At 36.5% G+C, this 72,089-nt stretch overlaps 1 long non-coding RNA gene across 1 annotated transcript; it reads right to left on the reverse strand.

Annotated features, from left to right (window-relative positions):
* Positions 1–1,821: 1,821 nt before the first annotated feature.
* On the reverse strand, positions 1,822–42,766 carry LOC120246604. The gene is made up of 3 exons (XR_005532083.1): positions 41,014–42,766; positions 35,393–35,536; positions 1,822–2,170 (listed from the first exon to the last, which is right to left on the reverse strand). It is a non-coding gene; the product is annotated as an uncharacterized LOC120246604 (long non-coding RNA).
* Between the last annotated feature and the right edge of the window lie 29,323 nt (positions 42,767–72,089).

Raw genomic sequence — 72,089 nt, forward strand, 5'->3', positions numbered from 1 at the left:
AGGTTCGCGGCGTCTGGAGCCAATGACCAAAAAAGAAGTCTTGAAGATGTTTTTGGTGCAAAAAGGTGATCTTATTAAAGCAAGGGGACAGGACCCATCAAAAAGAGCTGCCCTGAGATCTTCAAGAGAGACTGTTTATATACTATGGAGTTGGGGGAGGTAAAATCCAGGGGAAGTTCACAAGGAGATTTTCATATGCTAAAGAAGACTCACAGGATACTGGAAGCCTAGCTATTGTCAAGCTAAGGTTGTTTTTCCCTCTAGCAGAATATTAGCATTAAGACAGTAGGGAGTTCCTGAAGAAATGTTTTACTCTGCCAGCCTCAAGTATTTGTCAATGGGCTGCAGGATATAAGGAAATTTAGTTCTGCCATTTCCTTCTGTCTGTGTTTCCCACATCATTATGGAGGGGTGAGGGTGGGGCTCCAGGATATAGAGTCTAGGTTTTTGGAGATTAGGCTATTGATAAGATTGCCTTTTTCTTGTGACTTACTAAGATATTTGTAAATAGATGGAGACTCAGGTCCTGAAGGACAAGGATCTCTCTCAGTTAGCCATTAGTTTCCCTTTTCCTTTGTTCTTGGCCAGCAGGACTGCCTGAGGAATAGCACACAAATCCCCCTTGGGGAGGGGCTGTCAGCTTGCCGTGTGCTCCCTCAGCACTTACATGTATTATAATTTGTGCAATTTCAATCTGCTTAATGTGTCAAGGGTAACAGCACACCCTCTATTTTTAATACCTCTACCCTGAAGCAGGGAGCTTCATGTGTCAGTGTCATACAATCATTGCCCAACACATATGAATCATTTCTCTTATGATTTCCACTCAGGAATACCTCAATTCCAAGGCCCTTGGAATATCTATTTCCCCTAGAGAGATTTTTCTAAGACTATCTAACACTTACTATGTAAGTTACTGGGTTTTTTTCTAGCTTTGTTTTATTTTGTTTTTTGAGAGCCCTGTATATGCGTGTGTGCACGTGCACGCATGAGCAGGGAAGGGGCAGAGAAAGAGGAAGAGAGAATCATAAGCAATCTAGGCCTAGCACAGAGCCCTACAACACTGGGCTCAATCTCAAGATCCTGAGATCATGACCTGAGCTGGAATCAAGAGTCATATACTTAACCGATGGAATCACTCAGGCATCCCTGTAGGTTACTGCTTTAATGTTTTCCTCATTTCATTAATCCTCACAACACTTATAGGTTGGAATTACTATTATATTTTTGCATGAACAAAACGAGGCATCATAAAGGTTCAGTAATGTGCCCAAGGTATCATAGCTAACAAGTAGTAAAACTAGGGCATAAACCCAGCAAACTGATTAATTCAAAACTTATGCTCAGAACCATGAAAATATAGGGTCTATTCTCAATGATATAATTTGAGGTATGTGAGGGGAACATTTGCTTTAAGAGTTAGAACCCAAGAGCAGCGTCTGGGTGGCTAAGTCAGTTAAGCATCTGAGTCTTGATTTCAGCTCAGGTCATGATCTCACGGTTTGTGGTTTCAAGCTCCTGTCAGGCTCTGTGCTGACAGTGCTGAGTCTGCTTGGGGTCCTTTCTCTCCCTCCCTTTCTGCCCCTCCCCAGCTCTGCTTTCTCTCTCTCTCAGAATAAATAAGTAAACCAACAAACAGAAAAAGAACAAGAACCTGAGATTTCAAGATTTTAAGGTTCTTCTATAAACCTTAGAGTAACCTATTTTATAAATATATTTTAAGTTCTGTAAAATAGCATGTTACTTTGTGAAAGTAATGTGGTAATATCCCTAAACCTGAAGGCAAACAAAATAGAGTTAATCCAGCAAACACTGGAAAGATGGTTTGTTCATTTTTTAATTGAAAATATTTACATGAAGATATATTCTTTCACTTATACTTTGCAAGAGGACAGTTCATATGGATAAAAATTAAAATGAGATTTCTCATATTTGTATTCCAAATTATTATGAATAATGTGCATTTATTTGCATAAATTCCTTTGGATATATTAAATACTGCATCATTTACAAATAAGAAAACTGAAGATCCCATAAATTCCTCTGATGATACCTAAAAGTGTTGTTTGATAAATATGGCACTATTTCAAACCGGAAACAGAACCAAGTATGGTCTATCATCTCAGCAGGAAAATTCAGTTTCTCCAAGACATAGGTCTTCTTATTGAACCTGCAAGATTTAAAATAGTAATTGTAAGGTTTGCATTTGGCAAGTAAACCAATCAATCCGTTAACCAATCCATTAAGAATTATTAGGTATGTGGATATTCATGTTAAAGAACCACTGAGGTTGGAAGGTTGTTTTGACCTTTTATGTCACTGCTCAAGGTCATCTCTACTTCACGTTATCTTTTCTTCCTTATGTGCTTCCAAGGTCTAAATACTAAGCACTCCCTATCTCAGACTGAAACTTCATTATCTAACATTTCTCATTACCCCACAACCACCAAAGCAGCTCTCAGACAGATCTTCAGTCACTAAATCCCTTCCCATTCACAGCCAAGTAGGTTGCACACATGACTTCCTGCCTGACCTAGACTTCAAGGCAGCCCCTCAACTTCCAGTTTCCCAACACCAGATCATGCCTACTGCCTGCTTCCCTAAGCATGCTCTCAGATTATATAACAAAGTCACTGGACAGCAGTGTACCTAGTCTGACCGTTGTGGATAGCTTGGAAATCAGTGGGAATTGCCACTCTCTTGATTTAGCTGGGAGGAATGGGACTGAAGAAAGGCAAACTATCTGGTCAGCCTTGCAGCAATCCAGTTTCACATGGACATATCATCACAATCTTAAATTAATGAAGAAGACTCTGATCATATTTGTCTTGTTCTGGCTGGATTTCAAATTCAGGAAACTTAATTAGAATGGAAATTATTTTCTCTTGAGAGATTATACTCCGAAATATTTCAAGTGACATTTGATGGATGTACTTCTGATTTATTTCGATAGGCTCCATCAAGAAATCTTGTGATGTAGAACACTATGTCTAGACCTTTTTATTTACACCAGGATATTCTAGTATGCTACATCTGTTGGGGTCAAAGAAATCTTGAAATCTGAGTTGATCTGATGTCATGCAGTCTGCATTAGCTTTACAATTCCAAAATGGAAACTAGTATCTATATATCAACATAACTTATTTGAATATTTTATGAAGACTTTATCCCCTGTATTAGAGAATACTTTTAAAGCAAACAAATGACTGTATTGGAATGATCTAATCTTTATTTAAAACAGAATAAAACTTTAGATTGATTGTGATTTCCACTGGCATTTTCCAAAGGAACTTTCATTGGAATAAATGTCCCAGCATTCCAGCCTCCTCACTACCACCTTTGAAACATCTACTGATTCTGATTTTACCTCTATATTTCTTATAATTCCTTATTTCTTTCAACATCAGTATTTCCTTCTTCCATGCTTTACATTATTCCAAAATGAGTTTCAGTTTCCTTCTCTGTTGTTGATGATACTGGGATCCATTTATGCCACAGTCACTATCATCTTTCTCCCCTAAGTCCACTGAAGACCCTGATCAAACTACTTCTGCAGCTTTTGCAAACTACAAATTTCTTGCTTCTACTGATACTGACAATGAATTATCTACCCCTTGAAACACTATATTCCCTGTGATTAACATGTAAGAAGTGTTTAATATGAGTTAATTAAGTAACTGAATGAATAAAAAAATCAGACTTGTTCATTTCAGCTATTTTCTGGTCCCCTATCTGTCACTGCAGTGGTCTCTTCTCTCCTTGATTACTTTTCCTGCTATTATGTTTGGTTTCTGCTGCCTCAAAGTACTCATGGTAGGTCCTCATTATTATTACTATCTTCAGTGCACTTTCTGACTGTATCAGTATTCTTTCTCTCTCATTTCTATCAATTCCTGGCCACAACTGGCAATCCTGTTGAGATTGAAATTCGGCTGTGATTTCCTTAGATCTGTCTGTCTCCGATCTCTAGAAAAGTACACCTACATGGCATTTACATACAGTAGATCGCTGGTGATCTGAGCAAAACTTGTCCCAGAAAAGTAAGGACATCAATGTTCAGGAAAGTCTTAGAATTGGAGAAATTAAAGGTGGGGAGTTAAAACCACTCAAAGAAAGTTAGCTGTAAAAGAAAAGAAAATAAGAGTGCAACTAAAAGAGAAAATGAGTATGACAAAAGGCTTTTTTAATACAATACATTCAAGGAAAGTTATAAGCTATGAAGAAAGAACCAGAGAAAGGAAGATATTAAAAGCACTGAAGGTAGAGGTATGGCCTTGAAAGCATGTTCTTGGAGGATATGTAAAGATGAGTGGTAAAGTACAAGGGGAAGTATTCGCTGAAAACAAAAGGTAATTTCTTTTATTGAGGCAAGTGGAAAGGAATAAGAATGAGTATGGGTAACTGAAGAGAAAGAGATACGAATCCTCAATTTTCACTTTAAATAGGAATAAAGGTCATCTGCTGAAACAGAAGACCTGAGGAGAGGATAGAGACAAAGAATCATCAACAGCCTTAAGTTTTTTCGTTTTTTTTAATGAGATTATCCAAATGTTCTGGATACAGTAAAATATAAACTCTCAAATCACTGGCAGCATTGTAAATTGGCAAAATGCTTTTGGACATCAATTTGACCTCAAAAATATGTGTATGTTGAGATCTATTAACTTCACTTCTAATAAAATAATTCAAAACACAGTTTATGTACAAAAATGTTCACTGAAAAATTACTCATTATAGGGATAAAAACTGGAAACAATCTAATTGTCCAATGATAGAGATGTAGCTCTATAAGCAAATGAATCATAATTAATTATAAATAAATAAATAAAATTAATTCTTAATTAAATAATTAGTTATGGTATGTCCACACAGAAATCTATGCAGACATTTAAGTAATATTTATCAAGAGTTTTTAATTTCATTGAGAATTTAGTTTATGAAAAATAAATCCAGTGACTTATACGTTAATTAAGTATGCCATAGACTAAATATAAAAAGAACATGAATAAAGATAGCAATATGTAGAATTATTCTTACATTTTTGTTAATACTTTCTAGTATTTTCTAAGTTTTCTACAGAGATGTATATTATCTTCATCATCAGAAAATATTTATCATTTTAAAATCTTTAGTAAATTTTTAAGAATAGTGTGGAGAGGAGAAACAAGAGGAATAGTTGCTAAGTGAAAATAAAAAATGAAGATAAAGTGGGCAAAATAAATTGCAGACTCCTGGAATTCAGCTAATTAATGATACTGGACATTCTCTGAGTCAGCATTGCAGAAGGACAAAATGAAGATTGCAAATTTGGGCCTCAGATATGTTAAACATTTAAAAATTGCATGATTTAAGACAAAAGATATGCATTTCTGGTTCTTCTTGAAAAAAAAAATGGAAGTCAGTGAACACTGCTCTTTCATGTTTATACAGTAAAAGGCCCCTGCTATGTGACTATAGTTATCCACAATCCTTACCATTATACTCCACTGTTTTCCTGACAGTGAGATTGAATGTCAGTTGCCTTTTGTTCATTACCCTTGCTTTCTTATAATGTATATATTTTTTACAGTAAATAAGTGTTTACAGAACATAAATATTTTTCTGTCTAGTGAAACTAGAATCAAATAGATGCAGTACCTGTGGAACATCCAGCTAGGAGATAAAGGGGATGATTTAATATTCGGATTCAATCTTTACTTTCAGGGGATTAGACACAGATAAATAAAACAGGATAAGAATATGTGATAGCAACCTCATGACAATATAAAAAAAAAGTTACATATGGCAGAAAAGAAAGAGCTTTCTATAGGCTAGAGTAGTGCTTTGTGAAATAAGGGAAATTGAACCATGTGCAATTGGGTAAGAATCCTTAAGGGGAGGGGTATAGCAAAAATAAGACACGGGAAAGACACTTTCTCAGGGACAGGGGAGTTAGTGTTATGGCGAGAGTTCATTTTGGGGAAGAGTGATGAAAAAGTTCATATAAGAAAAGTGGGTTAAGGAAATTAGTATCTTGAAATTCAGGAAGAAGAATTTGGAACTTTATTCTTTGAGGAAGCTATTTGTGCTCTTGAACACAAGAAGTCAAGGTTTAGAGAAGTTTAATTTGGAAGAAAAGTGATTTGAAAGAAGAGATTAGAGAAAGATGAGAATTAAGTGTAACAATCTATATTTATTCACAGTCAACAAGTTCTTATAGAGCACTTGTTATGAGTTCTTTGTTAAGCACTGGGGATACACAATAGTCAAATTCCTTGACCTCAAAGATATATTCAAACGGACATAGAGGGCGAACATGTATATAAGTAGGTATAGCAGTGCAACAGAATAAAAGGACTTGTGTGCACAGGATCCTACTGGAGTTAATGTGATCAGAGACAACCTCTCTGAGAAACACCACTGATTTGAGTCTTCAGTGATGACCATGAGACAGTAAGTGAGAATATAAGAGTTAGAAGAAATAACAAGCACAAAGGTCCCAAGAGGAAATGAACATGGTGTGTTAAAGGGACCGAAAAAAAAAAAAATTAAACGAAAAAAACCCCAAGGCTGCATAAATGTACAGTAATTACATTAGGAGATATGCTCAGAGAGATAAGCAGGAAGCAGATCATGTAGGGACTTGCGGCCATGGTAAGGACTAGAACACTCTTCTCACTGACCTGTGAAGCCACTGAAGAGCTTAAGCAGCGGAATGATTCAACAGGACTTACTCTTTGCAAAGACTACTTTGGTTATATGAAGAAGGGACATGAGAGGACAAGAACGGACTTAGGAGACCCATAAAAACAGGCAATAGAACAAAAGAGAAGTAAAAGTGACTTAGGTCAGGGTTTATTAGTACAGGCGGTTTCAAGTTGTCAGGCTTGAATATATTTGGAAGAAGTACTCACGGGACTTATTAATACATTGGATATGGAATGTAAGAAGAAAGGGAAATTAAAACTGTGATTGGTTGTGGTTCTGAGCAACTGAGTTTGGGCATTTCTGAAATAATGGAAACAAAGGAAAACAGTGGTGGGGCAGCATGTAGAAATTAAGATTTCTATTTAGAAAATCTTGAGCTTAATATGTCCATTGTATTTCCAAAGAAAGGTGAATGTACAAGGAAACACTTAGATATATAAGTCTGAAACTCAACAGAGGTTAAGAATGGAGATGTGCACTTAGGTGTAATCAGTTGGTATTTAAAGCCATGGTTCTGGGCAGAATCACTGAAACAAAGAAAAGCCAAGAATAAAAGTCCTTAAATAACTCACCATTTTGAACTTGGGAGAATGGTGGATTTAACCTCAGATGTGTCTGATTAACAACCTTCTAACAATATCCTAGAAAATAAATCTCTGGAGATTCTCATCTGTTAATCTAAAGATCAACAATATTCTTTTTTCTTTCTCCGGACAGTAGAAATGTATGTGCTTGTTTGAAATAAAGTTATATAAATTGTATTATTTTTCTTCTTTCACTCTATATGATGTTACAGCATACGCACAACTTCCTAAATAATACATAATGAAGGCAATTCACAGACTAATACAGAGAACAAGGTTGGGTGCATCTAGAATTTTATGAAGATCAAGAATAATGTTTTATTTTTTATTTTTTTAATTTTTCCTTCATGAATTATATAGAAGTAGAAATGCTGAGTCTTATTACTTGATTTGATTTATTTTTGATTCACAAAAGTTTTTAAATTCTAGTTAATTAAAATATAGTGTAATATAGGTAATACTGGTTTCAGGAGTAGACTTTAATGATTTATCACTTACATTTATAATATTCTCTAAAAAATCATTGTTGGCCTACAAAAAAAATGTTACTATACTGTTTTAAAATACATTGACTACCTACTTTTTAAAACCTATAAACTTTAAAATGGCCTAGTCAAGAGTCTTCTCCCTCAGTAAGCTGATGCCTTTTGAATCTTTTCTCATTTACAAGGGAATCAGAAAAAGCCATGATGACTTCTTTTTTAAGGCTGTGATGAAGCAAGCCAGTTAAGGAAAAGTTTGATTTTTTTTTTAAAGAATACATGTATCTATTATGTAAAAAAAGTGTGTGTGTCTGACTGTATGTGTATTTGTGTCTGTGAGCAAGAATTTAAACAGACTTTTAGAATCATTGAGGTTAAGGAAAACTGTACTTTATAACCTTACATTTCATCCTGATCATTTAAAATAATTTTATTAGAACTGTGTTTAAAAGATAAATGTTTATTTGTTTAAATAATACTAGTTTAAAAATACTGTAATTCCAACTTTACTACTCAAAAAGGATGATGATGATGGTGGTGGTGATGATGTGACAGTGACGGTGACGGTGATGATGATGATAATGATGGTGATGGTGATGGTGATGGTAGTTGCGGTTGTCATCTTTGTGTGAAAGGAAAATAGGCTGTATTTTAGCACTGTTAGTATGAGCAGGAGAAAGTGATCCAGAAGTTCTTACATTGAACTAATGACTTGCATGAATCCAACAGCTAGGAGATTTAGCCCAGTAAGAAAACACTTGTATAGAGTTGGAGTTTTAATCCTCAGATACCAATGCACATCAAAATGTAAAAAAAACAAATGTTTATTTTTGAGAGAGAGAGAGAGAGAGAGAGAGAGGGAGGGAGGGAGCATGAGTGGGGAAGGGGCAGAGAGAGAGGGAGACACAGAATCTGGAGCAGGCTCCAGGTTCTCAGCTGTCAGCACAGAGCTGGATGTGGAGCTTGAACTCACAAATTGCAAGATCATGACCTGAGCCTGAGCTGAAGTTGGATGTTTACCTGACAGAGCTGTCCAGGTACCATTTTTTAATTCTTTTTAATGTTTACTTATTTTTGAGAGAGAAAGAGAGAGAGAGAGAGAGAGAGGCAGACAGAACATGAGCGGGGGAGGGGCAGAGTGAGGGGAGACACAGATCCAAAGTAGGTTCTAGGCTCTGAGCTATCAACACAGAGCCCAATGCAGGCCTCGAACTCACCAACCATGAGATCATGACCTAATCTAAAGTCAGATGCTTAACCAAGTGAGTGACCCAGGCACCCCTCACCAAGGCTTTAATTAATACCCAACTACAAGTACAGTGGTCAAGACCCATATTTTTTTAAAGTATAACATTAATTCCTTGAAAATTTTAGTAGAGGTTAGCCACAAAATGAAGATAGGCAGGGCATTCTGAAAGAAAGTAAACTTGGGAAGTGTTAAGGTAAAGTTAAAGGGACCTTTTTTTTTTTTTATTATAGTACATATCAAAATCTTTAATATGCTAATATGTTTTGTGATTTTTCAAAGAAAGGGATCTGTGTATAGAGCCCTTTAACTAGATCCCTTGACTAGAGCTTCTAGTCAAGGCAATTTAGAAAAAGTAACAAAAATAGAATTATATGAGAGACAAGTCTCAAGAAATGTTACAAGAGTTTGAGGACATGAAGAATAGATTAAGTGAATTGTAATATGTTTTCGTTTAAATTTGTGTATTTGTGTATAGAATTATCATTGCTATCCTGGGACTTCAAAGAGTCCCATAGCATCAAGTAGCATAATAAGGGATTATTGAGCTGGTTATCAGGAGATTGGATTTTAACTCCTATTTTAATCATCTTGACCTAATCACAGAACCCCTCTAAGGTCTCATGGATTCTTTTATTTACTCGGGAATATTGAGTGTCTCTGTTATATGAAACCTTATTCTAGGTGCTAGGGATATAGAAATAAACAAGAAAGATTGAGTCCTTAACTTCATGGAACTTACATTTTAGTGTGGAAGACAGGCAGTAAATAAAATATATAATTTATATTTATTTATTATAAATTTGTATTATATACATATATTATTTACAGGCAGTAAATATTTCAGCTGATTTTAGACAACATAAAGAGTAATGTTGGATAAGGTGTTGCAAAGTGAAGGAGAGGAGTAAGACTTAGTTACTTTCTCTACAAAATGAGGAGGTTCAACTCCACCAGTAATTTTCGTAGTTTTCAAGTAATTACATGTAAGAAAGACCAAACAAATTAACTATTCAACTTTCCCAAATAAAGTTTATCTTTCCCATTTAACAAGAAGGTTGGAGGTAGGCAGTTTAGGACCAGTGGAATGGTTTAATGATGTCACTAAAGTGCTGGGTACTTTCAGTGTTTATACTGACAGTCCTTAGGGTATATATAGCTTTTATTCTCATGGCCATCATGCAAAATAGCTGTCTCACGTTCACATTCCAGGCTTAGCAAAGAAAGAGGAAAGGATGCAGAGTAGTGTCTGCGATAGGAAAGTGACTTCCATTGAAATCCCCAGCAGAAACCCCTTTCATCTTTAGGAAGGCTGGGAAACATGAATATTTTTCAGCTGATTGAGTGTCTCTTCTGAAAAATATTCAGTTGCCCTGAACCTGGTTCATTTAAGGAAGAAGGACTGAGTAGAAACTGAATAAGCAACTAGTATGCCATAGTACTTAGGGAACAAATATTAGGGAACAAATATTATGTCTCCTTCAGCATCCAAAATACTCTTGTAATAATATTGAATATTACAAAACAATATTCATACTGGTATCCAGGATTAATAGTAAAATATTGGGGCGCCTAGACGGCTTAGTCGGTTAAAGCATCTGACTTCAGATCAGGTCATGATCTCAAGATTTCTGAGTTTGAGCCCCGTGTCGGGCTCTGTGCTGACTGTGCAGAATCTGGAGCCTGTTTCAAGTTCTATGTCTCCCTCTCTCTGCCCCTCCCTCACTTGTGCTCTGTCTCTCTCTCTTTCTCTCTCTCAGAAATACATCAACATTAAAAAAAGAGTAAAATACTGACTTGTATACAATTATTTGCAAGTGATACCTTTGAAAAACAAATAATCTATGAAAGACCAGAGAAATCTACTAACCTGAACCAGATGAACAAAGTAGCAACCAACTTTGATGTATGAAAGAACTACAATGGAATAAAATACAATTCACTATTATATCTAGACTGTCACTTAATTAGGTTTGACACATATGGGCTATAGTAGTATATTTCCCACTCTTATTACAAAATGAAATGATGATACTTTATGTGCTCTTCAATCTACAATATGTTTATAAGGTATTCAGATATATTTCTGAAGATAACTGGAGTGGTGTTCTCAGAATTCCATCAAAGTATTAGACTGGCAACTCAAATTAACTTGATGATGGTCACTAATATGTCATATGGGACATTAACATATTTAGGTTCATGTGGTGTTTTATTTACTAACTTTAATTTGTTTCAGATGTACTTTTAAGTAAAAAGCAAGTAAGATATTTGCAGAAGATGTCTGCAAGAACTTCCAAGAAATGCTGAAAGCTGAAAAACAATGAACTAAAATGGCCTCAACCTCACCTTCAGACTCAAACATTCTTTCTTAAAAATTTTTTTTAATGTCCATTTATTTTTGAGACAGAGATAGAGCGGGAGCAGGGGAGGGGCAGCAAGAGAGGGAGACACAGAATCCAAAGCAGGCTCTAGGCTCTGCTACAGAGCTTGATGCAGGGCTTGAACTCACAAATGCGAGATGGTGACCTGAGCTGAAGTCAGATGCTTAACACTGAGCCACCCAGGTGGCCCCAGACTCAGACATTCTCAAGGTCTTTGCATCTTTGTTAAAGACATTAAAATTAAACAATAGATTAACATTAGTCTTAGTTTATGCTTTCAGCGTTCATCAAAGAACAGTGATTTCTCAAAACTTTTAAGGATTTGGAGTGGACATTATAAAGCTAGTGAAAATATTAATAATGATATAATGAATCCAGAGATGGGTAAATCCTTTTCATCTATAACTCCTAAGAAACTGCTGACGAACACAAAGAGCAGTATTCATTCTTCAGCTGTCTGTACACATTCTAATCTCACAGACAGCTGGAGAATACAAAACTCATCTACAAGGGATTATATGTATTATTAGTTAGATATACTGCTTAGTGTTGCCTGGGTATATTTTAATTATGTTTATAGAAGCATTCTAAAATGCAGTTTATAGAAAATGTTTTTATTTTATCAGTTTATGAATACTGAATTACTTCTAAGATTTAAACTGTATCTTATCATACCTAAATCTTCTACAATCTATCTTTCAAAAGACAAAGATACTAACTATTGACTTGATAATTTCATTTCTAAGGAAATATCTTAAAGAAATAATCCTAATAACAGCAAAAGGCTTTATTCATGAAAATGTTCCCTGGATATACATATTTAATTTGGGAGCATTATAATTATCAATATAATACAGTGCAGAACAGAGTGAAAAATAAACATATTAAATAATAAAGGATTATAAAAATGTGGATTATACTGGGCATTTTTTTTACTGCAGTCAAGTTTTAACTAAACTTCATCATAGTTTAGAACAGTTTTAGATTTAGCAAACTGAGATCATACAAAGAGTTCCCATATTGCAATTTGTTGATGCTTTTCTCATGATGAGAGCAGAGTTATGGGTTTTGAGAGAAAAATTAGAGGTACAGTGTCAATTTCATCATATCCTATCACAGGTACATACTATCAATTTGATTTATAACTGGTGATGTTGAATTTGATCATTTGGCTCAAATAGTGTTTATTAGTTTTCCCCCGTGTAAGGTAACTCCCCCTCTCACTTTCTAAGATACTGTATTCTATCTAAGAATGTGACTATATGCACAGCCAAAGCTCAGGAATAGAAAATTACACAGCCTCTCCTTTAGGGTGGAGCATCTTCACAAATTATTTATAAAATTTCTGCATTAGAGATTTGTGTATTTTCTCCCCATTTATTAATTTATTCAATTATTTACTTATATCAGTATAAACTCATAGATACTTTCCTTATACTTTGGATTATAATCAAATAATATTTTATTTTGTTGTCAATTTTTTCTAGCTTTCCTATTTAGGAGATCTTTCAGTTGGCTCCTATGCCACTTTGCCATCCCCTTATGAATGTGGGTTTGGGTTTGCTACTTTTTTGTTTGTGTGTGTCTTTAAGCACTCCCTTACTTTCTAGAACTAGCCATTTTAATAGGTGCTTAGGGATATCTGATTGTTTTAATTTACATTCACTAGTGAGGAATGATGTTGATAGTCTTTTTGAATGCTTAATTGCTATCTGTATATCTTTGGTGAGATGTTTATTGAGATCTTTTAGATCTTTCTTTGTTGTTTTTTGTTTTGTTTTTTTTGTTTTAGAACTTTTATGTATGTTTTAGATAAAACTTCTTCATAAGATTTATGTCTTAAAATATTTTATCATAGTCTATGACTTTACTGTTTAATTTGTTAGTTGTGTCTTTTCACAGAGCACAAGTTTTGAATTATAATAACATTCAACTTATTAATATTTTTCTTTCATGGATTGCGCTTTTGGTGCTGTATCTAAAAACCTATCACCAAACTCAAGGTAGCCTAATTTTCTCATACATGGTCTTCTATTGATCTTTGTGACTATTGTTACTCTGACACCACACTGTCTTGATTACTGCAGTGTAGTACTGGGATAAGTTAGTCTTGAAGTTGGGTAACATCAGTCCTCCAACTTCATTTTTCCTCAATCTTCTGTTGGCTATTCTGGGGCTTTTGCCTTTCCATAAAAACTTAAATATCAGTTTGTAAATATCCAAAAAATACCTTGTTGGGATTTTTTGAGTTGGATTGTACTTAATCCATAGAACAAGGTAAGAAAAACTGACATTTGAACAATACTGAGCCTTCTAATATGTGAAAATGAAAAAAATGTGTCCCTTTATTTAGATCTTCTTTGATTTTTCATCAGAATTTTTAGTTTTTTCCACACATAGACCCTTTACATATTTTTTTTAGATTTATAGCTAAGTATGTAAATTTTTTTGGTGCTAATATAAATAATATGCTTTTGACTTAAAAATGCAACTATTCATTGCTGGCATATAGAAAAAAAATTGGCTTTTGTATATCAGTCTTATATTCTGTGATACTGCAAATAACTTACTATTTGTTCAAGGATGCTTTGTTTTTGTTAATTGTGTGAGGTTCTTCATGGACAATCTTGTAATCTGCAAACAAAGACAGCTTTGTTTCTTCCTCCTCAATCTGCATTTTTTTATGATGTTGTGACTTATATGTTTTGGTTTTTGTCCATGTTTTCTGGTTCATAGCTTAGAAAACCTTTTATATTTCCTAACCCATAAGAGCTATGGGAACATCTTTTGTTATATTTGGTCTCTTGTCCTTAGTTCTTAGATACTCTGTTCTGGGCTTTTTCTCTTTACATTTTTGTTGTGTAGGTTTCTATTAACATATCTTCGAGCTCATTGATCCTTGCCTTGACTTTGTCCATTCTACTGATGAGCCCATCAATACATTATGAATTTATGTCTCAGTTTTTAATTTCTAGCATTTCGTTTGGTTCTTTCTTAGAGTTCCCATTTCTCGGCTTACGTTACCCATCTACTAAGATTTATTGTTCATTTTTTCCCATTAGAAACTTTGACATATGAGTCATAGTTATTTTAAATTCCCTATTTGATAATTCCAAAATCTGTGTCATCTCTGAGTTTGGTTTTGACACTTGCTTTATCTCTTTAGTCTGTCAGGTTTCTTGCCTTTTAATATGCCTTGAAGTATTTTAGTGAATATCAGACACAATGCATTGGGTAACAGAATATAATATAAATGTACCTTTATCATGACTGCTAGGTACTAAACTGTGACCCCCCCGCCCAAATTTATATGTTGAAACTCTAACCTCCAATCTGACTGTATTTGGGAAAAGGGGCTTTAAGGGAGTAATTAATGTAAATGAGGTCACAGGGTAAGGTGTTAATCTGATAGGTTTGAGGGTTGGTGTCTTTATAAGATCTCTCTCTCTCTTCCTCCCTCACTCTTTTCCCTTCCTCCCCCCTCTACCCTTCCCTCTTTCTCTCTCTCTCTTCACTTGCACTTCTGTGCACACACAGAGGAAAGGCCACGTGAGGGTACAGCAATAAGGCAGCCCTCTATAGGCCAAGAAAAGAACTCTCATCAGAAACTAAACATGGATCATGCTGGCACTCTGATCTTAGACTTTTCAGCCTCCAAAATTGTGCAGAAATTAATTTTTGTTGTCACTCAGTCTAAGGTATTTTGTTATAGCAGCCCAAGCAGACTAATACAATGATGTTTCATGTTAATCTGGATAGGAGTTGGTCTGTGCTTAATGTTGCTATAGGTGCCAGAGGCTTCTGCTTCCTCTGGTGATTTTGTTTTTGTCACTTCTGTTGATTTTATTTCCCTAAGAACTCCTTATTAAACAGCATCTGCATCTTGCAGCTCTCAGCTGTAATCTACTGCTATTATACTGGAGCCCTGTTGACACAGTGTTAAGGTGCTGGAGAGGAAAGATTTTCTATAGTTTTAAGATTCAATCTCTGAATTTTAATGGGCCTGTGTCCTTGGGCTGTGACACTCACAAGTGTTCTTAGCTCTGAGTATACTTCAAAATGGTTACTTTTTTCCTCACTGTGCCAAGAGGACTTTTCATGGGTCTTCACCAGGAGAAAGTGGTAGGGTATAAGGTTATGGCTCCAGTAGCTTCTACCGCAGATAAACTGATTGCTCTGTGATTTTCTGTTTTCACTTGTACTTGCAGATTTCAGGGTGTGGTTTGCCCTATAAACTAAATTATCTGATGGGTCCAAAAATAGTCATTTATTTTCACTGTGTTCAACTTTTCTCTTGTGAGCATAGGGAGTGATGACTTCCAAGCTATTTATATGTCAAAGTCAAAACCAGAAGTTGATCATTCACTTATCATACAGGGCATTATAGCACCTGAGGTTTATCAAATTTCATTACTTTTTCTAACCACAATTCCTAAATGGGTCTCTTAAACCTTATTATGGATATATTTAAATCAATATGCCAACTTTTTTGTTGTTGTGATTTTAAAATCTTGGCATGTATGGCATCCACTTAAATAAGATTAATGCCTATATTTTAACTTTTCTCAAAAATCATTAGATTCTCAAAGTTTCTTGAAGCCTACAAAATACCAGCTATTCTGAAAATAATAAGATATAGAATTAGATGTGTTTACTGGCAAATTTTATTTACAAATTCAAAAGCTATTTACTAAATACTTTACCCACTAGTAATATTCCTAACTATGGTACAGAAATCTTGCTTGAGCTTAATAGAGATTTTATTTTTAAAAACAAACAAAATCTGGGGCACCTGGGTGGCTCAGTCAGTTAAGCGTCCACCTTCAGCTCAGGTCATGATCTCACAGCACATGATCCTGAGCTCTATACTGACAGCTCAGAGCCTGAAGCTGCTTCAGATTCTGTGTCTCCCTCTCTGTGTCCTTCCCCTGCTCATGCTCTGTCTCTCTCTTTCTCAAAAATAAATAAATATTCTCTCTCCTTGAAATAAAAAAAAATATATATATATAAAATAAATATTTAAATAAACAAAATCTTTTATGCTGTAAATGAAAATTTTTAATCAAAAATGAATTTGTTAACCTTAATTGGAAGATGTACTAATAATTAAAACATAGTTATTATAAACAAATTGTTGGTCAACACAATAAAAACTTCAAAAGAAATGCATTTCTGCATATTACTCATATTGTCCTTTGGGAACACTAACTTCACAAATAAAGAAATTTAATGTTCCATGAGAAGTACTGTAAGCAGAGGCAAAAATAAACATATATTCTTACATGCCCATCAGAGAGTCCACCAAGATGTTTCACTGTATAAATTCCTTTGAAAAACAAAATGACTTATTCCTATGAAATATCATCTCAAAAAAGTTATACAACCATTTTCAAATTTCTGTAAACAGTGGTACAATTTATGATCAGAATAAAGGTCTTGCCATTCAGGCTATTTGCCAATACTATCATGTTTGTGAATAAATGGCATAAATTAAAGCTTGTAGCTATGCACTTATCTAACAATTTATCTTTCTCATTCTCCACTAAATTTAAATTAGGAAGATGGTGTCCTGGAGACTACTTCCTTATAAATCTCTGATTTAACCATGGACAATTGGACAATTATGGCAAATCATTTCACAGAATTAGAAAAGTCTTCCTATGTTGGTCAATTCTCTAAACACCATGCTTGTCCATAATTTTAATAATTAAGACACTTATAGTGTTCTAAGTCTTATTTATCTCTCAAAAATATACCATAGAAATTCTCCCAAGCCCACATTACTGACAGAGGAAAGGAGTTTGTGCATTGGTGGATACTATGAGATACAACTCAAGTAAAAGAAAGATGGTAATCCCAAGTACTAAATCTTATCATAATAGCTACCAATTGTAAGCTAACTTCAGTTCAATTTAACTCAATAAATATTTATTGAGCACCTGCTTATGTGCAGCACACTTGTTTGGGTTGTTCTCTCAATAGGAAAGTGCCTGGCATGTTCAAGTGACAGCAAGAAGGTTAAGAATGAGAGAGGGGAGGAAGTCAGACAGATAATGGAGCAGGATTAGGAATGGTTATAGGGAGAGGAGGCAGAGCACAGAGAGCCTTGTAGATCCTTGTAAAGCCTCTGGCTTTTTCTCTGAGTAAAACGTAGAACTATGGTAAGGTTTTGAGCAGAAGACTAAGATGATTTGACTCATTTTTTTAAAAATTTATTTCTGAGAGAGAGAGAGAGAGAGAGAGAGAGAGAGAGCGCAAGCGTGAACAGGGGAGGGTCAGAGAGAGAGGGAGATACAGAATCTGAAACAAGTTCCAGGCTCTGAGCTAGCTGTCAGCACAGAGCCCAATGCAGGGCACAAACCCACGAACCTTTAGATCATGACCTGAGCTGAGGTTGAACGCTTAACTGACTGAGCCACCCAGGCGCCCCTTGACTCATGTTTTAAGAGTGTTATTTTGACTATTCTTTGAAAATATAAAAATGAAAGAAAAAGAATAGAAGGAAAGAGAATTTTTTTGGAGGTCATTTTAGTAGTGTATGTAGATAAGAAATAATGGTAGTCTAAGCCACAGTGGGAGGAGGGGAAGTAAAAATAAACTCAAAAGGGAATTTCTGATTGATTGGATGTGGAGTGTGAAAACAAGAAGACCCAGTAGTGATCTTATGCGTTCTGGCCTGTTCTATTGTAATGATGAAGTTGCCGTTAGTTGACATAAGGAAGGTTTTGAGAAGGAGCAGATCACCAGTTTGGTTTTTGATACATGAATCTTAAGATTGCTAAAACAGATTGTATGTTGAACTAGATAGGTACAAAAAAATCCAATACCTATTTTTTTCCACATAAAACCCAATACCTATATATTTTTCTACATAAATACTTTTTTTGTAGGCAAAAATAAGGGGGGGCCTTAACTGAATGGTGACAAATCCATTCTTTCCAAATATCGTTTTCTAAATAATAAAAATATGAATAAAAAGAAAAACAAAATAAAGATCAATGATTTTGAAACTCCTCAGAAAAAAATGCTTCTATTCACATAAAATTCTAAATGCTTTTGAAAATTTGAGAACTAATAGCTTTATCACTATCAAGAGCTAAGAGCTTGGTTGGAAAAAAATAAATAAATAAAGGGAATGCCAGGAGCCCGGTAAAATCAAGAGTGTTCAGATAGAGGGGATTGACTCATCACAGATTAGATTCTATACTATAAAAACCTTCTTGGGATCTGAAAAATTAGTGATTACTATCTGAGTGTCCAAAAGCTATACAAGTGCCTCTGAAACATTTGAAAATAAATTAATAATATAAATTGAACTATATGAAATTGTCAATTACTTTCAACTTTTAAAATTTTGAACAATAAAATAGCAATTTAATATGGTCCAATCTAACATATGATAAGGTTGCAAAGAAACAATCACACATTAGACAAAAAGAATGCTTTCGTCATTCTTTTATGAACAATAAATATTAACCCTCCACTGCTCACACACTGGTACCAAACAGTAACTCAATAATTCATTTCAGCCAATATTTGTTAAGTTTTCACTCTCAGCAAGACCCCTGATAGATGCTGCTGGGTAAACAAAGATGAGGAAATAGAGAGCTTGGCAAGCTTACAATATAATGAAGATGAATAGGATAAGTACCGAAGTAACTGCACTGGAAGTTAAGAGTGAGTGGGATTCCAAAAAGGAAATTTCCAAATTTCCAAGTTAAAGAATATTTTCATGCAAAAAGTGACATTCAGTGGGAGGGGTGAAGGAGCTGGGATACTTCCAGTGAGATATAAAGAAATCTGAGGGAGACTAATTAACACTGAGCTTTAAAGCTGTGTTTAAGCATCTTTGAATACAAAAAGAAAAGAGGTCTTATGAAAGGGGAGCTTCTAGGATGTGCTTCGGACGTAAAAAGAACAAAGAGGAATAACCTATAAGGGCTGAGAAATGCTTCCAAAGCTATGCTAAACAATTCCCAGTGCTTTATTTATTTGTTTCATCTCATTCATTAATCACTTTGTGTTTCTGCAATCACTGTGGGGACCTAGAAGGCGAGAATCAACACTTACACTCCAATTTCTTTTGGAACAAATACCAGTTCAGGAGGTTAAGCCCACATAATACACAGGAACACTAAATAAACTTAATAACTATCTCATTAAAACTTGGAGGAATAAAATGAGTATCTCTGAGCAAGGAGTAGTATACTGTTCATTACTACTAACTTAAAATATGTAAACTATTACTGACTTTCTCTTTATTTAAAAGGCTGCCTTTACTGTGTTATTTTAAGAAGCACAAAATGTATTAATACTTCTATAATTCATAACTTCAATGATCTAATCTCATTTTTTCCCATAACTTATCAAATTCCTTAAACTTAAAATGGAGGTTTTTAAAATTCTAATCCTCATGAGTAGGACATGGATACTCTTGAAAACAATGTATAAGATACAGAGGCTAGTAGGTAAGTATATTATTTCTCCTTTTTTGGAAACCTTAAGCTATGTAAGTAACATGTCATATATATTTTTCTTATCAAGATGCTTATAAATATAGAAAAAAGCTTATTTTTAAAATCATATTTGCATTTGAATATTGAGAAAAATACAGAAGTTCTTCAAAAAGGGAGAATTATGAATAAAAAATATGTGGTATGTATGTATTATATATGTATTATATATTATATATGTATTATATATATGTACAATGGAATACTACTTGGCAATGAGAAAGAATGAAATCCTGCCATTACCAATAATGTGGATGGAACTGGAGGGTACTATGCTAAGTGAAATAAGTTGGACAGAGAAAGACAGATTACATATGTTTTCACTCATATGTGGAGTCTGAGAAACAACAGAAGACCATGGGGGAAGGGAAGGAGAAAATAATAGTTTGAAACAGAGAGGGAGGCAAACCATGAGACTCTTAAAGACAGAAAACAAACTGAGGGTTGATGGGGGGGGAGTGGGAGGAGAAAATGGGTGACGGGCATTGAGGAGGACACTTGTTGGGTTGAGCACTGGGTGCTGTATGTAAGCAATGAATCATGGGAATCTATTCCTGAAGCCAAGTGTACACACTATACACTGCATGTTAGCTAATTTAACAATAAATTATATTTTAAAATATAATAATAAAAAATAAAATAAAATTTCCAGACTTTTCTTTCTATAAAACTTGCACCTTGGTGAGGCTGTATCCCTAGAATGAAACACAGCAACTATCACAGACTTGCACATGATTGGCACTAGACAAACATTGTTGAATTGAATATGGTCTGATGAAATCTGTAACAAGTATGGACAGGACCAGTCTTAGTTGGGGAGTCAGGGAAAACTGAGGACAGAAACCCCTGCCTCGTAAGACCCTAAAGACAGAGGGAGAGGAAACTAGTGGGTGACTGAGAAACAATCAAGAGAACTATAGAAAGAATGAGATGTCCATCAGGAGGAGGTGGAAAAGAAGAAGGCTCTGCACTGATAGAATCAGAGAGAAATGGCAACTAATCCCTGCCTCACAGCTCTGGACAGAAGTCACTTGTGGCTGGTAAGGCCCACTGCTAAAACTTTATACAGGATAAATAAAAAATGCTCATTAAGATTCATTCATTTCATTGGGCACCTGTGTGGCTCAGTCAGTTAAGTGTCTGACTTCAGCTCAGGGTTTGTGGGTTTGAGCCCTGCATCGGGCTCTTTGCTGACAGCTCAGAGCCTAGAGCCTGCTTCAGATTCTCTGTCTCCCTCTTCTCTCTGCCCCTCCTCCACTCATGCTTGCTCACTCTATCTCTCTAAAATAAATAAATATTAAAAAAAAGAAAGCACTACTTATCTTAAGAAAAAAAAGATTCATTCATTTTAACCAGTTTGACAAACACTGAATCTTAAAATATTTCCAGTTAATCTCCTTGTTTTTCAGGAAAAAAAAAAGAAATTTAAGTTTAGAAAGGTGACCTGAATTATAAAAATAAAATTAAATAAATAATCTGTCTTTGGCCTCATAGGAAGGAATGTCTCTTAAAAAGAAGACTCAGTGCATACTGGCCATGTATTAGGCTAAGGCGTTAGTGAGTTGGGTACAGCTGGCCATAGGAGATAAAAGCAGGAGGGGTTGGGGAAGATGAGAGAAAGAGATAGGGACAGAGTGAGAAAGAAAGAAAGAGAGAGAGAGAGAGGAAGGGAGGGAGGAAGGAAGGAAGGAAGAAGAAAGAAACAAAGAAAGAAAGAAAGAGAAAGAAAAAAAGAAAGGAAGGAAAGAAGGAAGAAGAAGGAAGGAAGGAAGGAAGGAAGGAAGGAAGGAAGGAAGGAAGGAAGAGCAAGTGAGTGCACAATGGTTAGGAATAGATTCACTTTCTTTTTAAGTTCAGGTCTGCAGCTATAAATCCAGAAAAAGAATAGTCAGCTACACTAGTCAATTGGATTTTTCTCCATTAGGGACTCAACATATAGACAAAACAGATATTACCTTGGTTTTTCATCAAACCATCAGGTGGAAGAATGTGCTGGGTCTTTGCCAAGGCAGAAGGGGCAAACTGCAATAAGGAGTATCATTCTTCACCAAAAACTGTCCAGTTGCTGAATAGGGTGGGGAAAATGAGAACGAAAGACTTAGACTATAGTCTCCGTGTAACAATGTACATTGCCATTCTTTGATAAATGGAAATACAAATTTCAAAGATTAGTGAAGATTCTTATGAGGATTTCTGAAGCCAGAGTCCCTGTCTAACGCACACAGGGTAAGAGTAATGGTGGATAAGATAACAGGGGCCTGGGGCCCCAGCTTCTCGAGTATTTAGGGTAGCCTTGTAATATACATAAAGTCAGACTCATCTAGATTCAAACGCTAGCTATGTGATCTCAAATTAAGCATTTTAATGTCTCTCTAAAATGTGAATAAATTCCATGCTTCATACACTTATTGTGGGGCTCACTTGGTAATACACATGCAAATTTATGGCATACTTTTATGCACATAACAAGCACTCAATGAATATTTTTCCCCTCCTTTCTATTCATGCAGTATTGTATCCTACCTGGAAACACTTAATGTAAGGCTATCACATGAGAGCCTTCTAAGTATCTTTAAATCTAAGGAGCTGCAACAAGGGAGGGCACAGTAGGTACATACCACTTGCTAAGGCAGCAGAAGTCGTTTGGCAGCTGTTGTAACCAGTCCTGCCACAGATCCTTTCTGACCATGATGCCCTCATGATAGTGAATGTGAAATGGTTAAAAAAAAAAAAAAAAAAAGGAATTTGTCCCTTATGTTGCAGAAGTGGGAAGTAGGGAAGCAGGTGGAAATGTCTAATAGCATTTCATCAAACATATCAGGGCATTCTGTGATCTCGCCATTCAGAGGATCTATTTTCAGCTGGAGTGTCAATCAGGAAGTTATTGTTTCAGCCAAGAGAGTGACATTTAACTGCTCCCATTCCCACATCCAGAACCTATAACAAGGCAGAAAATATGGAAGACAGCTCTAAGATCAGAAAGCTAAGAAGTCCTAGCACCAGGCCCACACAGAGAAGGCTCATACATTAATACATAAAAATATTTTACAGAGCAGAATAATAGGAGCCAGAGTCCCCCAAGCAGTGCAAGTCACAATTTGTGACTCAAAATCTGAGCCTTAAGCATTTCACACTCAAACTGACCAATCCCATGGAAAAAGAATGGGATTTGGATATTCTTGAATTTTAATCTCAGTCTACACTTAACACTGGAAGGTGATGAGGATGTAATTTTATTCCTGAGCTTTGATTCCTTGGCTGCAAGGTGGTAAAATACCCGCATGAAAGGTCTGTTGTGTGGAGTACATTAACTTATTTTATAAAGCACAATGCGTGACAGACAGTTGAACTTGAACATGCTGCGGTCATGTGGAGCAGCCGCAGGGCTAGTAAAGGCCGACAGCTGGAGAAGGAGTCCTCAAATTCTCAAGGAACTAAAACTTCTGGACAAGTAAGTCCAAGTCCAAATGACTCAGAGAAGGCCAAGGTTTCTGGTGGGGAAATCCTACTCAGTGAATACAGTCAGAGGGCAGGAATGAGGCCAAAACAGCAGCCAGGTCAAGACCAGGGACCAGCTGGAATGGACTGGAATGGAAGTAAACCAAAAGTGAAGTAAAAAAGGATCCTGGGAAGTTACCAAGAAAAATCAATTGGTCCGTCTGCCTGAAACACAACCCTGACACTAGCTGATCAGATGACCTTGACAGGTGCCTTCATCTCCCTGTACCTCAGTTTCCCATTTGAGAAATGACAGGATTATATAGTTGATCTGGATAATCCCTTCCAGCGTTCAACACTCTGTGAACTCTTTTGTTAACCACTGTAACAACAGTGAGGGTCTCCACGGCATTGGGCACACCCAGCCTTGGCTGTGCAGAGGGCCAAAGAGGCAATTTGGAAAGTGGGAAAAAAAAATCTATCCTCAGATTTGCCCTAGGAATTTCTGCCCAGAGTTATGAAAAAAGATGAATACCAATACTCTGAAATATTTTATATGCTTATTCCAAACATTATAAATGCTTTGTGGAAGTCTGAGGTTTTCAAAGTCAAAACATAACCTATTTTGAAAGAAAAAACTTACTCTTCAGGTTTATGTAGTTCTTAAAAGTAAAATGGAGTCTGGAAATTTTTCCTCTGAGATTTCACCAACAGCCAAAAACAAATATTACTTCTTTGACAAATAACAGTTCTGTATTATGACTAAAAAAAAAATTCTTGTCATAAAAATCTAATCTTGGGGAAATATAATTCTCGCTGCATGAAATAGCAATAAAGGAACCAATATCTATCATTTCTGTCATTTATGCATTTAATTGCTTTACCAACAGCTCCATGAAAGGGCATATTATAGACGAGAAATGGCATTTGGCTCTCTCTTTTTGGTTTAAGGAAATTAAAGCAACTCTTGAATTTCATGCAAAAAAGGCAGTTATCTTTTAAGAGTTTTGCTGGTGAGTCCACCCAAAAAACTGAGAAATATGCTGTACTTGTCAGCTCTTGCAGGGCTATGACTGATACCAAGAGGAAATATTTTCAAAGCATTTGATGTCAGAAGTGAAAATAAATAAATTCCTCATTTTTGAGGGTCCCAAAGTTATAGCCTGCTACCCAGATCTACCACCAGTGGCCTTGCCCTTTTCTAAGGCTGGCATTCACCTATGGTAAGATAATAAATTTGTATCATTTTAAGTTAAAAAAGTCAATTGCTGCTTCTTCATTACATCTTTTCATATAACACAGGTTTTCTAAGATGCTATAGGTACATAGTTCTTCCCATATTCTCTGGGTATTCAAAAAAGAAAAAAAAGATGACCAGAAGTCATCTTTATTACTACTATATTACTACGATAGTAATATCATAAGTAGAGAAAAGGTTGCCCAAACTATTTAATGCTTAATAACTTTTGTAAAGTTCATCCTAATACATAAATCAGGTCCTTAGAAATGTTACACTCACTTCTCCACCAAAACTCTTTCTTGGACATTTTGATTGGACAAAGTCTGAGAAAAAAAGTGGCCCATCATTACCAAATTGACTTCCAACAAGTATAAATTATGCCTCAACTAACTCTGTTATATTATCAAATGGTGGAAAAGTGTAGAAATGTGAAAAAAGTGTTGACATGTCTTTTTTCAAAGGGCCATACAAGTCATCAAGGGTTGTCAGCATGAGTAATTCTGATTCCGTCATGAGACATATAATGTGCCTGACATATTATAAAATTAATTGTTACATAAACATACAAACACAAATAGGAGTAATAACTCTGGATCACAGGAGTAATTAATTATAATACGATAACCTTAGGTATATACAAAGCTAATATAAACAAAAGTGGAATAGAAAAAATAATCTCCAGACTTACAAATCTCAAAGATAATAACATATTTTTATATAGATATGTATTAAAAAAATAGCCCTGAGACAATGGAAATATTTGAAGTAGTTCATAAAACATATTCAGTTATGTTAATGATTTTAATATTTTATTATAATTGCAATAGCTGACATTAGGGCACCTGGGAGGCTCAGTCGGTTAAGCGTCCGACTTCAGCTCACGTCATGATCTCACGGTTTGTGGGTTCGAGCCCCGCGTTGGGCTCTGTGCTGACAGCTCGGAGCCTGGAGCCTGTTTCAGATTCTGTATCTCACTCTCTTTCTCTGACCCTCCCCTGCTAATGCTGTTTCTCTCTCTCTCTCTCAGAAATAAATAAAACATTAAAAAAAATAGCTGACATTAGCTGAACATAAAATAAGAACTAGATTCCATATTCAGTACCTTAAAATGTATTATCCTAGGGTGCCTGGGGGGCTCAGTCGGTTAAGCATCCAACTTGGGCTCGGGTCATGATCTCACGGTTCATAGGTTTGAGCCCCCCAAACCTGGAGCCTGCTTCAGATTCTGTGTCTCCCTCTATCTCTGACCCTCCCCTGCTCATGCTGTCTCTCTCTTTCTCTCCCTCACAAATAAATAAAAACATTTAAAAATTAAAAAAAAAAAATGTAGTATGTGAATACAAGCCATGTGAATCTGGCTTCAAGTGGCCGAAAGCGATGATGGCTGAGAAAACTTCTTCAAAATTTACATGAATTCCACTTCAAATGTCTTCAAATCAGAAGTTATGACCCCAGTATAAGACGAAACTTTTTAATTTTCAGGTATTTAAAATGACCACTTTGACAATGAGATAGGGATGGCATACAGCCATACAGACTGGACACAGCTTTCTACTCTTAACATTCCCTAACCATGGAAACTTGGGTAAGCAGCAATCTCTCCAACCGGCCTGGCTCAGAAGAAATGAGATACTTAATAAGTAACACTTCTCTTCCTTCGCAGAGCAAAACAAAATTTGCACACACACACACACACACACACACACACACACACACACACCTTCTCTAGCCGGTTTCGAGAAGGTAATGCAGCCCTTAAAGGATGGGCTTATTTCTCACTGTGGCTCACACTGCTGAAGTGTGACTTAAAAGCTGTGATGCATCTGACAAGGCCAACATTACTTGGGGCTATACAGAAGAAAGATTGGTTCTTTCCTATTCCACTTCTAATTCAGCCTCAAGTTTCCTTTCTCTCTTGATATGTTTCTTTATTACCTTCCAAATTCAGACTCTTACTCACAGGGTCGTTGTTTTATTCATGAACATTAAAGCTAATCCATTGTTATCCTAAAACACACTTTGGTAATCTCTAAGGGGAGTAAGAAACAATGATGTTGGGAGGGGACCAGTGAGCAATCGCCTACATCTTATTTTGTCTATTATCTGCTGCAGTGTCTTAAGCAGAAAATTCTCAAAACCCTTTTCTTGTGTGTGATGATTTCAGTAAAGGAAGCATGACAAAGCAGCTTGCTTTTAAAGAGAAGAAAAAGAAGCTGTGGTTGATTCCCATTAGAAATCTCATTTCATGAGCAGAGTGGGTTATCCTAATCATAGATCAGAATTTGGTCCCAGGGGAACCCCCAGCTGACCTCACAGAAGCTTCCTGAAGCTAAAGCCCTTTCATGCTGTCACCAAAATGCTGACCTGCGGGTGTCCTCTGAAGAAATGCCCACGCTTCTCTCTGAAAACCAAACATGCAGTTCCAACACCACTGGGTTTTTTCTTCAGCTCTTCTGAAAACACTTACAAAGGTGCTGCTGCAACACAAATTAACTTCTTTAAAATTTAAGTAATTGGTCAATAAAGTTTATTCTGAATGAACATTGATTTGCCATCTAGTTTCCTCAATCTTCATAATACAGTTTTCCAGGCAGCTCTCTAATTCTCAGATCTGAGTAAAATTACTGTTCATCCAGAGGTCTCATTGTGACATTTGCAGACTCTTTTTGTTCTTGGCTTTGTTCCTGGCTTTTTCCTTGGGTGACTGAACCAAAACTAAAAAGGAGGAGCAAAAAAAAAAAAAAAGAAAAAAGAAAAGTATAGCAGGGAGAGTACTGGAAAATCTCTCAGAGGAGGCTGAAGTTTACTTCTGGCCTTACCTCTTTCTAGCAATTTAAGATTGAAGGGTCACTTTCTCTTCTATGAAATGGGCACAGTACTTGTTCTGTTTACTGTTTTTATAACAGTAACCCTATTTCAGTTTTGTAAAGTAACTGCAGTTTAAACAAAAATGCCAGTCATCCTTGATAAAATGTGATGCCTAAAAACAAACCAAAAAGTATATACACACACGTAGCATGGGAAATTTAAATTTTTTGTCATACTTTATATATTAGATTACATGACCTGTATATGTCTTTCTTATTTAAAAAAATCAGGATTTACTTCAGAAAAATCTGAATACTTAATTCATCTGAATACTTTAATTCAGAAAAATCTGGGATACTTAAAAGAACTACATGAACAAAGTTCCTGATTTACTCAAAGTCTATAAATAGCTATTAACATAAATACTATTCCTACACATTAGGAATTAAATTTAATACAATTTAATCCAAGTTAAATAAAATTAATCCAATTAAAATGGGAAGAGGACATGAACAGATATTTCTCCAAAGAAGACATCCAAATGGCCAATAGACACATGAAAAGATGCTCAACATCACTCATCATCAGGGAAACACAAATCAAAACTACAATGAGATACCACCACACACCTATCAGAATGTCTAAGATCAAAGACACAAGAAACAACAAGGATGTGAAGAAAAAGAACCCTCATGCATTGCTACTGAGAACGCAAATTGGTATAGCCACTGTAGAAAACAGTATGGAGGTTCCTCAAAAAGTTAAAAATAGATCTACTCTATGATCAAGTAATTCCATTACTGGGTATTTAACCAAAGAAAATGAAAACACTAATTTAAAAAGATACATGCACCTTTATGTTTATCACAGCATTATTTACAATAGCCAAGACATGGAAGTAACTCAAGTGCCCATCTATAGATGAATGGATAAAGAAAATGTGATATAAAATAATATTATTCAGTCATTAAAAAGAATGAAATCCTGCCATGTTCAACAACACGGATGGATCTAACGCTAAGTACAGTAACTCAAGAGAAACACAAATACCATATGACTTCACTCATATCTGGATTTTAATAAGCAAAACAAACAAAGAAAAAAAGAGACAAACAGGGGCACCTGGGTGGTTCAATCAGTTAAGCGTCTGACTTCAGCTCAGGTCATAATCTCACACTATGCAAGTTTGAGCCTCACATGGGGCTCTGTGCTGACAACTCAGAGCCTGGAGCCTGCTTTGGATTCTCTGTCTCCCTCTCTCTCTACCCCTCTCCCACTCATGCTCTCTCTCTTTCTCAAAAATAAACAAACATTAAAATATTTTTTTAAAAAAACCAAACAACCCCCCCCCAAATTCTTAAATATACAGAACAAAGTGATGGTTACCTGAGGAGAGGTGGGGGGGGGGGTGAAATAGATAAAGGGGATTAAGAGCACAGTCCTCGTGATGAACACTGAATAGTGTACAGAATTGTTGAATCACTATACTGTACACCTAAAACTAATATAACACTGTATGTAAAATTACACTAGAATTAAAAATAAATAAAAATTTAAAAAAGTTTTTAAAAGTAAACCTATTTAAAATCATGGAGGAGTATTTTCTTTGCTATTTTTCTTTTTTACTTTTTCGTATGCTTTTATAATTGTCACTTTTATAAGGCAATCAAAATGTGCATAGCATGTCTTCTTTATAGAGTTTGGAGGTGATTCTTTTGCATGAGAACCATCTCCAGACTTGATTTAATTGTTCAAAAGCAGAATTATTTAAAGATGAAAGTCAAAGAGGTCATAACATAATAATACACATTTTCTAAAGGATATCATTACTTCAGATATCAAGTGGTTTGCATAAGCACATTAATTGCTTCAAAGGTTTATTATTGGCTGATTCCATGAACAAAATAGTAGTAGTTTTTCAACCATGCAACAGGGACTTCCACAAAAGTTGTTTTCTACTTAAATGATTTCAGAACTACATTGGATTGGGGCAGGAGACACTGGGAAGGGTAAGGTAAAGGAGAACACGAGTCTTCTAGCTCTGCTACAAACTACCTGTGGACCAATGAAATATTTTGCATGAATAATCTAATCAAGTTGAATAATTATCTTAAAGTGACTTTTTCAACCTGGACTTTTTGGCATGTTACTGTGCTACCCCAGAGGGAATTTATCTTAACAACTTCCTAAACTACACAGGGAAACCACGTGCAGGATCTCAGGGATCCAGTAAGTTATCCACCAGGTTAACTCAGCTGCTGATTTAAATTATAGCAGAGAAGAGTTTAATAGTTCTCAACTGTAGTCAGTGAGCAGTCATTCCACAGCCACAGAGTTAAGAAGTTTATTTGTAAGATCTTATACCAAGATAAATCCAAACATGAAAAAAACTGCCTCAACGATTTTTGATGGATATGCCATAGTTGGATTTAGAGAAACACCATTACTTACTCTTTTGGTCTAAGCACCAAGAATCCTGCTTATATAGCTGTCTACCCCATTTGACACCAAAAGGTGAAATAGTCAGCAGTGGTTTTAGTCTGGGGCAAGGAATCATAGGAAGTCTCCTCTATTTCATTCACCTCGATTGTTTTGTTTTTACAAATTATATTGTTTTCATAATCACAAAAAAGTATAATGATACAATAAAAAATACTCCTAGGCTGAAACAGAGTTGAATGGGTAATTACAACTTTTTGCCCTTATTTGTAAAAAATAAACAAAGAAAAACAACAAAACATAAACCTGGGGAGAACTGTCTAAAGATATTTTATCTTGAACGGGAAAGATTCTAGCATAAAACGTCATTATGTGGGACTAGAACAAAACAAAAGCATTAGAACACATAGTCTGTACTTGGGTATCTATCTGAGAGAACTTCTTTAGTACTATAAATTGATAGAGCATATCAACTAATATCCTTCCTCATCACTCTAGTTGCCTCCAGGGAAGTAACATTGAATTGCTAGTCAAAAAACTGTCCATGGACTGACTGCCCACTGTGTCAGCATGGTATGACACGCCAAAAATACAAGGCACAACTCGAGATCTCTAGTGCTTGAGTAAAGAATGCTACAAAAGAAAACATTAGGGAACACAGGACAGGGCCAACATTGTGACACAGACCACAAGAACTGTTGGGAAGCTCCACCTACTTGTGCCATAGGCTGCAAGGGAACACTGAATTCTTGATCCCCACTTCCCTCTGCTCAATCAATCTTATACACCACTGCCGGACCCGCCACCTCAAAGTGCAATTCCAATCACATTACCCTTTCCATCCAAAACTTGAGTCTCCTACAATGAATTATTTGTTTGAAAATCTCTACTTTGACATTATGTTGGTCTTCCAGCCATCTACCAGCATCCTCCTGTTATCTCTTCACTTCAAAAGTTTCAGGGTCTAGGCAGGCCTATTGCAAAACTACAGAGAGTATGAAGAAGAGGCAGGACTATCTAAAGACGTTCTGATTATAAATGGAAAAAGAAATATTGTCAAAGTAAGTCTATAGTCCCCAGTAAACCTGCTGGGCCTCCACACTGCAAAGGAGGCCACAATAAGCCCTTTTCTTAGCACCATTTCTTTCCCTTTCTTTTTCCTTGGACTTCAATGCTCATAAACCCACATCTTCACCTTCAAGGCTGATCTTCAATCTTCTTCCTCTAAGAAGCCTCCCAAATCTTCTCAAACCAGATATAATCTACCCTTTCAAGCTCCATAGCTTTGGCATTTATATTACTGTTGTTTAAAAATAATAATGTATGCACCTAAATTATGTTCTTTACGAAGCAGAAAGTTCCTTTCAATTAGAGAATTTCTTTCTCATCTCCAGGTACACTGTGTTAACCCTGTTAGGCACTCAAAACATTTATAATAATCTAAAATAAAAACGCAACCTGAGAGAATAGTTTTTAAAGTACTGCTTATGAGTTCCTTATAATCAATATGAGGCATAGAGTCATGTGCACATAAAATGACTTTTTACAATAGTCCCACGGGAATTAAATAAATGGCAAGACAGTCTATGTGGTAGTGCCAAGTAAATGGTATACCAGCAGAACATAGCATCAGTTTCAGAGGAATGTGTGAGACCACTGAGGACTGGGCTGGACAGTCAAGGCTTTGGGAGGTGGGATGAGATGGTACCTGAGCTAGGGATTGAAGGCTAAAGAGGGTCTGGATATATAGGATAGCAAAGAAGGTATTTCAGGACAGAAAGTTCTGATGTGTGACCATGACAAATTCACCTAGCCTCTCTAGGTGAAGGTTCTTATCTGCATGATGGAACCATCTAAGTGGATAATCTCGAAAGTCTAATTTCAACAGTATGGAAAAAGGCATAGTGCATGGTGTGTTTGGAGACAATACGTCATAGAAGTTAAAAGTGTGGGTACAGAAATCAGACAGACCTGGGTTGGTCCTGGTACTGCCACTTCCTGCATGTATGACCTTAGAAAAGTTGTAGAACTTATTTAGACCTCAAGTGCTTCGTCTATAAAATGAGAATGATACAAATAATACATACTCCATTAGGCTCTCAGAGGATTAAATGAGATAATGCAGCAAAATACTTTGTACAATAGCTAGCTTTTTTAAATGCACAGTAAAATCTAGCTATTATTTTTATTATAAGAAATATGCCTATTTGGGAATCTATAAGATCACTGAGTTAGACTCCTCCTAATTTCCCAGAACTTAAAGCTAAGGACCAACAACCAACAACAAGCACATTCTGAAAACCCTTGAAACGTCAGACACTCCTTAAAGGCTTTCTAGAGATAACTAAGCTACGTTATCTACCTACAACCATTACCCAATGGCAATCTACGCTAGAAGAATGTGCAGTGGTGTGGATAGAGGAATGGAGGAAATATCAAAAATGTTAAGTCAACTGCCAGGGCAAGAGTTTCATAATATTTTCCTCTCTCCTCTCCATAAAAGGGGGAGGAGTGTTTAATCTTCCCCAAAGGCCAAGTGAGGTGGCCTCCAAGAGATTTACTGAGTATATAAGGGTAACTGATTTTTTATCTCATGATTGGAAGTACATCATATTTAATATTAGATGATTTGCCTTTGAAACCTCATTGAGCTGAGAAGAGGACGGGGGACATGGGGATAAAGAAGGGATGTGGCTATAGAGCAGCTAACAACCCCACAATTCGGTAAGGAAAACATAAAAGGCACTGACAATGAGTTGATAGTAGAGAAACAGAGACAGCCACAGAAAGATTACAGTGGCCACTGTAAAGAAAAAAGGACTCCCCCTTTCTCTTTAACACACCAAAGGATCTAGAACCAGGGAAGGAAAATAAAGAGGAGGGCAAGAATAGGCAATATCCTACCATCCTGAACATCTCCAGGACACAGATTAAGCCTATTAAATGGAAGGGAGAAGACAAAAGTAGAATTTTATTTATTTATTTTTAATTTTTTAAATGTTTATTTATGTTTTGAGAGATAGAGAGAGAGTGTGTATGAGCAGGGGAGGGGCAGAGAGAGAGGGGAAGACACAGAATCCGAAGCAGGCTCCAGGCTCTGAGCTGTCTGCACAGGGCTTGAACTCTCAGACTACAAGATCATGACCTGAGCTGAAACTGGACACTTGACCAAATGAGCCACCCAGGTGCCCCTAAAAGTAAAACTTAAGAATTGCACTAGAAGGGACTTTATAAGAACTAGACTGACCAAAAAGCCATGGAACCTGATGGGCTTGTCTTTTAAAGAGCTTTAGCTTGCTGAAGAAAGTGACTAGAGAAAATATGATTTCTCCCCAGCAAGGGTGTGTGCCCCCGACAAGGTCAGTTATAGGTATAATCAACCTAGAGGAACAATAAGATGTTATATTGCACAGGTAAGCTGAGTCTAGATTATAAGCATCTTGAATTATTAGCATTTGAAATTTATACTGAAGGTCATGGAGAACATCTAAGGTTTGGCACCAGGTCAGTGCAGACCTTCATGGGGATTAATTGAGCTGTAGTGTGTACGGTAAATTAAAGATGCAGAGCCTAGAGACATGGAGCCTGGAGAGGAAGTTGTTACAATAAGTCTGATGACTCATAGTCACTGGGGCTTACACCCATGTGATGACTACTGAAATGGAATAGAAGGGACAGACAGTAATGATGTTTGGCACACACAGAATTTAAAGATCTTGGCAACCATCTAAATCTGGAGATAACAATAAAGGATAACTAACTTGATTTAAGGCTTTTGGACTTAATCATGATTACCATCATCCACTACTAACACCACCACCTCCCTGCATCTTGTATTGGAAAGAAAGAAAAAATAAGCTATGAATGGTAGTCATTTTAAGAGAAAATATGAAGAGAACAAGGTGGATGGCCCACAGTGATTTCTCCTTTCCAACTCACAAAATCTTTACTCCCAACCCTACAACTTCCTGCCAATGCTGCTGTTACCATCACCACTTGTTCTCCCTGATCTTAGAATAAAGCTGGTGTAGCAGGATGGAACTTACTGAATGCTGAGGCAGAGATAAAGGAGATACATGGCTCGGTAGGACATTTGACTGTGAGTCCAGAAACATGACCAATGAGCCAGATTTCCTGAAGCTTAGATCAGAGGACAGTGTGACACATCACAGTAGCTGCTCTCTGTGGGTTCCCTTGAAAATTTTTGGCTTCATCCACTTCACACACCCACTGTATGGACATTTCCAACACTACCAGCTGTAGAAACCAGCAGCAGAGGAATATTCCCCTCACATATTTTTTGACGGGTAAAGAGGTGCATAACTACAAGTTGAAGAATTAAAGCATCAGCACTCAACTCTGTAATAATAACTCTCCTAACTTAGCAGGTTGATGTTGGGGTAGGCCATTTTACATGTTTGCTATAATCAAGATGCTTGGTGAAGAAGAAACGACACAATGTCACTGTTTCCCATTTCCAGAATTCACAATTTTAGACCTGAACCAAGGTCACAGGCTCAGACCTAGGGAACCTCATGGCCATCTGCTGCCACCTCCCAATTTCATCCATTATTCAGTCATTCCAAATATATTTATTAAATGCCTAGTTGTGCCAGGCCCTGTGATCTCAACTGGATATAGCAATAAACAAAATAGATCTGCCCTCAAGGAGTTTATAGGCTTGTCAAGAATATATCAAAGACATAAAGCATAATGTTATATCTGATTCAAATGACCAGAGGTTCTTCTGGGAGTGATCAGCCAGCACAGATGCAAAGAGTCAGAGAATGCTTTCCAAAATTCAGACATAAGCTAAACATAAGGGAAGAGGAGTGCGCCAGGGAGAAGCAAGAATTAATATTCCAGGCACATGCAAATTCTCCAAGGCAGGAAAAAACATGGCTGAACATGGCATGAGCATATAAGGTCAGTTAGTATTAGTGGGGACTAGAGAAAGGAGGGGGTGGGGGCCGACCAAGGAAGTGGGGCAAAAATAAGGAGGTCAGAAAGACATTCTAGGAGCCATATCATAAACAAGGGCATTTGTAAAAGGATTTGATGAGGAATCCGAGCCGTCAAATATATTTGGTGAGGCAGGTAACTGTGAAGGTTAAATGAGAATGAGTTAAAGGGGAATATGATTGGCAGCTGGGAAGCCACCTGGGGAGAACAGGGATGGCTTCTGGTAGCAGAGCTGGGAAGAAAGGAATAGATTCCAACACTGGTGTCGAGAATGATTTGCAGGCCTCAGTCCTAATTATATGTGAGACATGAGGGAAGGAACAGAGTCATACTTGAGTAGATATATGTCATGATGGTTCAGAGCAGAAGCTCTAGTTCTCCCACTTATTAACTCTGTGGCTTCGGCCAAACTTAAGTCCCTATCCCTTCATTCGCTCATTTGTAAAATGGCAATAATGACAAGACCTGCGTTATAGAGTGGTTATGAAGATTAAATGTGGTAATGCACATTATGTGCTCAACTATCACCTGGCACATATTAGATGCTCATGTCATTTAGGATACAGACTCACTTGCTACAAGAGAAACCCCCAGACCATGGTGGCTTACATACGACAGAATGCATTTTTCTTAGATTCAGGTGTGAGCACTTCTAGGAAAGCAAGCTGCAAGGCCACAGGCTCTTGATCTTGTTGCTCTGCCATCAGTGAGCTGATGCATTCATGCACATGGCTCATGACATTTCCATTCCAGCTAGTGGGGGAAAAAAAAGGAAAAAGAAAAAAAAAGGTTAAAAGGAACAGCATGCACAGCTAAAATTCAGGAGTTGTGTCATTACAGAAAAGAAGAGAACGCACATCAGGGGACAGTTAGCAGCTAGCAACATTCGATGTACATCAGTGTTATATAAAGATAGAAAATAACTGTTTGAATGAGGAGACTAATGGGAAAAAAGGGGAGACCTGGTGAACTAAGACATAAAATAGCTCAAATGTTTTGTCTAAATCCTTCTCGAATGAAAATTTGATCTCCATGTAATAAGGATAGCAAGAGAATTAGTTAACATATTTGGAACAAAGCTACAGGAACCCCCAAATATTATTAAAGAACTGTTTTATTTTTTTAAATGTTTTTGGTTTATTTCTGAGAGAGAGAGAGAGAGACAGCGTGAGCAGGGGAGGGTCAGAGAGAGGGAGATACAGAACCTGAAGCAGGCTTAAGCTCTGAGCTAGCTGTCAGCACAGAGCCCGACGTGGGGCTCAAACCCACGAACCATGTGATCATGACCTGAGCTGAAGTTGGATGCTTAACCAACTGCGCCACCCAGGTGCCCCAATGAACTGTTTTCTAGGAGAGGAGAAAAATATCCTGATATTCAGGTAAAAATGAATAAGCTCATAAGGGAGTCATTATGGATTCCTCTTTTTATAAAGCAATGTATGACATGGAGTAAAATAATGATTTTCTTCTACTCATGAAATATCTCCACAAAAAAAAACCCAAAATCATGAATGCTTATACCAGTGTATGAACAACTGTTTTTAGGTAGTTCATTACCTATGTGGTATCTTACCTGAGACTAACAACCTAGAAACAAGTGGCACTGGCCCCTTCACGATTACAAAGGTTTGTCGCCTCCATGTAGTGGTCCTCTGTGACTGTAGGAACCGTTGGTCACCCACTGCACTAAAAATTTATAATTTTCAAACCCCAAACTCTGACTGAAGATCTTTATCTTGGATCCAATATGGTGGACTAACAGTTACCTTTCTGTCCTTAAGATTATTCTTGTTATTAAATCTGGGTCTCAGTGAAGTCTCTATAGAAAATCTCACTTTTTATATACATCCTTGAGTAATGGAATTGAGTCTATTATTCAGAATCTATCTTATTTTCATCTCTCCAGACTATAGGGGTCATTTTTAGCTCTTTACGGTTTGGCCAGAAGCAAAATCAACCATCCTAACTGCCTATGGTCTTAACAAGAGAAGATATATGACTTTTTGTGGATAGGGCACTTTCCCAAGCAAGAATACCTTGTACATTAGGCAGAGAGAAGGACTCTACTGGGGCAGCCTGCACACACTATGAGGTCTCCCTGAGCGCCCCTCTTCTGACCCCTGAAGCACAGTTAACAACATAAGCCCAGCATTCAGCCTCCAGTTCCAGGAAAGATAGCCCAGGGCTTAGATGAATCATTGTACCTACAGTTTTTTATTAATTCTTTTGTTATTAAGAACTGCCAGTCCAAATGCCCTCTAGCTGCATTTTTTGTGTGGAACAATACAATCATGTAATACAATTTTTCTGCCCATTGCTACTGAAGTGAGATTGCATTGAAATGTCCTCCACCCTTCCCTGCCTACTGCAAATACAGTCAGGTGCTCAGTGGAGATTTCTGGGGATTAGAGAGCAGCAAGTTGGCCATTTTCTATTCAGAGATAGATTAATGTGACAGAGGTTTGTAGTATAACCTTGAACGAGGAAAAGACTGCACCTTAGCAAAAGACTGTAGGCATTATTATTTTACAGGAAATAGAATTTAAGTCATGTTAATGGGCAGGAAGGAAATCAATCCTCACAGTGGCAAGGTGTATTTATTCTCAGACACTTTAGAAAAAAACAACCACGATCCACAGAACCAATGCTCTGCCCCCATTCCACCCCAACCCTCCTTCAACGACTCATAACTTTCCGGTCTGCAGTTTTCTTCAGAAGAGAAAGCCATCAACTCTCAGTGGATGCCTTGAGGTTTTGGAATTACTAAGGAACTAGTTCTAAAGTGATTTTTGTTAATCCATAGAGAAGTAGGGGCACTGGACAGGAAGGAACATAAGAGGGGCTTAGGTGATGAGAGCAACTGCATCAAAATTAAGCACTGTTAATATTTTACCCAGTAAGTAAAAATTATATTTTATTGTAGTTTTAGTTTTCATTCCTAGTACTACTACAGATGACCATATTTTCTCATGTTTATTGTTCACTTTTCATTTGCAGTCTTCTGTAACTGCCCATTCATATCCTTGGGTTTCCAGCCCGATGTTAAATAATAGATAATGGTAAATGTCTTTTTCCTAAATTTATAGGAAATTCCTCTAGTGTTTCTCAATGAGTATGATTTCTGCTGTTAACTGCTGATTTAAAAAAAACTTTTAAAATTAAGCATATTTCCTCTGATTTACAAGTTACTAAAGATGCTCCTCAGAAATGGAAGTTAAACTTCATCAAAGGGCCTTTCTAGCATCTATCATATACTTTCTCTCCTTAATTATTGATGTAGTGGATTATTTCAATAGATTTCCAAATGCTGAGCCATCTTTGTAATCTGAAATATAGCACAGTGTTGTTTCAATATTGTGCTAGATTATTTTAGATGGCTATTACTAATATTTTTGTTTCTATGTTGACATAGGGGATAAGTCTGCAAATTTCTCTTTTTTGGTGCTCTCCTCCAACATTTTTGGAACTAGTAACATCCCATTTTCATAGTATGAATTACTAATTTGTATACTTTCATCTATGTTTTGCAATAGCTTTAATATCTCAATTTTTTGTGCCTTACAAGTTGAATTGGATTTGCCGACCAAATATCTGGATCTGATACCTATGGGTCAGGGCTGACAAGGGTAGAGAGCTCTTTGATTTATAGTTTCTAATTATTCTTTAGAGTTTCTTTAGTTATAGTTTCTAACTATTCTGGAGGAAAAATTGCTAATTTTCTTCAGGAAAGGTATTCATTTGAGCTATATTTTCAAATTTGTTGATATAAATGTATAGTTAGTATTCATTTAAAATGGTTAAATTTCTTCATAATCTGAGTAAATACTTTCTCATCATTGATGTTGCGTATTTGTGTTGTTTAGATTGTCTCTTTAAAGAAATAGCTCTGAAAAGAAAACAATAGCTCTGAAGATAAATATTTTCTTTTCCATTTCACTAATATATGCTCTTATCTTCATTAATTCCATTATTCTTATTTCTTTAGTATTGCAACTTACCAGCCTTCTGAGGTAGAAGGTATAGCACATACATTTTGAATTGTTTTGCTTTCCAAAAATAGTTTTAATACATTTTATTCTTAACTGCTATTTATTTATAAACATTAACTTACTGTTATAACTGTGATTTAATAACATCATAATTTCAAAGTACTAAATAGGAATAATTGAAAAGCTTTCATTACTTCCCTTGCTACCACATAGTTTTGGCTTGCCTCTTTAACTTGAGTGTTTAGAAGAATTTCTTTTAAAAATGCTTTCTATGTGGTTATTTTACTGTCTTCCTTTACTTTGTTGTTTTACCATCTTTTAGTCATTGATTTCTTGTTCTGTTGCTGTAGTTTCAGGATTTCCATGTTAGGGGATGTATTGACATTTTTTTCTTTTGGCCTAATATATAATCAATTTGTGTGTGTGTGTGAATGTTTTATAGTCAACTTAATTTTAAGTGGAGACAATTTTTAGCAATTTTCTATATTTACAATTCAAATGAAATGAAACAGACACATAGAAATATAATTTTAGAAACAGATTTTCAAAGCTATACCAAGAAAAATATAGCCTGAGATTTAAAACAGATTTTGATAGATCATTAAATTATGGAGCTCAGCAGTCCCCAAATCTGAGCCTTCATCGTCCTTCCTACCTAAGTCACTGTTAGGGACTGAACAGTGTCCCCCAAAATTCAAAAGTTGAAGTCCCAGTTCTTAGTACTTCAGACTGTAGCTCTATAAGGAGATGAGTCCTTTAAAGAGATGACTAAGTTAAATGAGTCTCTTAGAGTGGGGACCTAACCCAACAGGACTGGTGTCCTTACAGGAAGAGACACCAGGAGTGAATGCACATGAGAGGACATATTGAGAAGACGGTCATCTGCAAGACCAGGAGAGTGGCCTCAGAAGCCTTGAGCTTGGACTTCCAGCTTAGAGAATTGGAAGAAAACAGTTTCTGTTGTGTAAGCCACCCACTCTGTGATACTTTATTATGGTAGCCCTAGCAAACTGATACAACCATTCATAGGGCACAGTTCCCATATACCCTTTATAACTGAGACCAAATGCATTTGTTACTATCAGCCACACCTGCACCACTGCTTTTCTTAGGGTAAAGAAATACTTCTTAGTATTCATGTGTTTATCAAACATTAAAAAAAAAAAAGGTCCAAAATAGATTTTACTCATTATGTAACTTGTCTGTTCCCAAAAGATATTAACACATTCCTTTACTTTGCTCATTCTTTTCTTTCTGTTTAAAGTTTATTAGCCTCACAGCTGAACAAACAGGTCACTAGCTTGTCCAAGGCTATGAATTCAATCTCCTAACTTTTGGTTCCACGTCACTTCCCACTCACAGAACTACTCATTTCAAAGACTTAAAGATTTGTCTAAAGAATTTACTTTTCTCTCCAACCCTACAAATATAATTTTATAAGCAAACAACTATCCTTCAAGCTTTTGTGAAAATGAACATTTCTGAAGCCCAGAGGTCTGATATCTTTTCATCTAAAAGGAAGCAGGATTACTTTAAAACAACACAATCTAGGAGGAGGGTATTTTTCAGGCATGTCTATACCTACAATTCTGAAAATGCTATTGGTTTATACAGCTAAATCCTCTTTTGGTGAAAAACAGAATTTCTTAGCTCTGAAATATTTAAAGACATACCCAAGGCAGAAAGAACATTGAAAGTTTAAAATTGAAATTCACTTGCTACAGGAACAGCTCGAGGCCTGTATTACCTTCAATATTCCTTTGACTGAAAGCCATTATATAATTTCACAATAAGTCTTTGCACTATAAATCACTGGAACTCATATTTAGTAGCTTTCCTTTGAAGGGACTGAAATGAGAATGGGATTGAGAAAGAGTGAACAAGAGAAAAGGCATTTGTTGTTTTTTCCTGTTTAACATAACTTTTATTATTTTTTACTTCTTCCAGGTCCATTCAAGATAATGCAAATAGGTAAAAAGAAAGAAGATGTCCATCTATAATCTTACCAGCCCCAGTAAAAACCAATACTGCTAATTCAATGTACATATATCCGATTTTATACAGACATAAATATTATTTTTAACTGCAATTGTTTGAATTGTATTGGTTGCATGTCCCTAGAAGAACTGTGGTAGGATTTGAGTGCTAGTCATTCACCTGAGTGAGGACATCAGGAAACACAGGCAGAAAGGCAGAAAAGTGAGACAGGGAAGACAAAGCAGCCAACAGAAGGTACATTACCTGGGAAGTCATCACTGTGGATTCCTGGATCTGATCCCAATAAGGAACTCTGGGAGTCAGTACGGAGCACTGTTCTCAAAGTCACCTCAGCAAAAGAGTGAATAACCTGGGCAGTTTGTACATGACCTCCATCAATTACTGGGCAAGTGCTCATCCAGGAGCATTATTCTTTAGCACTTCTGGCCTGCTAAGCACATGGACAAAGAAAACTCAGGCAAAGAGAAGCAGATGCTGGCAATGAAAAGTCAAGCAAGCATCCACTGAAATAGTGAGGGTGAAGGTATATGGCTGTGACACACACAGCATCTACCACAATTCACATGTTGTATGGTAACCTGTGGCATTTACATATTATACCTTGAATTTCTCATATGACATTAAATAGTCTGAGTATGATGTTAATTGTCATTCTTTTTGTCTGCACATTAGGCTATTGAGGCACTACATCAACCTCTGTTGACATCTGGGGTTTCTATGTTTCATTTTAATATACTGATTGTGACAAACATTCTTATATTGAAATATTTTATGCAACTATAGACATATTATTATTATAAATAGATACACTTGAAATCACTGCTCCAGCTCCACAAGATATGCAAAATTTTATGGCTTTTGATTTGCACTGCAAAGTTGCTCTCTGGAAAGATTATATTAAGTTACACATTAACAATGTGTTTTATTTCTATTGTTTTCTGCCCAGTATTGACCAAAAGGGACAGGGCTGCCCCAAAGGGCCATCATGGTGATGGTGGGATGGGTATGCTCTAACCCAAGTGGGTGTAGAGGACAGAACATTCAATCAGATGATTTTCTCCAGCCTTAAGATCTAATATAATTTGCCTTTTAGGTCTTGGACTTGCTTGCAATCTGTTACCCCTTTCTTCTCCCCATTTCTACTTCTTGGAATAGGAATACCATCGTATTTTGGAAGCACATCACTTGTCTGGTTTCACAGGTTCAGTGAGAGGAGAATTTTGCCTTAGGAGCTGAATCTTGAATCTCACCTATATTTGCTTTAAATGACACTCAGATAAGGTTTTGGACTCTAACAGACTTTAGAGTTGATAAAAGAATGACTTAAAAGTGTTGGAGCTGTTGAGATGGAATGAATGTAATTTTCCTGGGAAAAGGACATGAATTTGAGAGGGTGGGTGCTATACAATGAATTGTGTCCCCACATACTGAAACACTGAGGGTGGGATCTTCAGGATGAGATTAGCACCCTTCTAAGAAGAGACTTAGAGAGCTTTCTGTCTCTTCCTCTACCATGTGTGGACACAGCAAGAAGGTAGCTATCTTCATGCCAGCAAGAGAGCTCTCATCATCACCTTACTAGGGTGGCACTCTGATCCTGGACTTTCCAGCTTCCAGAACTTTTAGAAATCAGTTGTTTAGGCCACCCAGTCTATGGTACTTTGTTACAGCAACCTGAGCAGACTAATACATGTGGTTTAATTCCAGGTTTGATATTTGATGCCTCCTAACTATGTACTGACAGGCACAGATATACCAGGTGAGAACAAAGTTGAAAGCACAAGATAGCAGAGCTGGTAGGATGTGGGGAGCAAGCGTAGGTGAACCCTGACTGATGCAAAGCAGGAGACAGCACAGGCCAAGGCAGATATATTTCCCCCTTTTAACTCTCTTCCATGCACTGAGGTGGGATTCCTGCTTACAATCTTCTGGGAAGTACTGAATGTTAAGCAAACATGTCCACTGAGCAACCTGTTAGGTCCATTCCACTCACTCTGCTCCTTGCTTCACTTCTTTTTCTTTATCTTCTTACCACACACACATGCTTGTATCTCTTCAGGCAGCAACACTTTGCTCCTCAGGCTCTCCTTTCTAAAGGATCAATGTTAACAAACATACTTCTTATTAAGATGCTACATTTTGATTGAAAAAAAAGTCCAAAAAACTTCCAGAAAACAAAACTATCATGTGTAAAACTACTGAATTGGGTCATTTTATGTCTGAGATGGCGATTCAGATACTATTATCTTTTTGAAAGGAAGCAATAAAGTTTTCAATCATACCTTTGAAAAAACCATGGGCTAATAATAATACACTTAAATATATTTATATTCAAAACTATATTCAATTAATGTGAATTAATGCCGAAGTATAAATTTGATGAGAAGTCTCAACTATAGAGTTCTTGAGCATATTCATTTTGCTGTTTATCACGGACACAAATTTATTTTAAAAGAATTGAGCTGAATGTGCAAATAAGAGGAAATGGAGAAATTTATATATTATATAAAAAAACAAGATTTAAAGTGATCTTTCTTTAAATAATGTAAAGTATTTCTATCTTACAGAGAGTGTTAAAATGTATTGGCAACATTAATTTTCACAAAGATAAATCTGTAGCCCTACATTTTGGTTCAGGAATCCCAACACAAACTGGATAAAAAGAATCTATTTCAGCAGCAAAGATTAAATCTAGGGATTTCTGTATTACAAAACTAATGTGAACATCTTTCAGGATCTAACCCAATCTTATGCTGTGTTAATAGGAGTACTTTGTCCAGATGATCAAAAAGAAATGGTCAACTATTTTTCAGGAATGTTGTGACCAGCTCCCGAAGCTGGCATGAATCAAAACCCTGTGAAAATAGGGGCACCTGAGTGGCTCTCAGTTGGTTAAGCGTCCAACTTTAGCTCAGATCATGATCTCTCAATTTGTGGGTTTGAGCCCCGCATCTGGCTCTATGCTGACAGCTCAGAGCCTGGAACCTGCTTCTGATTCTGTGTCTCCCTCCTTTCTGCCTCTTCCCTGCTTGCACTCTCTCTCTCCAAAATAAATAAACATTAAAAAAAAACAAAACACGGTGAAAATAGTCAATATATTTAGGAAAATTCAGCCTAAAAGATTAAGGTCCAAAAAATACATTATTTGAAGAGTGAATGGTTGAAAGGACTAACAACTATCTTCAAATAGTTGAAAGGTTATTATTAGAAAAAAGATACAGAGTTGCGGATTTCAGGTCATTCTAGGAGGGAAATTTCCAATGATGATGCCCAACAACAGAATGAGATAACTTATATGGCAATGACCTCTCCATGACTAGGAGTGTCAAGATGGAGGTTGGATGAGCATTTAATTCAGACATCATTATTCTGCATTGTGGGTGGCATGGTGGAACATGACTGCTATGGTTCCCTTCACTTTGAAGTTATCCGCTAGAGGATACTCAAAACACTTTTTATTTTGAAATTTTGAAAATTTCAGGTCATTCAACCTATAAAATATCATTTAAATCATATCATCATGTGAATCTCACCTCAGTAAATTGTGTTTAAAAACAATAATTATAGGAGCACTTGGTTGGCTCAGGTGGTTAAGTGTCCAGCTTCAGCTCAGGTCTTGATCTCACAGTTTGTGAGTTTGAGCCTCACGTCAGGCTTGTGCTGACAGCTCAGAGCTGGGAGCCTGTTTCTGATTCTTTGTCTCCCTCTCTCTGGTCCTCCCCAGCTCATGCTCTGTCTCTCTCAAAAATAAATAAACATTAAAAAAAATTTAAAAAATTATAAAAAAACCCCACACGTTTTCAAAGCTTAAGACAACTATGTTATATAACTGAATAAAATTTGTTCTTATTTTAAATGTCATTGGTGACAAGGAATATTTAATATCCAGGAATAGAAGACGGACCATGCTGATATAACTAGCAGAACTGAACTTTGATTTAGGTAGGGGAAAATATATCTGAGGGTTTTTTTTTTTGTTTTTTTTTGTTAAATCAAAGCTGGGGCTATTATTGTTAGGGTGGGAATTCCAAGGGGCAGGAAGGTAGCATAGGGCTTCTTCACCCTAAATCAGCAGAGAATGATAAAACCAAGGGAGTGTGCACGGCCCAAAACTTTTAGAGAAAACCTAGGTCTCCAGAGCCAGGGGAGGAATTAAAAGGATTATGCATTGGGAATACAACACAAACAGTTATCAGGAATGAGGTGTGGAGCCAAGAATCTGGACAGGAAGATAAAAAGAGGGTGTGGGTAATACCTAAAAAATATGTTTCCTTGATATCCATTTAGATAAAAGTTTTCTGAACATGAGGTTAGAATTCATGGCATGAAAAATGAAAAATAAATATGAGAGAGAGAGAATTTGTTTTAGGAACTGTTCTCAAAGACTACTTCTGTATGAGATTATAACCATCTAACCATCTGTTTTGTTTTTTGTTTTTTTTTCCTTTTGGGGGGAGGAGCTGTTTATATATCCTCTTTCCGAAATACTGATAATTGTAAATAATTTCATTTTGATTTGTTTAACACTGTCATTGGCAATAGGAAATACTAACAAACCAAGGTCAATTTCTTCATTTGTTTTCCTTTTAATTTCACCAGTCTGTGAAATTTAAAATCTGGAAACAATTGGCTCAGACCATCCATTCATGCTTGCAATTTGATTTTGTGAGGCAAGCCAGGGTAATATGCTAAGTTTGATTTGGAAAAAAAAAAAAAGTTTGAAAACAATTCATTTTGGCAAATGCACTCAATAACTATACACATTAATGCCTTCATACCACACAACTAATGTCTAAATATTCAAATTTTTTAAATAACTCAAGATATTATAAAAACTATCTAGAGTTCTTCTTAATTTTTTTCTCTCTTTATTAACAGCTTTGACGAATGCATGATAACTTTAGTGTTCTGTAAGTAGTATGTGTTCATTTGCAAAATACAAATAAACAAAAAGGAAAATCAAAGTTAATAATATTTTATATTAAATTTAGCAGACTTCAAATATTAAACAACATTACCAACAGACATTTCTAAACACATATAAAAGCTTCTTATATTATTTCATTCAGTCTCAAATAAAATATATCTATGGCATAAAATTACAGTTTGAATCAAGAAACTATGACTGTACCCTGCTGGGTATTTATTCAAACCAATGTATCAATTCTTTTGAAGATTAAAATAAATCATGAATATGCACTCTATGCATATTTACACTTGTAGAATTTAAGAGGTAGTACATCGGACATTAGACCACAGACAAGCTTATTTTTCTGAGGCTGTTTCCAAATCTCATTATGAGAAGAAAAAATGAGATAATGGATAACATACAACTTTGTTGTTTTTATCCCTGAAAATTTTATCAGTCATATCAAAATACTAAGATGAAATCAAGCATAATTTAATGTAATAATATTCTCAGGCAAATGATTCAAACTGCAAATCAGAATCTTATAGTGTTTTATTTACATTGCTATCTTTAACTTTCACTGTGGAAACATGCTATAAAACAGAGTTTGGATTGATAGAATAGTAGATAATATATTGTCTAGTCTCCTTTCTATATAAGAACTAATATTATAGATGTACATATCAAAAATGAAGAAATTAAACATGAAAATATGATATATAACTTTCATATAAACCATAAAAACAGCCATTTCTGCAAGAGCTAAGATAGAAACCCCAAAATAACGTGTGTCATTTTCTTATATTAACATGTTCCAAATTAAGAAAGCAGCATGTTAAGTGTAAATCTTAATTTATGAACTGCCTTTGGGAATGAAATAAATTCTGGGTGACTAAGTGGTTTTAAAAATAACTTTGCATTCATTATTTTAAATAATGTGAAGAAAACCTTCATGCCACATACTTTCAGCCTGATAATATGTCACCCAAAAGAGCTGGTTTATCATGTAACATTTATATGCAATCATTTCATTTTTCATATGATTTTCCTCCTAATCCTCTGCCAAAATCTGAGGAAGAAATGGAACGGTTTCTCTGCACAGCTTTCCCCCAACAGACTGCCATTGCCAGCAGCAGTAGGTTAATAATAGATGCTCAGTGACAGAGTACTATTGGTGTTTGGCAGCACAGGGCCTGAGGTTAACACAAGAGGTCACTTAGGGTCATTCTGCTCAATAAATCTACAGTAACATTTTGCTAGATCTCTCTTCCATGGAGTTTGAAAAGTTTAATGTCTTCTCTCAGATCTCTGAAAATTCCCAGGAATTTTCCCAAATCTGATTCTGGGCTTCTACTCCTAATTTTAGCTCAGTTTCTACCTCTTGTATGCTATTTCTGTTCTGCCCAATGCTGATACAGATGTGGAAACCAACACTTTTCCTTAATTCTGCAAAATTTATTCAGTCATTTACTTTTGAGTCTCTCTCCTAAAGATTTGAGATACTAGAGGTGTTTATATCACAGAAACACAAATAACATTCAATATTAGGGAGTCTTTTTTCTTAAATACCTCCTCCTTCCTTATCCTTTCCCTCTTCCTTCTCCTCCTTCCTTATCCTTTCCCTCTTCCTTCTCCTCCTTCTTATCACCAATTCCTGATTTTTAAAAATCTGTAAACCTGAGCTCCAGCCTCCCAGCATGCTATGTTATCCTCCATTCTAGCTTCCATTTCCCCTCTTTTATATTATTTCCTGCCTTCTTTGATCTTTAAGCAAGTAAAATAGAAATAGCTCATTTTTTAATACAGATTAGTTCAAATTCCTCTTAACAACACTGCTCAAGACAGTAACTATAAAAGCAACATCAAAGTAATTCATTTAGGACTCAAAAGGTGCTTCTCAGTTTAAAGTCTCCCATCTAAAATTCAAAATTACTTGGACTAATCAAACCTTAAGTTGCTATAATTCAAATATCCTCTGCTGCATGACCATGATGAGGAATAAATCATCTGGGCATGACTTCAGGCAAGCAGCTTCTATCAAATACACACATCTGAGGGAGCTGGAGGTATAAGCCACAGCACGGCATATATGCAGAAATCAAGGTTCGTGAGTCGGGATGTGCTTGGCATATGTGTTCATCTGAGTCAAATATTCTTGCTAAGCCACTGGGTTGTGGGGCAGGTCAGTTATTGAGATCATCTTTTAGAGTTCCAATGAGTTTTCTCACAATTTACACAGGTATATAATACTCTTTTTTCTATTTTACTATTAATTCCTCAGAAAAGCAGATAACTTTGTTTCCGCTTTCAATCACTGAGAAGAACCAGAAGAAAATATTTTAAACAAGTTAAAATAAAAGCCCAACATTGTATGCAAACCAAGTTGACGATAAATTATATTAAAAAGAAAGAATAAAGTTTTGAAACATAAAAAAAAGTAGCTCCTACTATATGTAAAAGAAAGAAAGAAAGAAAGAGAAAGAAAGAAAGAAAGAAAGAAAGAAAGAAGGAAGGAAAAGAAAAGAAAAGAAAAGAAAAGAAAAGAAAAGAAAAGAAAAGCACAACATGATATAATTTGGTTGGGGGCGGGCATAGTTGTGACTACAAAGAACAATCTAAGCTTCTACTTGAAGAAATTAGTAAAAGAAGAACAAATTAAACCCAAGGTAATTAGAAGGAAAAAAATAAAGAACAGAAACCAATGGAATAGACACCAGAAATAAAATGGAGAAAAGCAATCTAAAAGGTGGTTAAAAACCTCTAACGAGAATGATCAAGAAAAAGAAATGAGGGGTGGGGTGTCCGGGTGCCTCAGTAGGTTAAACATGTGACTCCTGATTTCAGCTCAGGTCATGATCTCATGGTTTGTGAGTTTGACTCGTGCATTGGGCTCTGTGCTGACAGCGTGGAGCCTACTTATGATTCTTTCTCCTTCTCTCTCTCCCTCTCACAATAAATAAATAAACTTAAAGAAATGAAAAAGCAATGAGGGGTAAAGCACGAGAGAGAAAAAGGGAGGGAGAGGGATAGAGACAAAGAGATACAGAGAGAGAGAAGGATATCAGGAGAGAGAACACCAATTACCATCAGGGATGAAATGAGAGAACATCACTGAAGGCTGTACAGACACAAGAGTGATAAATTATAAACAATTTTATGATCATTAATATGACAACTTAGATGAAATGTCATGTGCCCATCCTCAATCAATCACTTTAACCTTATGAAGTGCTTTGATTGGCCCAACTCTGGTTACGTTTACCTCTTTCTCTGGAGGTTCAGATTCACTCAAACTACATGGGTTAGGAATGCAAGAGAGGTACTAAGTAGGTGAAGAAAACATATGTCTACTTCACCACATGGTTCATGTTTAACCATATTGTTTCATCCTTGCAATTTGCACCACTGAGTAGTCTCTGCCTTTAAGTCAATTTCTCTATACCTTCCATCAGGGAAAAATGTAGAATATGAGCCACTGAGATCCCTTGCCTAGTTCTTGCTCCATGATCTTTCTCTTTTTGCTAACCAGGGTCATTTGACATCTTCCATAGTCCTTGACACAAATGGACAACTGCTAAAAGTTAAAATCCTGCAAATCCAACTCTGCTCCAAATTATAGGATTAATCTTAAACTTGGTCACTGGAAAGTTAGGAAGTTAAAAATTTTCACATGAGGTCTCTTCAGCTAATTGTTCCTTTTTCTACTTTGGGTCCAGTTACACCACATTCTTTGGGAATTTTCTTTGGTCCTAACATCATGGCCTCAATCTGTACTCAAGTCCCCATGAGCTAAAGCAACTGCTCTGCCTGTGTCATTCCAGTAGTACTATTCTCAATCCTCAGCTCTATAGTTGAGACCTACCCTATAAGATTGGATTTTCTGGAGCTAGCTCAAGTACTCACAGTCACTGAGGCTTGCTCGCCTATATAAGATGTTCTGAGATGTTTCTGACTCTCTTTCACAGTCTGTATATTATATATGATCAAGGCATAATTAAAGGCTCTTCCTAAAAGAACTTAGAATTCCTGGAAACATTATTTCTGAAAATAAATTGGACTAGTCTATAAAAAATATAAATTATGTTTTCTATACTGTACACTCTATACATTCACAAAAAAAATACCATCCTTTAAAACTTCATGAAAGCATCTTAAAACCATTAACTACCAATATATTAGTATATGAATATTCCTAGCTTTCACTTCATGAGCAACCTAAAATACTATTTCATTTCATCTCCATGCAATTCTGCAAGATAAATAGTAAAACTCTCTTTTTGTAAATGTGTTAATTAAGTAACTTGCTCAAATTAAAAGATTGCTAAAATTCAAACTATGTATGTGGCATCACTGATCTCATGGATTCACTAGTTATTATAAAACTAAATAAAATACAAGTAAACAAACCAAAAGAGAATCTCTGATAAGATTCATTAATAGAACTTTGCCACTTCATGGAATGAATCACACACGACTTAGTTATATTAAGCATGAACATACACACAACTAATAAAGTTACAATTATACTGAGTTTTCATCCCCAGATCAGTCATTGGAATATAGTAGGTTCAATAAATCTTACAAATGATCAGAAAATTAAGTGTACGATAAATTCATATGCTTTTATATTAAAAAAACATTTTATACTGGGGCTCCTGGGTGGCTTAGTTGGTTAAGCGTCCGACTTTCGCTTAGGTCATGATCTCACGGTTCGTGGGTTCGGGCCCCACGTCGGGCTCTGTGCTGACTGCCAGCTCAGAGCCTGGAGCCTGTTTCAGTCTGTGACTCCCTCTCTCTCTGACCCTCCCCTGCTCACGCTGTCTCTCTCTCTCTCTCTCCTAGAAATAAATAAAATATTAAAAAAAAACAAAAAAACATTTTATATTACAAGACATCCTTGAAGGTTGCAGGCAAAGTGGGAGGGTTGTGCCTGTCTTCCAGGTCTGCTCCACAGTCCCTTCTTTCATGTTGGTTTTTGTAGTTGTGTACTTTTTCACATACTTGCCTGTTTCAGCTTTCCATATTGCTCTAAACTTAACATTCTGTCATCACATTTTATATGATCAGTTTAGAGAGGTTTCTCTGAAATTGGTTATACTTTATGTATCAGGTTTACTGCTTCATCACGTGGATTCACACCTGAATGATCCAAATCAGTATGATCTCGTAAAAGTCAAACATTAATATGGTGCAAACATTCCTCTTGGAATTCCTTCTTGGCAAAACTCTAGGAAGACTTCTATTAGTTCAAACCCATGTCCCTATGATGATGATCTCCCCTTAAAATGCCTAAGAAAGCCCAATGCTCCCAAAAGAAATTGCTGTTTGTTCTAGCCAAAATCTTACTATAGGATCCTGATCTCTTTTTTCTGGAGTATTTACTTTAGAAACTTTGCAACTGTACCTTTGAGATGTATCTTCTATAACCCTGGCATGTCTTTCTTGAAGAGCTGGGAGCCATCCTTTTGAAATTTAATCAACAAGATAGCATCCATCTGTGTCTCCCAAAAACTGTGTGAGGGTAGGAGCTTAACTTTGATAAGTACCAATTAGCAAACACAACTTGCCTAGTCACGCAGATCAACCTCCCCAACCCCAACCAATACTTTCAGTACTTTTCCTTTAGCACACCCCAGCATTTAAAAATCTGTTTTAGCAGATATGAGCTCAGTTTACACTGAAGTCTCTCTCCTACTGCAATAGCCTGAATAAAATCAATCTTTCCACCTTTAACAAGAGGCCAGCTGTTTCTCTTTTACGGTGGCCAAATTTATTCTGCCTCACATATAACCTTGGCTTCTACTTCACAAATAAAATTTAAATTATCAGTGGTGGCCTCACTCATCATTCTGATTCCTAGTCAACATACTTGTGCACACTGACACACACTTCTACCTTCTTTCTTCTGATTTCAGAGGTAGTGTGTTTCCTGTTTAAGACTCTAGTGTTCATTGACTTTTACTTCAGCTGGGGCCACCTTTTAAATTCGCCCTTTTATATATCACATCTTTAAATGTGGTTTGGTTGTTTCTTCTGAGCCTACCAACATACTCAGGTTCTTCCATTTTGAAAAGATTTTAAATTTTCCCTGATCCCACGTTCTGCTCCTGAGGCCATCAGATTTCTCTCCTTCTCTTTTTAACCATCATTCTTCAATGGGTGATCTCCACTTTCAACTCCCATTTTTTGATATTCACCCATTTCTCATTTCACTGAAATACAGCCTTTCAACAAATCTCATGGAATTGCTCTAATTACTAACTTACTAAATGCTGATCCCAAGGGAAACTTTTCAGCTCTTATTTATTGGGCTTCTGTGTTGTATTTAAATGTGCAGACTCTTAACTCACTCCTGAAATTTTTCATTTACTCTCTTGACTCTAAGACTATATACTTTGTCTTTATCGACTCTTCTTTTTCCATCTATGTATAACATTGGCTTCAGGTTTTCTCTTCTCACCCATTGGTCCTCCATGAACAATATCACTAGTCTCACTGTTTCATTATCTATTGTAAAAAAAAAAAAATCAGTAAAATACAAGCAAACATAGCAGAAAAAAATTCATCCTCAAACATCAGTTATATTTGCCAAAACTGACCCAATCCGTTTCTCTAGAGTAGAAATATTAAAATAGCAAAAACAAAACAGAAGTACTTAATACCTGGAAAATGATTTTTATCTTTGCAACACTTTGTAAATAAGCAAAACAAAAATTAAGGGGGGTTAAATTCGTAGTCACATAGTAAAAAGTAATACTGGATCTTAATTTCTATTTCCCACCCTAAAGTCAATATTCTTTCCAGTGTGCAATGATTTCCATTCTCCTACAAGCTAACCTACATTTCCAGAATGTAAAAGAAAAACAGTTTACTAGAAGCTTAAATTTATGCAAATTCAAGTATATAGTTTGATGTTCTCACTTATGTTCAGAATATTACTGAACATAATTAGAATATTACTCTAATTTAATGGACATCAAAATAGAAAGAATTATTATGACAGTCACTGGGTCAACATCTCAAAGAACATTTCTCTACCCTTACCTTGGCTTTAATATATATAAAAAAATTTCTCCAAGCGGTACAGAAATTCTTCCTACACAGTGCAAGCCACAGTCTACAGGTAAGAAGCAGCAACTCTTTGTGCAACGCTTGATGTTGTAATATCACCATGGCAACAATACTCCTGAAGAGAGAAGATCCAAGTTTTGTCCTGAAAATTAATCAGGTGCAGTGACAATCTTATTTACTATCTCTGACAAGTAGTGCAAATCTACATAAGACCTGAGACAATCTTCCAGTGCTCGTTTCCATTAAATAAGACCACAGATCTTATTAAGTAAACAATTTCCCCCAAATCAAAATCATAAGCCTATTCCTCGGGCATCTTGTGGAAAGTACCTGTTTATCACATGTACTATGAACTTTTTTTAATTGAATATAGTAGATAATCTTTCCACATATTGGCTCTCAGCTAAGATATCTTATTTTTTGACCTGACTTTTTAAATGTCTATTAGTTGTCTCCAGATTTATGCATAATAAAAATGTCTTGAGGAATATTCTGGTTTTTTAATCTTTGAGAGACAGAGAGAGACAGATCAAGCAGGGGAGGGTCAGAGAGAGAGGGAGATACTGAATCTAAAGCAGGCTCCAGGCTCTGAGCTAGCTGTCAGCACAGAGCCCGTCATGGGGCTTGAACCCACGAACCACAAGATCATGACCTGAGCGGAAGTCAGCTGCTTAACCTACTGAGCCACTCAGGCAACCCTTAGAGGAATATTCTGAAATGAGTGCAGAATAAGAAAATCTATCGATGATATATTTAAAAGAAAAATGTATATTTTTCAGTCTTACCTATGGTTGGAACTGTCAAGACCCAGTTGAAAAGAACAAGGGTTCATTTCATTGAGAGATGGTACAGGGTAGTGGAAAAATCAGACTCCAGAGTGAAATAAACTAGTATTTAAACCCTAGTTTTGCTGATGCATAGATGTAAAATGGTCAAGTCTCCTAATACCTTTAATCTCAGTTTTTTCATGTAAAATGGTGATTGAAAATACCTCAAATATCCAACATCCTTGAGGACATTAGAGAAAATGTTTATGAATTGCTTGGCATGCAGTAGGTGTTCAAAAAAAAAAAAAGGCAAAGGAAAGCAAACTATTGCTATTTATGAGACCATCTGTACTTTGTTTTCACCAACATCTGAGCTCCTGGATTTCTTGCACACCTATGACAGCTTGAGCCTGGACTGACCCTCTGAATCTAATCGTTAGGATTATCACACTAGAATACTGGCACCTAGAAATATCTTTTGCTGGGCCAGGCTATGCCCCCTAATCTACTCTGCTCACAGATTATGGGTCCAGCTCATGCATATCTGTTCCTCTCTGCCTTCCCATCCCAGCCTTGAGGGCTCACACTGACACTTCTTTGATGTCTTGGTTCATAGCCAAAATGGGACCCATAAAGCTAATGGAAGAATCATACAAGTGCTGTAAGCCTTGGACACCAGGGCAGAATGAGGTTATGTTAACCATTTGCCGCTCATCACCATTTTGAAACTTGTCCTCAGGGTCCACCTCTGGTGCCAAGTACTTTGGTTTATGGCCGCTCCAGTCTCACAAATTTCTAGTACAGGCTTTCTTTTCTCCATGATCCTTCCCAGTGTGACTCTCTAGAGTTCACGTGACTAGAAGCAGATCTCACCTTATGCTTTTCACAGAATACTGATAAACTCCTTCACAGCAAGCTCTCAATAAATTACTTAATTTAGCACATTATCTCTATTTGGTGGAGTTGATATTCTAATGAGATAATTCTCTGAAATTCAGAATGAGAGGAAAAGTTATCAGACATATAGTTGCTATTTATCCTTATAGTTAAAATACTGAACATGCATTCTTCTTCCTCTGAGTATAATTTCATTATGCAAGAGGATTCTGTATGCCTAACAATAAAAATAATAATATCAATTGCTGGTTCTTATATAATGTTGAGGATGTGGGATCTTAGCAGAGACACCCAACATAAAATTGGACAAGCTACTCTTTCATCCTTTAAAAGTTCATGTGGTGGCAAATAACAAATCACAAGAAGTATTTGCAATTTTCATAAACTTAGAGATATGAGTCTTAATGGATAGGAGGAAACAGTAAAAGACAGGGCAGAAATAAAATAACTGCTAGCAATAACATGTAGAATAAGAAGCTGGTGATTAGAGTTAAGTGTTCTAAAATTCTCATATACAATTATTAATTAATATTAGGAATTATTAAACTAAATATGCATATCAAAATTTGACTACTAACCTTTAAAAAACAAGCAAAAATAGTGTATCTAACTACTAAACAGAGCCAAAAACTTATCAATTCAATGAAGGTTAAGACAGGAGGGGGAAAGTGGAGGGAAAGAAAAAGAAAAACAAATAGGAAACACCCGAAGCACCATATAAGATGTCAATAATAAACCCAAATACTCACGGTAATTACAATAATGTAAATGAGTTACAAAAACAGGTTCACAGTAGACTGTCACAGTAGATAACAAAATTCACAGGCTGTTTATGGAAGTCAAAGCTGAAACATAAAGACACTAAAAGGGTGAGGAAAAAAAAAAGTATAAAAACTGGTGAAGCTATATTGTATCAGAAAATATTCTTTAAGAATAAAAGTATTCTTAAAAAAATAAAAAATAAAAAAAAAGAAATTAAAAAAAATTTAAAATCAATTAATCAATAAAATTCATTGAAACTTCAAAAAAAAAAAAAAAAGAATAAAAGTATTCTTGGGGCACCTGGGAGGTTCAGTGGGTTGAGTGTCCGACTTTGGCTCAGGTCACGATCTCACAGTTCATGGGTTCGAGCCCCACATTGGGTTTGCTGCTGTCAGGTTGTCAACACAGAGCCTGCTTTGGATCATCTTTCTCCCTCTGTCTGCCCCTCCCCCACTTGCTCTCTCCCCAAAATAAATAAATATTAAAAATAAAGAATAAAAGTATTCTTACTAATAAAAATTATCACTAAAGATTATAGTGAAGCAGTTCTAAAATTACTTTAGACAGATTATAGAATTGAACAAATAAGTAAATGTGGTATTGTTGGGAGCCAGGTTTCTCACAGTGAAAGGAGACAGACACACACACACACACATACACACACACACACACCCCACATACATAAAGTATACATATACACATGCATATATGTATCTATACATATTTTAGAAATCATGGAAAAAAAGAGAGAACACATATTAAACACTTGGAATCAAGAAAGGTCATAGCAGAGATAATCACATTTATAAGATAAGAAGATATTTTTATTACTACACCAATGAATTTAAGAACCTGGATAAACTTTCACTTTCCTATAAAATTAATTATCAAAAATAACTTAAGAAATTAAAAATCTGAGTATATCTGACACCAGAAATTTAATTGTTAAAATTCCAACCAACCTCTTAGAAAATCACTGAGACATTAGGGCTTACTAGTAATTTATACCAAATGTTCAATTATTTTTTAAAGGATACCATTTTATTTCATTTTATTTTACTATTTTTTAAAAGTTCATCTACTTGGGAGGCGGGGAATAAGCATGGGGGAAGGGCAGAGAGAGAGGGAGAGAGAATCCCAAGCAGGCTCCATGCTGAAAACACAGAGTCTGATGCAGGACTCAAACTCACTAACTGAGATCATGACCTGGCCCAAAATCAAAAGCCTGACACTGAACCAACTGAGCCATCCAGGTGCCTCTAAACATTCGAATGTTTTTTAAAAACTTTTTCAAAGAACCAAAAACAAGCAAATCTGTATTAAATTATTTTTTGAGGATAGCAAAATTTTGACCTAAAATCAGACGAGAACAGTATGAGAATGAAAATGTATTGGCTAATCTCTCTCACAAAATAATGCATAAACCCTAAATAAAATGTCAAGACAAATGTAAATGTATAAAAACAGTTCTGCATAATCAACTTAAGTATGTATTAGAGATGTTAGAATAGTTTAGTATTAGAAAATCAACTGACATAATTTTTCACATGGTGTAAAAGAAAACCACATAACCATCTCAACAGATGAGTTAAAAGCATTCAATAACATTTAACATCTATTCATAGTATAAATTAAGTCTAAACAGGAACTTACTTAACCTGATAAAAACATATCCAAAAAACTTACAGTAAACATCACTGCTAATGATTAAAAACCCCACGTTTCTTATGGTTTGCCTCCCTCTCTGTTTGAAACTAGTTTTTCCCCTTCTCTTTCCCCATGGTCTTCTGTTAAGTTTCTCAAGTTCTACATATGATTGAAAACATATGATATCTGTCTTTCTCTGGCTGGCTTATTCCATTTAGTATAATACCCTCCGGTTCCATCCACATTGTTGGAGAATCTGAAATACAGAGAACTGAGAGTTGATGGGGGGGGGGGGAAGAGGGAAATGGGTGATGGGCATTGAGGAGGGCACTTGGGATGAGCACTGGGTGTTGTATTTAAGTGATAAATCATGGGAATCTAACCCCAAAACCAAGAGCACACTGTATACACTATATGTTAGCTAACTTGACAGTAATCTACATATATATGTATATATTTATATATACACACACATATATAAAGCAAAAGTAAAATAAAATAAAAAACACATTTCTTCAAATCAAGAATGATACAAGTATGCTGGCAAGTTTGCTGGCTTGAAAAGTAAGCCTTCGAAAAAATAACAAGTAAATGAATGAATGACATAACATATGTAGGACAATTTTTTGGAGAAAATTACAAAAACTTTTGAAAGTATTAAATTAGAAAATTGAAGAAAAATGTATTATGCATATAATAGCAAGATAATATTTAAAGATATTGATTTTTCCAAATGGTACCATTCCAATCAAAATCCTAAAACTGTATTTTCATGGAAAATTAGAAATCAATTAAAAAATTTTTGTAGAACAAAAAAATGGAAAAAATATTACAAAAAAACTCATGATTAAAGCAAGAAGCATTATCTAACAAAATAGTGAACAAAGACTATTAAGCCAAATTTGTTTGGAGAGATGATAGGAATGCCTTGATTTAAAAATTTAACAACGGGGCGCCTGCGTGGCTCAGTCAATTAAATGTCTGACTTCGGTTCAGGTCATGATCTCACAGTTTGTGGGTTCAAGCCCCGCATCAGGCTCTCTGCTGACAGCTCAGAGCCTGAAGCCTGCTTCAGATTCTGTGTCTCCCTCTCTCTGCCCCTCCCCCACTCGTACTTTGTCTCTCTCTCTCTCTCTCTCAAAAATAAACATTTAAAAAAGTAAAAATAAAAATAGGGGCGCCTGGGTGGCTCAGCCAGTTAAGTGACTGACTTCGGCTCAGGTCATGATCTCGCGGTTAGTGGGTTCAGCACATTGGGCTCTGTGCTGACAGCTCAGAGCCTGGAGCCTGCTTCAGATTCTGTGTCTCCTCTCTCTTTCCTCCCCTGCTCACTGTCTGTCTCTCAAAAATAAATACACATTAAAAAATTTTTAAAATAAAAATAAAAATTTAATGAAACAGGTGGTGCCTGGGTGGCTCAGTCAGTTGGGCATCCGACTTTGGCTCAGGTCATGACCTCACAATTTGTGAGTTCAAGCCCCGGATCAGGCTCTGTGCTGACTGCTTGAAGCCTGGAGCCTGCTTCAGACTCTGTGTCTCCCTCTCTCTCTGCCCCGTCCCATTCTCTCTTTCTCTCAAAAATAAAATTAAAAAATTAACAAAACGAACAGTAGAACACAATCCAGAGCTCAGAATCTTACCAGCACGTGTAAATAAAAGTGATCTCTAACAAAGTGGCATCACATATCAGTGGGGAAAGGGTGGACTTTCAATAAATGAAGCTAAGGGAAAATTTCATATTAAAAAGAGTGAAATCAGATCCCTATCTCACATTATGCCCCCAAATCAGTAACAATAAACATGTCCCTTTGCTTTTTACAAAAGCAAAACACTAAGACTTTCAGAAAAGACTGCCACCTTCCTCTCCCACGGTCTCCTGTGTGCTACTCGGTGCAGCCTGGCATTCCTTTTGTAAAACAGCTGTTAAAGCTACAGCACCCATCTCAGCCAATGAAAAGTCCATGTATAGACTCAGGACTGAGAACACAAATGAGGTTAATTTGAAGTGGCAGGGCAGGCACTGTAGTGCTGTTTAAGATTAAAATGTTTATACCACTTAGTACACTAATGAAAACATATTGTGAACAACTGGGATTTTCAATAAGGCAGGTCATCTCCTGATTTGGTGGGCAGCCAATCAATAAGGCAGATACAAAGTAGAGCTGGAAATGGAGAATAAAGATGCCACTGGTGTGTCCGAGCAGCAGACAGGTGTATTTGGTAAACAAAAAGAACTTGCTACTTTTCTCCAGAACTGTGCTCCCATGTAAAGCAAAGTATTCTAAATTGAAGAACTACAATTTGGTTTCAACACACTCTGCTATGTGAGGTTTTCTTTAGTCTTTTATTTTCCCCTCCTTGATTTGTTTTAACTGTACATAAGATCATTGACATATGCACACAGGTACACTGCATTTTATTTTCCAAATAGACAACGATATACAAGGCTGGGTATGAAAGGACTACTCAACTCTTAGAAATTCCTATAAGACTTTCAGTCCCTTGAACTTTTATAATTAGGCCATCATCAATAAACCCTTGTCAAATTATCCTAATTTGAGTTGTGACTTCTGTTTTCTAGGACTCTGATTCATACATCTTTTTTCCACAGGCTTCACACCAAATCACAATGTTTGATGGCAAAATTTCTATGACTGTCCACTGGTTGGTGTTAATCTGTTCTGGCCAAGATCTCAAATTCTGAATCCTCAGAGCAGGGACCAGAATTAGACAGCCAGCAGCCTCACATCCCAGCCAACATAAACCTGAAAATGTGTTTCTAGAAATTAAGATGACAGCTAAGGAACCGAGTTCCTGAGAACCACAATTCTACATATAGCAAAATGTTCACATAACTCTTACATGCAATCCATACACCATGGAATGGAAGAAAGCATATTAAGCCCCTATTTACTCAGTAACAGATCTCTTAATTTTTCTTGCATAAACTTGAAAGCTTATACAAATAAACCTTCTAGGCTCCTGGTGTATGAGGAAATTTGTTAATAATGAGGAGATTATTCATGAAGTAAGTCACAAAACCGTATTGTTTACATATTTTAAAAATAAAGATACAAAGACTAACCGCCAATGAAAAAAAAAAAAGAAGATGCAATGTTCTGGTCTGAAGATCCCTTTACCTTCAGACACTGAAAACGATATTAGTTCTGGGTTTGTAAGGTCAGGAACAAGGATAGCAGATCCCGGAAGTTTTAGTTCCTGAGTTGCTTGTGAAGTTCAAGATCCTTAGGCATGCTGGTCACAGCTGGGAGGATTTATTTTGCTCTATTATTTTTCTGTGCTGTCAGATAATTAGCAGAACTTAAATTCTATCTTTTTAAAGCTCTTTGCTTTTCTCCAGCCTCTGTGTTTTAAATGTGTTTGTAACATTAATGACAGAAGGCATTTCACAACTCAGCTGCAACTACTTTTCCAGTGTCATCTTCTATTGACCTCCCTAGCAGCCTCTCCCAAACCTCTCCCTGCTCCTGGTACAGCCATACATTGATACTCCTTTCGCATATAAGGTTGCTATCCTTCTTAACCCATGTACCTAATGTCTTCCTATCTGGAATTCCCTCCCCACCTTTTACATCGAAGTCTTTCTAGCAGCAGCCTCTTGATACTTCCCTTCCACTTCTTTTCAAACTGAGTTGTCTTAGCGCTCTAGTGTATTCAGGGACCAGAAGTCCCTCCCTTCCTCCCTACATCTTGCTGGGCAGGTGTTGTCTGCCCTGCCCCGAAATATTATACTAGATTTCAGTCAACCTGCTTTGCATGTTGGGAGAACCTACTGTGTGTCAGGTACCCTGCTAAGTCCTAGAGATACAAAGACTGCCAGGGTGGCACAGTAAAGAAGCTGGAAGACAAGAAACCTTACGCAAAGAAGCACTTTCCAATGGTCCATCCTGGAGGCACATGAAAAGACTCTTAGAGCACAGATGGTGTAAACAGGAAAGATGACTGAAGGCCATGAACAGTGGTCAGGAAAGAGTTAAAGATTCCCCACTCGTCCCAGTCTGCACTGTTTCATTGCAAAGTCACATTCATACAGCTTCTGCTCTGTAAGAGTGAAGACGGGAAAAAAACAAAACAAAACAAGACATCTTAACTTAAAAATGTGTTTTTTGGTGGAGATATCACTTGCTTCCCTCTCTTCTTGTTCAGAATCATAAGGCAAATATTGATACACCTATGAGAATACAAGGCCACTCTGTGACTGTATCAAATCCCCTATGACAGGTAGGCAATGCACAAGGTCTCTCTCTTCTTTGGCATTTGGCATAGCTGCAATTCTGAATTTTTAAAAATGTAACAGCTTGATGATTTTCTGTAAGTCAACACTGTAAAAGCCACAGGCCAGAGCTTGCTCGTTTCTCCTATCTTTGCATCTTTACACCTATCACAACGCCTGCCACATTAAAACACTCAATAAATAGGTGTCAGAGAAGAGCCGATAAATGATAATACTATTATCAACTAGATAGCTCCATAAATTTAGAAACAATATTTCATGTAATCCTTATAGTAATCCTTTTTTAAATATAAGATAATTGAGTCTTTGAGAGCCAAAAAATGACAGGTTTAAGATTTGAACCCAGGTCCACCTGGCTTGTTGCAGCCACACTCTTAGCTACACCGTTGTATAATAAGATCTATTAGGGGAGAGGGGTGATACAGCAAGTTTCCAGAAACAGCAAGGGCTGGAAGCAACAAACAATGAAAAGTCATTTTTAGCAAGTCCATTTGACACTGAACGTGGAAGTACTGAATTCCTACTGATTTCCATTCCACAAAGACAAACTGGAAATCACTTAAATATCCAAAGTAAGGAAACTGTTAAGTTGGTTATGGCTATGGCATATCTATGTGGTAGAATATTATTTAATCAACAAGTTATATTTTATGAGAATATGGGGAAATGTTTGAGATACATCATTAGATAGAAAAGACAGATTAGAAAAAAGACTATATAATATAACTTGATTTTATTTTGTTTTTATATATTCATTTTTTAATTTTTATTTTTGGAAGTAATACATGTATAGAACTTAAAAACCAATATAATAGTATAAGGCTTGTTACGGAAGCCTTCACTCTACTTTTGTTTTTTACTGGCTCTTCTCTAAGAATAAATCAGAAATAAAGAATATTTAAATTCTTAAACTGTTTCTTCTTGCATTTGCCTTCATGTTTCAGACCACTACCACCATTAGACCAGGCACGGATCTGGTACCAGATCCAGGATGATTCCAGATCTAGGCACGGATCTGGTTCTACCAGATCCCTCCTGCTGGACAATACAAGTATTTCTTTCTTGGGATCTTCTAAGACTGGACCATTAAGATGGTGCTTACTTGCTGATGTGGGGTGACTCATTTACATCAGGCACAGGTTAAGTTCAGACCCTGGGCTTCCAACTTTCCACTGTTGACCCTGGGCCTAGAGCTGCACGTATAAGCCCACGCAATGGATCTCACCCATCCATGTTCCAATTATCCCTCTACTTCAGGTCTACAGCACCCAAACATGGGGTGTGTGGTTCTGGTGGTGATGGCAGGAATTCTTTAGCTTGTGTGCCCCTTGCTCCTGGCACTGTCCACTGTCAGGCAGTCCTGCAGAAGTGCTGGGCTATCTCCTCCAGGGTTCTTTTGACTGTTGCTCCTAAGTACCAATAGTGCCTTCTCATCAATTTTCTCTAATTGCCTCCAGTGCTTGAAGAGATATCAAGTTCCAGGGTCAGTCTTCAGCTGTGTTAGACAAGAGACAGACAGTCTCTGTTAACATAACACATCAGTAGCTTTTCAGAGTCACTGGAAGTCAGTATTCACAGAAAGCAATGGTTTAACCAGCATTAAATAAGTAGAATTAGGGAACTATAGAGGAAGATTTATATTATTTCAATACAAACAGATTCTGAAGAAATATTGCTTATGAGTAATAACAGTATTGCTATTTTTTTCCTCAGGGAAGTGAAGAGATATGAAATTAGCCAAGAATGTAACTATTGACAATAAAGAACACAATGCTATGGTTTCTGTGCCAGAACTTGAAGAGATGTTGCCTAGACATTATGATACGTCCTAAATGTAAATACCTCTTCTTTACATCTGCAAATAAATCAAATCCTGGTATCTTTCATGGGCCCATGAACTTTGTCACACACTTTAGATCAAATTGTTTGTGTAAAAAAAAAAAAAAAAAAAAAAGGCACCACAAAAGTGTTATCCTGTATCCTACATGCCTTAGGGGAGACCCTATTTATAACTTGCAGTGTTGCTACTTCAGGATTTCATAATTTTAGAAATTATTTATTGAGCTTCTTCTCTAGAAGATCAGAAATGATCTTTCTTCAACTTCTTCAACTTCACATATATAAATTTATGTATGTGTGTATATAAATATATATATATATAAATTCAGACACCAACATAAATAGTAGGTTTGCTTCCACAACATTGCTAACATACCAGAGTCCCAGGAAGTACTAGGTTTATATTCACAGCCAATTTTTGCCTTTTGGATGCCCTGGGTCTTGGCTTCATTCCCAGATTAGGTCTTGGCTCCTGCTAGGAGTCAACCAACTGCTGAAAATGCAGAGACTTAGAAGCCAAAGGACTGGAAAAGAAGAGCTTGAAGAATGAGCCAGCCTGTCAATGATCCAACAGGCTGTATCTGGTGGAGGGGCTCCTGCCAACCATCAGAGGGATTCCAGGGTAGACCACAGAACATCTGGGACAAGCTGCAGGAAGTTCAAGGGTAGAAATGTTCCAAACTTGAGTCCTGACTGTAATCTAACTCCAATTGTTTTCATTTGATTATGTTTCATGAGTTTCTTACTTTATCTCTTCCTCTCCTAGTGTTTTTTTTTTTCCTTTTTCCACATTCTTCAACAGTAACTCCCACTATTAGCAGATAATAAAATTCCTTTCTGCCTTGTCCAACGGCCTCAGTAGAACATAAATTAGCCTTGTTAGTTATGCCTTATGAGTTGCCCTAAAAGTCTACACCCAGGGTGGAGTGAATATATGCCTGAGAAATCTATAGGTCCCAATAATATTAGCCTTCTATAAACTCTATAGAAATCAGAGCTCCTTAGTAAGCCCAACAAGTTTGCTGAAATATGAGGGTTACACAGTGACAGCTTTCCTGTTTATAGATGCAGAGGTACTGAGCAATAAAGAACAAAAGGAGTGTTTAGGCAACAGTATGTAGATGTGAGGTGCTGAGCAGTAAAGAATGGAGAAACCACCTGTCCTAGGAATCAGAGGCAGCAATTTCAACTACAACCTTCCCACAGTCCCATCTCTAAATGTAGATGGGAGAAGAGCTTCTCCTAATGGAATGACTGGGTTAATAGTGGTATTTTGTCTTAGGAAGCATTCTCCCTTTCGGAAATGTTCTCCATTCTGATCTATTACTTTACTCTTAATTTAAAGTTTTTTTTTTTTTTAAATGGTTTATTTATTTCTAGGAAAGAGAGAGAGAAAGACAGAGTGAGCAGGGGAGGGTTAGAGAGAGAGGGAGTCACAGACTGAAACAGGCTCCAGGCTCTGATCTGGTAGTCAGCACAGAGCCCGACATGGGGCTCAAATCCATGAACCGTGAGATCATGACCTAAGCGAAAGTCGGATGCTTAACCAACTAAGCCACCCAGGCGCCCCTTTACTCTTAATTTAGCCTAGCCAAACATTTAATTTTAAAAGTACTTCCCTTCATTTGCTGGGACATTCTATATGCCTACATATTTAAAAGTAATAAATCCACAAGGAGTCCTTGTGGTGTGAGAAGTGTCTTGACTGTGGTAGCAAATACATGAATCTACGCAGGTAATAAAATGTACAGAACTTAATACCCACATACATAACCATGAGAACAAGTAAAACTAGGGAAATCAGAATATAATCTTTGGATTGTACAAATGTCAATATCTTGGTCGTGATGTCATGCTATGTTTTGCAAAATGTTATCTTTGGGGTAAATTAGGCAAAGTGTACAAGAGCTCCCTCTATATTATTTCTTACATCTTAATGTGAATCTCCAATTATCTCAAATTACAAGTAATCTTTAAAAATAATAATGAATCAAGCTAACAACATGCTAAATACAATACAGTCTATCCTCATCTTTATTTTATTTTTTTAAATTTATTTCTGAGACAGAAGCAGCATGAGCAGGGGAGGGTCAGAGAGAGGGAGACACAGAATCAGAAGCAGGCTGCAGGCTCTGAGCTAGCTGTCAGCACAGACCCTGATGCGGGGCTCGAACCCACGAACCATGAGATCATGACCTGAGTCGAAGTCAGACGCTTAACCGACTGAGCTACCCAGGTGCCCCTAGCCTCTTAAAAATATGCTTCATAACTACCTAGAATTTCAGTTTCATTTTCATATTCTCTCACCCCTTGGGGTTTTACACCCTAGGGTACCCATCCCTGGTGCAACCCTCTTTTCTCACCTCAGGCTCCACCTGCACTGTACAACATGACTGAAATGCCCACTGTGGATCCTCAGTGAAATACCCCTTTCACCTCTGATGCAGCCCCTCAGAGTCTCACAACCTGAAATTCTGGAAACCTCAATGCTCAGAGCTGGGCTGTGGGGCAGAGTTGGGGCACTTTAGCCTGAGTGAAGAGTTAACTCTTCACACCTTCTGGGGGCCATAGGCAGAAAAAGACCAGGGTGTGGCCCAGGCCAGGGGTCTCTCTAGTCAAAGTCTAAGGGGGGGTGTCAATCATATTACCGTTTTATAGATAAGAAAATAAAGGCTTAGAAAAATTATACCTCATGCAACTGATAACTGATGAAGCCAGGTCTCTCAGTGTTTAGGGGCCTATTGGAAACCTGAGTAAAATATCCATTGCACTGTCATTAAGAAGTCTACCGAGGGCCTTCCTCTCTTTTCACAGCCATCATAATTATAAGCTGGATACACAAGTTATCTTTTTCAGGATTTATGTAATTCATTTAATGGGACAGATTAGTATTGAAATTGAATTCAATTCAAGAGAGAGTCATTGAAAATCTATGCCACAGTTGTTTAGACATTGCTCATTATTTTCAGGGCCAGCTCATTTATCTTGATTAATTCAGGTGCCAACTCTGCAACATAAAAAATAGATGCTAAACTTAAATGTATTACGCAGTCACCATTACAAAGAGTAATGCCTTGGTGAGCATTCCTGAGACACTTCTATGCATTTTGCTCTATGTGTTCATTATTTCCATAAATTTCTCTGTAGTTCTTAAAAAATAAACTGTTTAGATAGAATGATATACAAAATTCAGCCTCTTTTTCCCCAGGTAGAGAGATGGAAATGAGTTAGACAAAGTAGAAGGTAGACAGTGGAAAGATATGGAAGCAGATGAGAATAAAAGAAAGCTTAAGAGTAAGAAATGCTTCCAATTTGTCAACTGCAGCCCTATAGGACCTCTCAATTCTAAACTTTAAAAATGTCAGATACATTCTTCCTCCTTCTGGTCAAAATGTCCTATTCCATTCCTTTTGGTGTCCCCACTATTTCCTACTGATGGAGCGGTTTAGAGCTATGGGGCTGACTTTACCTTACATCATGTTGAATCAGCTGAATGCTCTATCTTGTCAGCTGGGGAAAAAAAACTCCCCTTCACACTCAGTGGAATTATAAGTGGACATCCTAGAAACCAGGAAGGAGGGAAACTTCTTGCTACAGTGCACCATGGACATTACCTTGTATTTCTTTTAATAGTCATTTGTGGAGACGACGCTATAAGAGGAAAACATGTGAACTTGAGGTCATGGATTTGGGGCAACTTTTCTGGCAAGGGCTTACTTTTCTGGATTCTCTTGTGCATTCCACTTAGATAAGGTATTGGAGTCAAATATCTTCAAGTAAGAAAAGTGTTACTTTAGTAAGATAGAATCATACCAATTTAGGAAGTCATTCTCAAAATAATGGATTTAGTTGGGAGAAACCAAGAATGTTGTTTTTTTAAAAATTTTTTAAATATTTTATTTATTTCTGAGAGACAGCGTGAGCAGCAGAGTGTCAGAGAGAAAGGGAGACACAGAATCTGAACCAGGCTCCAGGCTCTGAGCTGGCTGTCAGCACAGAGCCCGTCATGGGGCTCGAACCCACGAACTGCGAGATCATGACCTGAGCCGAGTCGGATGCTTAACCGACTGAGCCACCCAGGCGCCCCCCAAGAATGTTAATGTATGTGAAGTTGCTGGCAATATTAAATAAAATACAAAGCATGCTAGACACAGATGAAATCAGTCAATGAGGTGAGCTGGGGATCAAAAAGGATTGAGTAAGTGGAGAGGAGTGGAATGGTGCTGGATAAGGAGATCAGATAAAGATGAGGAAGCAGGAATGCAGTGAGGCAGAGCTAGGTCTTCTAGACTAGAAAGCTGCTAGGACAAGAGTGGCTCCTCTCTCTACACTTGCCTGCCAGCTTCTATTCTCAACACAGCCACCAACCGCATCCCCTAATCCAAGGGTTTCTTATCTACCTGAAACTCAAAGACTTACCATGCCACCTAATCTTACAAGATCAGGTCCCTGGCTCTCTCTTCAATTACACTTTTCAGTCTTCCTTTCTCCTAGTTTACTTTCCTCATCCCCCTTGGTCAGCTTACTATCTTACAGATACCTCAAGCATGTTCACACGTCAACAACTCTGCATTTGCTCTGCCTTCTGACTGAAATGCCCTTTCCCTAAATAGTCACACTCAACTTCCTTCTTTAATTATTCAAGTCCCTATTCAAATGCCCACATGATCCAGGAAAGCTTCCTTAACCACCCTATCCAAAATAGCACATATATTCACCTAAATTGCTCTCTCCTCCTTGCCTCCTTATTATGTCTTCACAATAAGGGTTACTAACCGATAGCATGTTATTTTGTTCATTCCTTGTCGGAACCCTGACAAGGGAATTTAAATATTGGCTTTAAATTCCATGAAAGCAGAAACTCTGTTTACATTGCCTCTGTATCAGCAATGTCTACAACATACCCAGCATGTGGTAAGCACTCAGAAGCACTTGCAGAATGAAGAAATGAAGTACAGTGAATGGTTCATACTGGACTACTATGTGAGAGGTAAGTTTGGCCAAATGAATGAGGTAAAAGCCATCAAAAGGTTCGAAACATAGCATGGGTTGACAAATGGAGGCAATGGATTTTCTGAAGAAGAGAGTTCAAGCCCCAGGATCCATCACAGTTCCTAGCACACAGTAAGATGTTCGTTTATTATTTTCATGATAATGTTAGATGTTAAACAAAACAGAGAAATTCCTTTTCTGTCACATGATGGGACAAGGAAAATGCACTCACCCAGAATGAAGGATTGACATTCCCTTGCACAGAATATGGGAACTACTATGAACTGAATTGCCGTCCTCCCAAACCGGATAGGAGCCTTAATCAGATAGGAATGTGGCATTTTAAGAAGAGGAAGAGGGATGCCTGGGTGGCTCAGTCAGTTGAGCATCCAACTCTTGATTTTAGCTCAGGTCATGATCCCAGGGACATGAGATTGAGCCCTGCATTGGGGCTTGAGAATCCTGCCTGGGATTCTCAATCTCTCTCTCTCTCTATCCCTCTATCCCTCCTTTCCTCCCTCCCTCCTTCTTCTCCTCTACTCAGCTCACATGCTCTCTTTCTCTCAAGAAGAGAAAGAGAAAGGAGGAGGAGGAGAAAAAGAAGAGATATCTCTGTTCCTCTGTTTCTGTTTCTTTACCATGTGAAGACACAGCAAAAAGGTGGCCATCTGCCAGCCAGGAAAATAACTCACCCCATAAACCAAATCTGCCAACATATTTGGACTTCCAGCCTTCAGAAAGGTAGAAAACAAATTTCTGTTGTTTAAGTCACCCAGCCTGTGGTATTTTGTCACAGCAAGCTGACCTGATAGAAGTCTTCTGGTATTTCTATTCCACAATATTAGAGCTTCTTTCCTCCTGAAGAAGTCTTCTGGGAGCTGTATCCTGAAACAAGAGAGCAACTGGTGATGAGCAGTAAATGGACTGTTTTCTTGGAGACACTGGCTTTAAGTCACATATCTATCAATGAGGCAGTCAGCATAAGGACCCCATTATAAGTGCCCTCTGAAGACTCATTTTGGGGAAGAATGTCTAATTTCCCTTGGGACAAGTAACCAATTTTCAGTTATATTATGCTTTCTCACAGATGAGGAGGGCCGTCCTCAGTTGTTTACACCAGTGTTCTAAGATACTCTAGAAAAAAGCATTTTAAAATAGTTTCCATGATCAAAGCAATATTTGAGTCAATGTGTTACCCAAATATATTTTTTGTTACAAAGAGTATGTAACGATTTTGTAGTCATAAAAATTATTAAAAGTTATGAAAAGTTAATTTAAAAAGAAAAGCAGGATACACATACATTTATTATTACTATTATAACAAATGTTGAAAATACATGAGAAAAAAGCATAAGAGCAAATCATCAACAGTGGTTGTCTTGGATGGTGTTAGCTAATGCTTACTGAACACTTCCTGGAATCAGATGGTTTACCTGAATGGCTCACTTCATTTCTTAGCAACCATATGATATAGTTACTATTAACATCATCTCTATTTTACAAATAAAGAAACTGACACAGAAAAGTAAAGTACCACTCCCAGGATCATATAGTTAGCTGGTAGCATTGTTGGGATTTAAACCTGCTCAATTCAACACTACAATCTGTGTTCCTATCATACACATACAGTCAAAGATATGGTATTTTATTCCTTTGGCTTCTTCCTTTTTTATATGATAAGCATGTTTTGCAGTGAAAGAGAATTTTAGGATTCTCCATATTTCTTTTGTCATATAGAAAAAGAAAATAGTATTAAAGGATCAATATAACAAATTCAAGGCAATGGACATAATATATACTAAAATTATGACCTGTTTATAGAATTCTGCCTTGCATAAATGAAATTCTATACCCATTTCTTGCTGAGATTGTTTTTAGAGAACAGGCACCTGCATATGTCCTGATGGAATGACCGTTACCTTGGAAAGATGGCCTGCCGTGACTGCAGCTGCAATCTGTATCATAATTTTCAAAAGAATTAAACTAGAAACAGCTACAGTCACATGAAGTAAGTTATTTGAAAAAAAAATAATGGTGAAACCATTTTATCTTTCTAAAATCAATCAACTGTTTAATTTTTAATATTTTTCTGAGGAAAATATATCACTTAAAAAGTATAGATTTTTAAATGTTATATTTTTCTGAAAGAAACATTGAGCCTTTAAGTAGGAAAAATTATATAAGACATTGTGGTATCAATTGAAACTCAGTAACCATAAGCCTTTTTAGAAAGAAAGCTACAGAGGGGCGCATGGGTGGCTCAGTAGGTTAAGCGCCTGACTCTTGGCTTTGGCTCAAGTCATGACCTCACGGTTGGTGAGTTCAAGTCCCACATTGTTGCTTGGAATTCTCGGTCTCCGTCTCTCTCTGCCCCTCCCCCATTCACTCTCTATCTGTCTCTCAAAACAAATAGATAAACATTTACAAAAAAAGAAATCTACAGAGAAAGGAGTATAGTGAAATCTGTATATGAGGTACCCTGGAAGAATCAGTGACTACAAGCTCCATTTTATACAAGAATCCGTTTAGATCCAGATCTAAGGAGGGCCATAACTTGGGGTGAGTTCTGGTAATATAGCCAAAATGGTCGTTTATGCTGCTACCATCCATGAGGTAGTCCAGTGTTTCAGTTGCATGTTTTGCATGATCTTAGGAAGAGGTCAGAGATTTTTTTAAGTTCACTTCTAATCAATGTCACATTATAAAGAAAAATATTAATATATGGGAAATAAGATAAATAATGTTTATTTAGAGTTGGAAAAGATACATCTCATTAACTTTTGCCAAAAGATGACTGGGTGCTATAAATCCATTACTACCCATACTTGGTTGAAAGCCCCCTGCTTGTTGTCACTCGGTCACTTATCCAGTATTCTATATATTTTCATGATTCATTTATTAAATTTAAATGAACAGGAATATGTTATAGATTCTCCTGTAAAGAGCATGTGTTTTATAAGCACACACTTAATAATGACTAATACTGTTTCTTCTCTCTGCTGCTAATGTCTACTGTGTTGATTAAATTGCACTCTTAACATCCACTTAAGTGTGTTCCAGCCTTGAACAAAATGTTCCCAAATTACATGTTCTGAACTATAGAAAACCAGCTTTGGTCAATTAGGATGGATTCCTCCCTCTCAGATGTGATAGAACATGCCTGTTCCATCAAATGCATAATTATAAATTAATGGTTTTAACCATGAAATGAAATTACTAATGTAGCCATATATAATAATTCTGAGGGGTACATCTCTCTATCATACTTAGTAAGGCATATCTGAATGACCTATATAGTCAAAATTTGGCTATGCAAAAGAAATCCTAAAATATATAATAAGAATGGAACTAATGCTAAATCTTAAACCTTGTCTTATTCTAGCTGTAAAAAATGTTACAATCCAAAGAAACATGAGGTAATTGAAGAAAATTCCCATGTCTCATCTCACTACAGGATGATTTTACAAAATAATTTTGCTTGCTATATTTAAAACTGGATAGTTAAATATATTTAAGAGAAAGATGTAACTTTCTTATTTTAAAATGTTGATTTTTAAATAAGAAATCAAGGGACTTTTCCTCAGTATTTACTTTTAGCTGTCCACTTTTAAATATCTAGGAGCATTTGAATAAAAAGTATGAAGAACATTCCAATAAAGAATTTTAATTTGTTTTGTTTCCTAAATTCCACATAAGAATGCAATCCTATGGTATTTGTCTTTCTCTGACTTACAAAGGACAAAGGTAAAAAAGAGAGAGAGAGAGAGAGAGAGAGAGAGGCAAACCAAGAAGTAGACACTTAACTATTGAGAACAAATTGATCCTAGAGGTTACTAGACAGGGAGGTGTGTGTGAAGTTGAGTTAAACAGGTGATGGGGATTAAGGACTGCGCTCATGCTGAGCACCAGGTGTAGTATGGAAGTGTTGAATCACTATATTGTACACCTGAAACTAATATTACACTGTATGTTAACTAACTGGAATTAAAATAAAAACTTAAAAAAAGAATTTCAATTTAAATGCAATGTTAAGTTCTTAAAGGTTTATCATAAAATTACCAAAGGAATAAGATTCACATTCAAAAGACCATGGCAATTGATATATGGAGAAAGAGGTTAAAGAGTGAAAGCTGAGAGACTGATTGAAGGGCGGGTTCTCATTCTTCCCTGGGAAAGGATG

The sequence above is a fragment of the Hyaena hyaena genome, unplaced genomic scaffold, assembly GCF_003009895.1.
Source record: "Hyaena hyaena isolate Hyena2069 unplaced genomic scaffold, ASM300989v1 scaffold_479, whole genome shotgun sequence".
Classification (NCBI taxonomy): domain Eukaryota; kingdom Metazoa; phylum Chordata; class Mammalia; order Carnivora; family Hyaenidae; genus Hyaena; species Hyaena hyaena.